This window comes from Rhipicephalus microplus, unplaced genomic scaffold (genome assembly GCF_043290135.1).
Source record: "Rhipicephalus microplus isolate Deutch F79 unplaced genomic scaffold, USDA_Rmic scaffold_40, whole genome shotgun sequence".
NCBI lineage: Eukaryota > Metazoa > Arthropoda > Arachnida > Ixodida > Ixodidae > Rhipicephalus > Rhipicephalus microplus.
Window position 1 is genome coordinate 1,641,890 of NW_027464613.1, and position 65,763 is coordinate 1,707,652.

Here is a 65,763-nt window from a genome sequence, read left to right on the forward strand (position 1 = left end):
GTGGAGTTTCAAGTTGTGGAGTCTCTAGATGTGGAGTTTCTAGTTGTCGAGTTTCCAGTTGTGGAGTATCTAGTAGTGGAGTTTCGAGTTGTGGAGTTTCTAGTTGTGGAGTTTCAAGTTGCGGAGTCTCTAGTTGTGGAGTTTCTAGTTGCGAAGTTTCAAGTTGTGGAGTTTCAAGTTGCGAAGTCTCAAGCTGCGGAGTTTCTAGTTGCGGAGTCTCTAGTTATGGAGTTTCTAGTTGTGGAGTTTCTAGTTGTGGAGTTTCCATTTGTGGAGTTATAGTTGTGGACTTTCTAGACATGAAATTTCTTGTAGTCGAGTCTCTATTTGTGGAGCTTGTAGTTGTGGAGTTTCTTGTTGTTGAGTTTCTAGTTGTGGAGTGTCTAGTTTTGCAGTTTCTAGTTGTGGAGTTTCTAGATATAGAATTTCTAGTTGCCGAGTCTGTATTTGTGAAGTTTGAAGTTCTGGAGTTTCTAGTTGTGGAGTTTCTAGTTGTGGAGTCTCTAGTTGCGGAGTTTCTAGTTGCGGAGTTTCTAATTGTGGAGTTTCTGGTTGTGGAGTTTCTATTTGAGGAGTTTCAAGTTGTGAAGTTTCTAGTTGTGGAGTCTCTAGTTGCGGAGTTTCTAGTTGTGAAGTTTCTAGTTGTGGAGTTTCTAGTTTTCGAGTTTCTAGTCGTGGAGTTTCTAGTTGTAGAGTCTCCTGTCGGAGTTTCTAGTTGAGGAGTTTCTAGTTGGGGAGTTTCTAGTTGTGGAGTTTCCAGTTGTGGAGTTTCTAGCTGTGGAGTTTCTAGTTGCAGAGTCTCTAGTTGTGGAGTTTCAAGTTGTGGAGTCTCTAGTTGTGGAGTTTCTAGTTGCCGAGTTTCCAGTTGTGGAGTATCCAGTAGTGCAGTTTCCAGTTGTGGAGTTTCTAGTTGTGGAGTTTTATAGTTGCGGAGTCCCTAGTTGTGGAGTTTCTAGTTGCGGAGTCTCAAGCTGCGGAGTTTCAAGTTGTGGAGTTTCTAGTTGTGGAGTCTCAAGTTGTGGAGTTTCAAGTTGTGAAGTTTCAAGTTGTGGAGTCTCTAGTTGTGGAGTTTCTAGTTGTGGAGTATCTAGTTGTGGAGTTTCTAGTGGTGAAGTATCTAGTTGTGGAGTTTCCAGTTGTGGAGTATCTAGTTGTGGAGTTTTGAGGTGTGGAGTTTCTAGTTGCGGAGTTTCTAGTTGCGGAGTTTTTAATAGCGGAGTTTCTAGTTGTGAAGTTTCAAGTTGCGGAGTCTCAAGTTGTGGAAATTCCAGTTGTGGAGTTTTTAGTTGTGGAGTTTCTAGTTGTTGAGTTTCTAGTTGTGAAGTCTCTAGTTTTGCAGTTACTAGTTGTGGAGTTTCTAGATATGGAATTTCTAGTTGCCGAGTCTGTATTTGTGGAGTTTGTAGTTGTGGAGTTTCTAGTCGTGGAGTTTCTAGTTGTGGAGTCTCTAGTTGCGGAGTTTCTAGTGGCGGAGTTTCTAGTTGTGGAGTTTCTGATTGTGGAGTTTCTAGTTGAGGAGTTTCAAGTTGTGGAGTTTCTAGTTGTGGAGTCTCAAGTTGTGGAGTTTAAACTTGTGGAGTTTCTAGTTGCGGAGTTTCTCGTTTTGGAGTTTCCAGTTGTGGAGTTTCTAGTTGCGGAGTCCCTAGTTGTGGAGTTTCTAGTTGCGGAGTCTCAAGATGTGGAGTTTCTAGTTGTTGAGTTTTTAGTTGTGGAGTTTCTAGTTGTTGAGTTTCTAGTTTGAAGTCTCTAGTTGTAGATTTTTTAGTTGTGGAGTCTCTAGTTTAGGAATTTCTAGTTGAAGAGTTTTTAGTTGTGGAGTGTGTAGTTGTGGAGTTTTCAGTTGTCGAGTATCTAGTAGTGGAGTTTCTATTTGTGGAGTTTCTAGCTGCGGAGTTTCTAGTTGCAGAGTCTCTGGTTGTGGAGTTTCGAGTTTTGGAGTTTCTAGTGTTGGAGGTTTGAGTTGTGGAGTTTCTAGTTGTGGAGTTTCTAGTTGCGGAATCTCTAGCTGTGGAATTTCTAGTTGCGGAACCTAAAGTTGTGAGGTTTCAAGTGGTGGAGTCTCTAGTTGTGGAGTTTCTAGTTGTGGAGTTTCTAGTTGTGGAGTCTCTAGTTGTGTAGTTTCTAGTTGCGGAGTTTCTAGTTGCAGAGTTTCTATTTGTGGAGTTTCTACTTGCGGAGTTTCTAGTTGCAGAGTCTCTGGTTGTGGAGTTTCTAGTTGCGAAGTCTCTAGTTGTGGAGTTTCTTGTTGTGGAGTTTCCAGTTGTGGAGTTTTTAGTTGTGGAGTTTCTGGTTGTGGAGTTTCTGGTTGTGGAGTTTCTAGTTGCGGAGTCTCTAGTTGTGGAGTTTCGATTTTTGGAGTTTCTAGTGTTGGAGTTTTGAGTTTAGGAGTTTCTAGTTGCGGAATCTCTAGCTGTGGATTTTCTAGTTGCGGAACTTAAAGTTGTGAGGTTTCAAGTTGTGGAGTTTCAAGATGTGGAGTTTCTAGTTGTGGAATTTCTAGTTGTGGAGTCTCTAGTTGTGTAGTTTCTAGCTGCAGAGTTTCTATTTGTGGAGTTTCTAGTTGCGGAGTTTCTAGTTGCAGAGTCTCTGGTTGTGGAGTTTCTAGTTGCGGAGTCTCTAGTTGTGGAGTTTCTAGTTGTGGAGTTTCTAGTTGTGGAGTTTCTAGTTGTGGAGTTCCAAGTTGTAAAGTTTCTAGTTGGGGAGTTTCTAATTGTGGAGTTTCTAGTTGTGGAGTCTCAAGTTGTGGAGTTTAAACTTGTGGAGTTTCAAGTTATGGAGTCTATAGTTGTGGAGTTTCTAGTTGTGGATTTTCTAGTTGTGGAGTAAATCGTTGTGGATTTTCCAGTTGTGGAGTTTCTAGTTGTGGAGTTGCGGAGTCTCTAGTTGTGGAGTTTCTAGTTGCAGAGTCTCTAGTTGTGGAGTTTCAAGTTGTGGAGTCTCTAGTTGTGGAGTTTCTAGTTGCCGAGTTTCCAGTTGTGGAGTATCTAGTAGTGGAGTTTCCAGTTGTGGAGTTTCTAGTTGTGGAGTTTCTATTTGCGGAGTTCCTTGTTGTGGAGTTTCTAGTTGTGGAGTCTCTAGTTGTAGAGTTTCTAGTTGAGGAGTTTCTAGTTGTGGATTTTCCAGTTGTCGAGTTTCAAGTTGTGGAGTATCTAGTAGTGAAGTTTCCAGTTGTGGAGTTTCAACTTGCGGAGTGTCAAGCTGTGGAGCTTCTAGTTGTTGAGTTTCAGTTGTGCAGTTTCAAGTTGTTGAGTTTCTAGTTTGAAGTCTCAGGTTGTGGAGTTTCTAGTTTAGGAGTTTCTAGTTGTAGAGTTTTTAGTTTTTGAGTCTCTAGTTTTGAAGTTTCAAGTTATGGAGTTTCGAGTTGTGAAGTTTCGAATTGTGGAGTTTTGAGTTGTGGAGTTTCGAGTTGTGGAGTTTCTAGTTGTGGAGTTTCTAGTTGCGGAATCTCTAGTTGTGGATATTCTAGTTGTAGAGTTTCTAGTTGTGGAATTTCTAGTTGTAGAGTTTTTAGTTGTGGAGCTTCTAGTTGTTGAGTTTCTAGTTTTGAAGTCTCTAGTTGTGGAGTCTCTAGTTATGGAGTCTCTAGTTTAGAACTTTCAAGTTGTAGAGTTTTTAGTTGTGGAGTGTCTAGTTGTGGAGTTTCCAGTTGTGGAGTTTCTAGTTGCGGCGTCTCAAGTTGTGGAGTTTGTAGTTGCGGAGTGTCTAGTTGTGGTGTTTCTAGCTGTGGAATTTCTTGTTGCGGAGTTTCTAAATGCGCAGTTTCTAGTAGCGGAGTTCCATAGTTGCAGAGTCTCTAGTTGTGGAGTTTCTGGTTGTGGAGTTTCTAGTTGCGGAGTCTCTAGTTGTGGAGTTTCGATTTTTGGAGTTTCTAGTGTTGGAGTTTTGATTTTAGGAGTTTCTAGTTGCGGAATCTCTAGCTGTGGATTTTCTAGTTGCGGAACACAAAGTTGTGAGGTTTCAAGTTGTGGAGTTTCTAGTGATGGAATTTCTAGTTGTGGAGTCTCTAGTTGTGTAGTTTCTAGCTGCAGAGTTTCTATTTGTGGAGTTTCTAGTTGCAGAGTTTCTAGTTGCAGAGTCTCTGGTTGTGGAGTTTCTAGTTGCGTAGTCTCTAGTTGTGGAGATTCTAGTTGTGGAGTTTCTAGTTGTGGAGTTTCTAGTTGTGGAGTTCCAAGTTGTAAAGTTTCTAGTTGGGGAGTTTCTAGTTGTGGAGTTTCTAGTTGTGGAGTCTCAAGTTGTGGAGTTTAAACTTGCGGAGTTTCAAGTTGTGGAGTCTATAGTTGTGGAGTTTCTAGTTGTGGATTTTCTAGTTGTGGAGTAAATCGTTGTGGATTTTCCAGTTGTGGAGTTTCTAGTTGTGGAGTTGCGGAGTCTCTAGTTGTGGAGTTTCTAGTTGCAGAGTCTCTAGTTGTGGAGTTTCAAGTTGTGGAGTCTCTAGTTGTGGAGTTTCTAGTTGCCGAGTTTCCAGTTGTGGAGTATCTAGTAGTGGAGTTTCCAGTTGTGGAGTTTCTAGTTGTGGAGATTCTAGTTGCGGAGTCCCTTGTTGTGGAGTTTCTAGTTGTGGAGTCTGTAGTTGTAGAGTTTCTAGTTGAGGAGTTTCTAGTTGTGGATTTTCCAGTTGTCGAGTTTCTAGTTGTGGAGTATCTAGTAGTGAAGTTTCCAGTTGTGGAGTTTCAAGTTGCGGAGTCTCAAGCTGTGGAGCTTCTAGTTGTTGAGTTTTAGTTGTGCAGTTTCTAGTTGTTGAGTTTCTAGTTTGAAGTCTCAGGTTGTGGAGTTTCTAGTTTAGGAGTTTCTAGTTGTAGAGTTTTTAGTTTTTGAGTCTCTAGTTGTGAAGTTTCAAGTTATGGAGTTTCGAGTTGTGGAGTTTCGAATTGTGGAGTTTTGAGTTGTGGAGTTTCGAGTTGTGGAGTTTCTAGTTGTGGAGTTTCTAGTTGCGGAATCTCTAGTTGTGGATTTTCTAGTTGCGAAACTTAAGGCTGTGAGGTTTCAAGTTGTGGAGTTTCTAGTTGTGGAGTTTCTAGTTGTGGAGTTTCTAGTTGTGGAGTCTCTAGTTGCAGAGTTTCTAGTTGTGGAGTTTCTAGTTGGGGAGTTTCAAGTTGTGGAGTCTGTAGTTGTGGAGTTACTAGTTTCGAAGTTCTAGTTTTGGAGTTTGCAGTTATGGAGTTTCTAGTTGTGGAATTGCAGAGTCTCTGGTTGTGGAGTTTAGAGTTGTGGAGTTTGTAGTTGTGGAGTCTCTAGTTGCGGAGTCTCTATTGTGAAGTTTCTAGTTGTGGAGTGTCTAGTTGTGGAGTTTCTGGGTGTGGAGTTTCTAGTTGTGGAGTTTCTAGTTGTGGAGTTACCAGTTGTGGAGTATCTAGTTGTGGGGTTTCCAGTTGTGAAGTATCTAGTTGTAAAGTTTCCAGTTGTGGAGTATCTAGTTGTGGAGTTTTAAGATGTGGAGTTTCTAGTTGCGGAGTTTCTAGTTGCGGAGTTTTTAATAGCGGAGCTTCTAGTTGTGAAGTTTCAAGTTGCGGAGTCTCAAGTTGTGGAGTTTTCAGTTGTGGAGTTTTTAGTTGTGGAGTTTCTAGTTGTTCAGTTTCTAGTTGAGAAGTCTCTAGTTTTGCAGTTTTTAGTTGTGGAGTTTCTAGTGGTGGAGTCTCTAGTTGCGGAGTTTCTAGTTGTGGAGATTCTAGTTGTAGTCTCCTGTTGCGGAGTTTCTAGTTGCGGAGTTTCTAGTTGTGGAGTTTCCAGTTGTGAAGTTTCTAGTTGTGGAGTCTTAAGTTGTGGAGTTTAAACTTGTGGAGTTTCAAGTTGTTGAGTCTATAGTTGTGGAGTTTCTAGTTGTGGATTTTCTAGTTGTGGAGTATCTAGTTGTGGATTTTTCAGTTGTGGAGTTTCTAGTTGTGGAGTTGCGGAGTCTCTAGTTGTGAAGTTTCTAGTTGCAGAGTCTGTAGTTGTGGAGTTTCCAGTTGTGGAGTCTCTAGATGTGGAGTTTCTAGTTGTCGAGTATCCAGTTGTGGAGTATCTAGTAGTGGAGTTTCGAGTTGTGGAGTTTCTAGTTGTGGAGTTTTTAGTTGCGGAGTTCCTAGTTGTAGAGTTTTTAGTTGCGGAGTTTCTAGTTGTGGAGTTTCTAGTTGTTGAGTTTCTAGTTTGAAGTCTCTAGTTGTAGATTCTCTAGTTGTGGAGTCTCTAGTTTAGGAGTTTCTAGTTGAAGAGTTTTTAGTTGTGGAGTGTCTAGTTGTGGAGTTTCCAGTTGTGGAGTTTCGAGTTGTGGAGTTTCGAGTTTTGGAGTTTCTACTTGTGGAGTTTTGAGTTGTGGAGTTTCTAGTTGTGTAGTTTCTAGTTGCGGAATCTCTAGCTGTGGATTTTCTAGTTGCGTAACTTAAGGTTGTGAGGTTTCAAGTTGTGGAGTTTTTAGTTGTGGAGTTTCTAGTTGTGGAGTTTCTAGTTGTGGAGTCTCTAGTTGTGTAGTTTCTAGCTGCGGAGCTTCTAGTTGTGGAGTTTCCAGTTGTGGAGTTTCTGGTTGTGGACTTCTAGACATGAAATTTCTTGTAGCCGAGTCTCTATTTTTAGAGTTTGTAGTTGTGGAGTTTCTAGTTGTGGAGTATCTAGTTGCAGAGTTTCTAGTTGTGGAGTTTCTAGTTGTGGAGTTTCAAGTTGTTGAGTTTCTAGTTGTTGAGTTTCTAGTTGCGGAGTATCTAGTTGTGGAGTTTCCAGTTGGGGAGTTTCTAGTTGTGGAATTGCAGAGTCTCTGGTTGTGGATTTTCTAGTTGTGGAGTTTCTAGTTGTGGAGTTTTGATTTTTGGAGTCTCTAGTTGTGGAGTTTCTGGTTGTGGAGCTTCCAGTTGTGGAGTATCTAGTTGTGGAGTTTCCAGTTGTGAAGTATCTAGTTGTGGAGTTTCCAGTTGTGGAATATCTAGTTGTGGAGTTTCAAGTTGCGGAGTTTCTATTTGTGGAGTTTCTAGCTGCGGAGTTTCTAGTTGGAGAATCTATGGTTGTTGAGTTTCTAGTTGCGGAATCTCTAGTTGTGGAGTTTCTAGTTGTGGGGTTTCTAGTTGTGGAGTTTCCAGTTGTGGAGTTTCTGGTTGTGGACTTTCTAGACCTGAAATTTCTTGTAGCCGAGTCTCTATTTGTAGAGTTTGTAGTTGTGGAGTTTCTAGTTGTGGAGTCTCTAGTTGCAGAGTTTCTAGTTGTGGAGTTTCTAGTTGTGGAGTTTCAAGTTGTGGAGTCTCTAGTTGTGGAGTTTCTAGTTGTGGAGTTTGTAGGTATGGAGTTTCGTGTTTTGGAGTCTCTAGTTGTGGAGTTTCTGGTTGTGGAGTTTCTAGTTGTGGAGTTTCCAGTTGTGGAGTATCTAGTTGTGGGGTTTTTAGTTGTGGAGTTTCTAGTTGTGGAGTTTCTGGTTGTGCAGTTTCTAATTGTGGAGTTTCCAGTTGTGGAGTTTTGAGTTGTGGAGTTTCTAGTTGTGGAGTCTCAAGTTGTGGAGTTTAAAGTTGTGGAGTTTCAAGTTGTTGAGTCTCTAGTTGTGGAGTTTCCAGTTGTGGAGTATCTAGTTGTGGAGTTTCCAGTTGTGGAGTTTCTAGTTGTGGAGTTGCGGAGTCTCTAGTTGTGGAGTTTCTAGTTGCGGAGTCTCTAGTTGTGGAGTTTCAAGTTGTGGCGTCTAGTTGTGGAGTTTCTAGTTGTGGAGTTTCCAGTTGTGGAGTATCTAGTTCTGGAGTTTCCAGTTGTGAAGTTTCAAGTTGCGGAGTCTCAAGTTGTGGAGTTTCCAGTTGTGGAGTTTTTAGTTGTGGAGTTTCTAGTTGTTGAGTTTCTAGTTGAGAAGTCTCTAGTTTTGCAGTTTTTAGTTGTGGAGTTTCTAGATATAGAATTTCTAGTTTCCGAGTCTGTATTTGTGGAGTTTGTAGTTGTGGAGTTTCTAGTTGTGGAGTTTCTAGTTGGTGAGTCTCTAGTTGCGGAGTTTTTAGTTGTGGAGTTTCTAGTCGTGGAGTTTCTGGTTGTGGATTTTTCAGTTGTGGAGTTTCTAATGGTGGAGTTGCGGAGTCTCTAGTTGTGAAGTTTCTAGTTGCAGAGTCTGTAGTTGTGGAGTTTCCAGTTGTGGAGTATCTAGATGTGGAGTTTCTAGTTGTCGAGTATCTATTTGTGGAGTATCTAGTAGTGGAGTTTCGAGTTGTGGAGTTTCTAGTTGTGGAGTTTTTAGTTGCGGAGTTCCTAGTTGTAGAGTTTCTAGTTGCGGGGTTTGTAGTTGTGGAGTTTCAAGTTGCGGAGTCTCATGCTGTGGAGTTTCTACTTGTTGAGTTTTTAGTTGTGGAGTTTGTAGTTGTTGAGTTTCTAGTTTCAAGTCTCTAGTTGTAGATTCTCTAGTTGTGGAGTCTTTAGTTTAGGAGTTTCTAGTTGAAGAGTTTTTAGTTGTGGAGTTGTTAGTTGTGGAGTTTCCAGTTGTGGAGTTTCGAGTTGTGGAGTTTCTAGTTGTGTAGTTTCTAGTTGCGGAATCTCTAGCTGTGGATTTTCTAGTTGCGTAACTTAAGGTTGTGAGGTTTCAAGTTGTGGAGTTTTTAGTTGTGGAGTTTCTACTTGTGGAGTTTCTAGTTGTGGAGTCTCTAGTTGTGGAGTTTCTAGTTGTGGAGTCTCTAGTAGTGTAGTTTCTAGCTGCGGAGTTTCTAGTTGTGGAGTTTCCAGTTGTGGAGTTTCTGGTTGTGGACTTTCTAGACATGAAATTTCTTGTAGCCGAGTCTCTATTTTTAGAGTTTGTAGTTGTGGAGTTTCTAGTTGTGGAGTATCTAGTTGCAGAGTTTCTAGTTGTGGAGTTTCTAGCTGTGGAGTTTCAAGTTGTTGAGTTTCTAGTTGTTGAGTTTGTAGTTGCGGAGTATCTAGTTGTGGAGTTTCCAGTTGTGGAATTGCAGAGTCTCTGGTTGTGGATTTTCTAGTTGTGGAGTTTCTAGTTGTGGAGTTTCGAGTTTTGGAGTCTCTAGTTGTGGAGTTTCTGGTTGTGGAGTTTCCAGTTGTGGAGTATCTAGTTGTGGAGTTTCCAGTTGTGAAGTATCTAGTTGTGGAGTTTCCAGTTGTGGAGTATCTAGTTGTGGAGTTTCAAGTTGCGGAGTTTCTATTTGTGGAGTTTCTAGCTGCGGAGTTTCTAGTTGCAGAGTCTATGGTTGTGGAGTTTCTAGTTGCGGAATCTCTAGTTGTGGAGTTTCTAGTTTTGGAGTTTCTAGTTGTGGAGTCTCTAGTTGCAGAGTTTCTAGTTGTGGAGTTTCAAGTTGTGGAGTCTCCAGTTGTGGAGTTTCTAGTTCGGAGTATCTAGTTGTGGAGTTTGCAGTTGTGGAGTCTCTAGTTGTGGAATTGCAGAGTCTCTGGTTGTGGAGTTTATAGTTGTGGAGTTTCTAGTTTTGGAGTCACTAGTTGCGGAGTCTCTAGTTGTGAAGTTTCTAGTTGTGGAGCTTCTAGTTGTGGAGTTTCTGGTTGTGGAGTTTCTAGTAGTGGAGTTTCTAGTTGTGGAGTTTCCAGTTGTGGAGTATCTAGTTGTGGGGTTTTTAGTTGTGGAGTTTCTAGTTGTGGAGTTTCTGGTTGTGCAGTTTCTAATTGTGGAGTTTCCAGTTGTGGAGTTTTGAGTTGTGGAGTTTCTAGTTGCGGAGTCTCTAGTTGTGGAGTTTCAAGTTGTGGCGTCTAGTTGTGGAGTTTCTAGTTGTGGAGTTTCCAGTTGTGGAGTATCTAGTTGTGGAGTTTCCAGTTGTGAAGTTTCAAGTTGCGGAGTCTCAAGTTGTGGAGTTTCCAGTTGTGGAGTTTTTGTTGTGGAGTTTCTAGTTGTTGAGTTTCTAGTTGAGAAGTCTCTAGTTTTGCAGTTTTTAGTTGTGGAGTTTCTAGATATGGAATGTCTAGTTTCCGAGTCTGTATTTGTGGAGTTTGTAGTTGTGGAGTTTCTAGTTGTGGAGTTTCTAGTTGTGGAGTTTCTAGTTGGTGAGTCTCTAGTTGCGGAGTTTTTAGTTGTGGAGTTTCTAGTCGTGGAGTTTCTGGTTGTGGATTTTTCAGTTGTGGAGTTTCTAGTTGTGGAGTTGCGGAGTCTCTAGTTGTGAAGTTTCTAGTTGCAGAGTCTGTAGTTGTGGAGTTTCCAGTTGTGGAGTATCTAGATGTGGAGTTTCTAGTTGTCGAGTATCCAGTTGTGGAGTATCTAGTAGTGCAGTTTCGAGTTGTGGAGTTTCTATATGTGGAGTTTCTAGTTGTGGAGTCTCAAGTTGTGGAGTTTAAACTTGTGGAGTTTCAAGTTGTGGAGTCTATAGTTGTGGAGTTTCTAGTTGTAGATTTTCTAGTTGTGGAGTATCTAGTTGTGGATTTTCCAGTTGTGGAGTTTCTAGTTATTCAGTTGCGGAGTATCTAGTTGTTGAGTTTCTAGTTGCAGAGTCTCTAGTTGTGGAGTTTCAAGTTGTGGAGTCTCTAGATGTGGAGTTTCTAGTTGTCGAGTTTCCAGTTGTGGAGTATCTAGTAGTGGAGTTTCGAGTTGTGGAGTTTCTAGTTGTGGAGTTTCTAGTTGTGGAGTTTCTAGTTGCGGAGTTTCTAGTTGCGAAGTTTCAAGTTGTGGAGTTTCAAGTTGCGGAGTCTCAAGCTGTGGAGTTTCTAGTTGTGGAGTTTCCAGTTGTGGAGTTTCGAGTTGTGGAGTTTCTAGTTGCAGAGTCTCTAGTTGTGGAGTTTCAAGTTGTGGAGTCTCTAGTTGTGGAGTTTCTAGTTGCCGAGTTTCCAGTTGTGGAGTATCTAGTAGTGGAGTTTCCAGTTGTGGAGTTTCTAGTTGTGGAGTTTCTAGTTGCGGAGTCCCTAGTTGTGGAGTTTCTAGTTGCGGAGTCTCAAGCTGCGGAGTTTCAAGTTGTGGAGTTTCTAGTTGTAGAGTCTCAAGTTGTGGAGTTTCAAGTTGTGAAGTTTCAAGTTGTGGAGTCTCTAGTTGTGGAGTTTCTAGTTGCAGAGTATCTAGTTATGGAGTTTCTAGTTGTGGAGCTTCCAGTTGTGGAGTATCTAGTTGTGGAGTTTCCAGTTGTGAAGTATCTAGTTGTGGAGTTTCCAGTTGTGGAGTATCTAGTTGTGGAGTTTTGAGTTGTGGAGTTTCTAGTTGCGGAGTTTCTAGTTGCGGAGTTTTTAATAGCGGAGTTTTCAGTTGTGAAGTTTCAAGTTGCGGAGTCTCAAGTTGTGGAGTTTCCAGTTGTGGAGTTTTTAGTTGTGGAGTTTCTAGTTGTTGAGTTTCTAGTTGTGAAGTCTCTAGTTTTGCAGTTACTAGTTGTGGAGTTTCTAGATATGGAATTTCTAGTTTCCGAGTCTGTATTTGTGGAGTTTGTAGTTGTGGAGTTTCAAGTTGCGGAGTTTCTATTTGTGGAGTTTCTAGCTGCGGAGTTTCTAGTTGCAGAGTCTATGGTTGTGGAGTTTCTAGTTGCGGAATCTCTAGTTGTGGAGTTTCTAGTTTTGGAGTTTCTAGTTGTGGAGTCTCTAGTTGCAGAGTTTCTAGTTGTGGAGTTTCAAGTTGTGGAGTCTCCAGTTGTGGAGTTTCTAGTTCGGAGTATCTAGTTGTGGAGTTTGCAGTTGTGGAGTCTCTAGTTGTGGAATTGCAGAGTCTCTGGTTGTGGAGTTTATAGTTGTGGAGTTTCTAGTTTTGGAGTCACTAGTTGCGGAGTCTCTAGTTGTGAAGTTTCTAGTTGTGGAGCTTCTAGTTGTGGAGTTTCTGGTTGTGGAGTTTCTAGTAGTGGAGTTTCTAGTTGTGGAGTTTCCAGTTGTGGAGTATCTAGTTGTGGGGTTTTTAGTTGTGGAGTTTCTAGTTGTGGAGTTTCTGGTTGTGCAGTTTCTAATTGTGGAGTTTCCAGTTGTGGAGTTTTGAGTTGTGGAGTTTCTAGTTGTGGAGTCTCAAGTGGTGGAGTTTAAAGTTGTGGAGTTTCAAGTTGTTGAGTCTCTAGTTGTGGAGTTTCCAGTTGTGGAGTATCTAGTTGTGGAGTTTCCAGTTGTGGAGTTTCTAGTTGTGGAATTGCGGAGTCTCTAGTTGTGGAGTTTCTAGTTGCGGAGTCTCTAGTTGTGGAGTTTCAAGTTGTGGCGTCTAGTTGTGGAGTTTCTAGTTGTGGAGTTTCCAGTTGTGGAGTATCTAGTTGTGGAGTTTCCAGTTGTGAAGTTTCAAGTTGCGGAGTCTCAAGTTGTGGAGTTTCCAGTTGTGGAGTTTTTGTTGTGGAGTTTCTAGTTGTTGAGTTTCTAGTTGAGAAGTCTCTAGTTTTGCAGTTTTTAGTTGTGGAGTTTCTAGATATGGAATTTCTAGTTTCCGAGTCTGTATTTGTGGAGTTTGTAGTTGTGGAGTTTCTAGTTGTGGAGTTTCTAGTTGTGGAGTTTCTAGTTGGTGAGTCTCTAGTTGCGGAGTTTTTAGTTGTGGAGTTTCTAGTCGTGGAGTTTCTGGTTGTGGATTTTTCAGTTGTGGAGTTTCTAGTTGTGGAGTTGCGGAGTCTCTAGTTGTGAAGTTTCTAGTTGCAGAGTCTGTAGTTGTGGAGTTTCCAGTTGTGGAGTATCTAGATGTGGAGTTTCTAGTTGTCGAGTATCCAGTTGTGGAGTATCTAGTAGTGCAGTTTCGAGTTGTGGAGTTTCTATATGTGGAGTTTCTAGTTGTGGAGTCTCAAGTTGTGGAGTTTAAACTTGTGGAGTTTCAAGTTGTGGAGTCTATAGTTGTGGAGTTTCTAGTTGTAGATTTTCTAGTTGTGGAGTATCTAGTTGTGGATTTTCCAGTTGTGGAGTTTCTAGTTATTCAGTTGCGGAGTATCTAGTTGTTGAGTTTCTAGTTGCAGAGTCTCTAGTTGTGGAGTTTCAAGTTGTGGAGTCTCTAGATGTGGAGTTTCTAGTTGTCGAGTTTCCAGTTGTGGAGTATCTAGTAGTGGAGTTTCGAGTTGTGGAGTTTCTAGTTGTGGAGTTTCTAGTTGTGGAGTTTCTAGTTGCGGAGTTTCTGGTTGCGAAGTTTCAAGTTGTGGAGTTTCAAGTTGCGGAGTCTCAAGCTGTGGAGTTTCTAGTTGTGGAGTTTCCAGTTGTGGAGTTTCGAGTTGTGGAGTTTCTAGTTGCAGAGTCTCTAGTTGTGGAGTTTCAAGTTGTGGAGTCTCTAGTTGTGGAGTTTCTAGTGGCCGAGTTTCCAGTTGTGGAGTATCTAGTAGTGGAGTTTCCAGTTGTGGAGTTTCTAGTTGTGGAGTTTCTAGTTGCGGAGTCCCTAGTTGTGGAGTTTCTAGTTGCGGAGTCTCAAGCTGCGGAGTTTCAAGTTGTGGAGTTTCTAGTTGTAGAGTCTCAAGTTGTGGAGTTTCAAGTTGTGAAGTTTCAAGTTGTGGAGTCTCTAGTTGTGGAGTTTCTAGTTGCAGAGTATCTAGTTATGGAGTTTCTAGTTGTGGAGCTTCCAGTTGTGGAGTATCTAGTTGTGGAGTTTCCAGTTGTGAAGTATCTAGTTGTGGAGTTTCCAGTTGTGGAGTATCTAGTTGTGGAGTTTTGAGTTGTGGAGTTTCTAGTTGCGGAGTTTCTAGTTGCGGAGTTTTTAATAGCGGAGTTTTCAGTTGTGAAGTTTCAAGTTGCGGAGTCTCAAGTTGTGGAGTTTCCAGTTGTGGAGTTTTTAGTTGTGGAGTTTCTAGTTGTTGAGTTTCTAGTTGTGAAGTCTCTAGTTTTGCAGTTACTAGTTGTGGAGTTTCTAGATATGGAATTTCTAGTTTCCGAGTCTGTATTTGTGGAGTTTGTAGTTGTGGAGTTTCTAGTTGCGGAGTTTCTAGTTGTGGAGTTTCTGGTTGTGGAGTTTCTAGTTGAGGAGTATCAAGTTGTGGAGTTTCTAGTTGTGGAGTCTCAAGTTGTGGAGTTTAAACTTGTGGAGTTTCTAATTGTGGAGTTTCTCGTTTTGGAGTTTCTAGTTGTGGAGTTTCTAGTTGTAGAGTCTCCTGTTGCGGAGTTTCGAGTTGTGGAGTCTCTAGTTGTGGAGTTTCTAGTTGTGGAGTTTCCAGTTGTGGAGTATCTAGTTGTGGAGTATCCAGTTGTGAAGTATCTAGTTGTGGAATTTCCAGTTGTGGAGTACCTAGTTGTGGAGTTTTAAGTTGTGGAGTTTCTAGTTGCGGAGTTTCTAGTTGCGGAGTTTTTAATAGCGGAGTTTCTAGTTGTGAAGTTTCAAGCTGCGGAGTCTCAAGTTGTGGAGTTTCCAGTTGTGGAGTTTTTAGTTGTGGAGTTTCTAGTTGTTGAGTTTCTAGTTGTGAAGTCTCTAGTTTTGCAGTTTCTAGTTGTGGAGTTTCTAGATATGGAATTTCTAGTTGCCGAGTCTGTTTTAATGGAGTTTGAAGTTGTGGAGTTTCTAGTTGTGGAGTCTCTAGTTGCAGAGTTTCTAGTTGTGGAGTTTCTAGTTGTGGAGTTTCTGGTTGTGGAGTTTCTATTTGAGGAGTTTCAAGTTGTGAAGTTTCTAGTTGTGGAGTCTCTAGTTGCGGAGTTTCTAGTTGTGAAGTTTCTAGTTGTGGAGTTTCTAGTTTTCGAGTTTCTAGTTGTGGAGTTTCTAGTTGTAGAGTCTCCTGTTGCGGAGTTTCTAGTTGCGGAGTTTCTAGTTGGGGAGTTTCCAGTTGTGGAGTTTCTAGTTGTGGAGTTTCTAGTTGTGGAGTCTCAAGTTGTGTAGTTTAAACTTGTGGAGTTTCAAGTTGTGGAGTCTATAGTTGTGGAGTTTCTAGTTGTAGATTTTCTAGTTTTGGAGTATCCAGTTGTGGAGTTTCTAGTTGTGAAGTTTCTAGTTAACGAGTTTCTAGTTGTGGAGTTTCTGGTTGTGGAGTTTTTAGTTGTGGAGTTTCAAGCTGTGGAGACTCTAGTTGTGGAGTTTCTAGTTGTGGAGTCTCTAGATGCGGAGTTTCTAGTTGTCGAGTTGCTAGTGTTGGAGTTTCTAGTTGTGGAGTTTCTAGTTGTGGAGTTTCAGGTTGTGGAGTCCTTTGTTGTGGAGTTTCTAGTTGTGGAGTCTCTAGTTGTAGAGTTTCTAGTTGAGGAGTTTCTAGTTGTGGATTTTCCAGTTGTCGAGTTTCTAGTTGTGGAGTATCTAGTAGTGAAGTTTCCAGTTGTGGAGTTTCAAGTTGCGGAGTCTCAAGCTGTGGAGCTTCTAGTTGTTGAGTTTTAGTTGTGCAGTTTCTAGTTGTTGAGTTTCTAGTTTGAAGTCTCAGGTTGTGGAGTTTCTAGTTTAGGAGTTTCTAGTTGTAGAGTTTTTAGTTTTTGAGTCTCTAGTTGTGAAGTTTCAAGTTATGGAGTTTCGAGTTGTGGAGTTTCGAATTGTGGAGTTTTGAGTTGTGGAGTTTCGAGTTGTGGAGTTTCTAGTTGTGGAGTTTCTAGTTGCGGAATCTCTAGTTGTGGATTTTCTAGTTGCGAAACTTAAGGCTGTGAGGTTTCAAGTTGTGGAGTTTCTAGTTGTGGAGTCTCTAGTTGCAGAGTTTCTAGTTGTGGAGTTTCTAGTTGGGGAGTTTCAAGTTGTGGAGTCTGTAGTTGTGGAGTTTCTAGTTTCGAAGTTCTAGTTATGGAGTTTGCAGTTGTGGAGTTTCTAGTTGTGGAATTGCAGAGTCTCTGGTTGTGGAGCTTAGAGTTGTGGAGTTTCTAGTTGTGGAGTCTCTAGTTGCGGAGTCTCTATTGTGAAGTTTCTAGTTGTGGAGTTTCTAGTTGTGGAGTTTCTGGGTGTGGAGTTTCTAGTTGTGGAGTTTCTAGTTGTGGAGTTACCAGTTGTGGAGTATCTAGTTGTGGGGTTTCCAGTTGTGAAGTATCTAGTTGTAAAGTTTCCAGTTGTGGAGTATCTAGTTGTGGAGTTTTAAGATGTGGAGTTTCTAGTTGTGGAGTTTCTAGTTGCGGAGTTTTTAATAGCGGAGCTTCTAGTTGTAAAGTTTCAAGTTGCGGAGTCTCAAGTTGTGGAGTTTTCAGTTGTGGAGTTTTTAGTTGTGGAGTTTCTAGTTGTTGAGTTTCTAGTTGAGAAGTCTCTAGTTTTGCAGTTTTTAGTTGTGGAGTTTCTAGTGGTGGAGTCTCTAGTTGCGGAGTTTCTAGTTGTGGAGATTCTAGTTGTAGTCTCCTGTTGCGGAGTTTCTAGTTGCGGAGTTTCTAGTTGTGGAGTTTCCAGTTGTGAAGTTTCTAGTTGTGGAGTCTTAAGTTGTGGAGTTTAAACTTGTGGCGTTTCAAGTTGTTGAGTCTATAGTTGTGGAGTTTCTAGTTGTGGAGTTTCTAGTTGCGGAGTCCCTAGTTGTGGAGTTTCTAGTTGCGGAGTCTCAAGCTGCGGAGTTTCAAGTTGTGGAGTTTCTAGTTGTAGAGTCTCAAGTTGTGGAGTTTCAAGTTGTGAAGTTTCAAGTTGTGGAGTCTCTAGTTGTGGAGTTTCTAGTTGCAGAGTATCTAGTTATGGAGTTTCTAGTTGTGGAGCTTCCAGTTGTGGAGTATCTAGTTGTGGAGTTTCCAGTTGTGAAGTATCTAGTTGTGGAGTTTCCAGTTGTGGAGTATCTAGTTGTGGAGTTTTGAGTTGTGGAGTTTCTAGTTGCGGAGTTTCTAGTTGCGGAGTTTTTAATAGCGGAGTTTTCAGTTGTGAAGTTTCAAGTTGCGGAGTCTCAAGTTGTGGAGTTTCCAGTTGTGGAGTTTTTAGTTGTGGAGTTTCTAGTTGTTGAGTTTCTAGTTGTGAAGTCTCTAGTTTTGCAGTTACTAGTTGTGGAGTTTCTAGATATGGAATTTCTAGTTTCCGAGTCTGTATTTGTGGAGTTTGTAGTTGTGGAGTTTCAAGTTGCGGAGTTTCTATTTGTGGAGTTTCTAGCTGCGGAGTTTCTAGTTGCAGAGTCTATGGTTGTGGAGTTTCTAGTTGCGGAATCTCTAGTTGTGGAGTTTCTAGTTTTGGAGTTTCTAGTTGTGGAGTCTCTAGTTGCAGAGTTTCTAGTTGTGGAGTTTCAAGTTGTGGAGTCTCCAGTTGTGGAGTTTCTAGTTCGGAGTATCTAGTTGTGGAGTTTGCAGTTGTGGAGTCTCTAGTTGTGGAATTGCAGAGTCTCTGGTTGTGGAGTTTATAGTTGTGGAGTTTCTAGTTTTGGAGTCACTAGTTGCGGAGTCACTAGTTGTGAAGTTTCTAGTTGTGGAGCTTCTAGTTGTGGAGTTTCTGGTTGTGGAGTTTCTAGTAGTGGAGTTTCTACTTGTGGAGTTTCCAGTTGTGGAGTATCTAGTTGTGGGGTTTTTAGTTGTGGAGTTTCTAGTTGTGGAGTTTCTGGTTGTGCAGTTTCTAATTGTGGAGTTTCCAGTTGTGGAGTTTTGAGTTGTGGAGTTTCTAGTTGTGGAGTCTCAAGTGGTGGAGTTTAAAGTTGTGGAGTTTCAAGTTGTTGAGTCTCTAGTTGTGGAGTTTCCAGTTGTGGAGTATCTAGTTGTGGAGTTTCCAGTTGTGGAGTTTCTAGTTGTGGAATTGCGGAGTCTCTAGTTGTGGAGTTTCTAGTTGCGGAGTCTCTAGTTGTGGAGTTTCAAGTTGTGGCGTCTAGTTGTGGAGTTTCTAGTTGTGGAGTTTCCAGTTGTGGAGTATCTAGTTGTGGAGTTTCCAGTTGTGAAGTTTCAAGTTGCGGAGTCTCAAGTTGTGGAGTTTCCAGTTGTGGAGTTTTTGTTGTGGAGTTTCTAGTTGTTGAGTTTCTAGTTGAGAAGTCTCTAGTTTTGCAGTTTTTAGTTGTGGAGTTTCTAGATATGGAATTTCTAGTTTCCGAGTCTGTATTTGTGGAGTTTGTAGTTTTGGAGTTTCTAGTTGTGGAGTTTCTAGTTGTGGAGTTTCTAGTTGGTGAGTCTCTAGTTGCGGAGTTTTTAGTTGTGGAGTTTCTAGTCGTGGAGTTTCTGGTTGTGGATTTTTCAGTTGTGGAGTTTCTAGTTGTGGAGTTGCGGAGTCTCTAGTTGTGAAGTTTCTAGTTGCAGAGTCTGTAGTTGTGGAGTTTCCAGTTGTGGAGTATCTAGATGTGGAGTTTCTAGTTGTCGAGTATCCAGTTGTGGAGTATCTAGTAGTGCAGTTTCGAGTTGTGGAGTTTCTATATGTGGAGTTTCTAGTTGTGGAGTCTCAAGTTGTGGAGTTTAAACTTGTGGAGTTTCAAGTTGTGGAGTCTATAGTTGTGGAGTTTCTAGTTGTAGATTTTCTAGTTGTGGAGTATCTAGTTGTGGATTTTCCAGTTGTGGAGTTTCTAGTTATTCAGTTGCGGAGTATCTAGTTGTTGAGTTCCTAGTTGCAGAGTCTCTAGTTGTGGAGTTTCAAGTTGTGGAGTCTCTAGATGTGGAGTTTCTAGTTGTCGAGTTTCCAGTTGTGGAGTATCTAGTAGTGGAGTTTCGAGTTGTGGAGTTTCTAGTTGTGGAGTTTCTAGTTGTGGAGTTTCTAGTTGCGGAGTTTCTAGTTGCGAAGTTTCAAGTTGTGGAGTTTCAAGTTGCGGAGTCTCAAGCTGTGGAGTTTCTAGTTGTGGAGTTTCCAGTTGTGGAGTTTCGAGTTGTGGAGTTTCTAGTTGCAGAGTCTCTAGTTGTGGAGTTTCAAGTTGTGGAGTCTCTAGTTGTGGAGTTTCTAGTTGCCGAGTTTCCAGTTGTGGAGTATCTAGTAGTGGAGTTTCCAGTTGTGGAGTTTCTAGTTGTGGAGTTTCTAGTTGCGGAGTCCCTAGTTGTGGAGTTTCTAGTTGCGGAGTCTCAAGCTGCGGAGTTTCAAGTTGTGGAGTTTCTAGTTGTAGAGTCTCAAGTTGTGGAGTTTCAAGTTGTGAAGTTTCAAGTTGTGGAGTCTCTAGTTGTGGAGTTTCTAGTTGCAGAGTATCTAGTTATGGAGTTTCTAGTTGTGGAGCTTCCAGTTGTGGAGTATCTAGTTGTGGAGTTTCCAGTTGTGAAGTATCTAGTTGTGGAGTTTCCAGTTGTGGAGTATCTAGTTGTGGAGTTTTGAGTTGTGGAGTTTCTAGTTGCGGAGTTTCTAGTTGCGGAGTTTTTAATAGCGGAGTTTTCAGTTGTGAAGTTTCAAGTTGCGGAGTCTCAAGTTGTGGAGTTTCCAGTTGTGGAGTTTTTAGTTGTGGAGTTTCTAGTTGTTGAGTTTCTAGTTGTGAAGTCTCTAGTTTTGCAGTTACTAGTTGTGGAGTTTCTAGATATGGAATTTCTAGTTTCCGAGTCTGTATTTGTGGAGTTTGTAGTTGTGGAGTTTCTAGTTGCGGAGTTTCTAGTTGTGGAGTTTCTGGTTGTGGAGTTTCTAGTTGAGGAGTATCAAGTTGTGGAGTTTCTAGTTGTGGAGTCTCAAGTTGTGGAGTTTAAACTTGTGGAGTTTCTAATTGTGGAGTTTCTCGTTTTGGAGTTTCTAGTTGTGGAGTTTCTAGTTGTAGAGTCTCCTGTTGCGGAGTTTCTAGTTGTGGAGTTTCTAGTTGTGGAGTTTCGAGTTGTGGGGTTTCTAGTTGCAGAGTCTCTAGTTGTGGAGTTTAAACTTGTGGAGTCTCTAGTCGTGGAGTTTCTAGTTGCCGAGTTTCCAGTTGTGGAGTATCTAGTAGTGGAGTTTCCAGTTGTGGAGTTTCTAGTTGTGGAGTTTCTAGTTGCGGAGTCCCTAGTTGTGGAGTTTCTAGTTGCGGAGTCTCAAGCTGCGGAGTTTCAAGTTGTGGAGTTTCTAGTTGTGGAGTCTCAAGTTGTGGAGCTTAAAGTTGTGGAGTTTCAAGTTGTGGAGTCTGTAGTTGTGGAGTTTCTAGTCAGAGTATCTAGTTGTGGAGTTTCCAGTTGTGGAGTTTCTAGTTGTGGAGTTGCGGAGTCTCTGGTTGTGGAGTTTCTAGTTGTGGAGTTTCTAGTTGTGGAGTTTCGAGTTGTGGAGTCTCTAGTTGTGGAGTTTCTAGTTGTGGAGTTTCCAGTTGTGGAGTATCTAGTTGTGGAGTATCCAGTTGTGAAGTATCTAGTTGTGGAATTTCCAGTTGTGGAGTACCTAGTTGTGGAGTTTTAAGTTGTGGAGTTTCTAGTTGCGGAGTTTCTAGTTGCGGAGTTTTTAATAGCGGAGTTTCTAGTTGTGAAGTTTCAAGCTGCGGAGTCTCAAGTTGTGGAGTTTCCAGTTGTGGAGTTTTTAGTTGTGGAGTTTCTAGTTGTTGAGTTTCTAGTTGTGAAGTCTCTAGTTTTGCAGTTTCTAGTTGTGGAGTTTCTAGATATGGAATTTCTAGTTGCCGAGTCTGTTTTAATGGAGTTTGAAGTTGTGGAGTTTCTAGTTGTGGAGTCTCTAGTTGCAGAGTTTCTAGTTGTGGAGTTTCTAGTTGTGGAGTTTCTGGTTGTGGAGTTTCTATTTGAGGAGTTTCAAGTTGTGAAGTTTCTAGTTGTGGAGTCTCTAGTTGCGGAGTTTCTAGTTGTGAAGTTTCTAGTTGTGGAGTTTCTAGTTTTCGAGTTTCTAGTTGTGGAGTTTCTAGTTGTAGAGTCTCCTGTTGCGGAGTTTCTAGTTGCGGAGTTTCTAGTTGGGGAGTTTCCAGTTGTGGAGTTTCTAGTTGTGGAGTTTCTAGTTGTGGAGTCTCAAGTTGTGTAGTTTAAACTTGTGGAGTTTCAAGTTGTGGAGTCTATAGTTGTGGAGTTTCTAGTTGTAGATTTTCTAGTTTTGGAGTATCCAGTTGTGGAGTTTCTAGTTGTGAAGTTTCTAGTTAACGAGTTTCTAGTTGTGGAGTTTCTGGTTGTGGAGTTTTTAGTTGTGGAGTTTCAAGCTGTGGAGACTCTAGTTGTGGAGTTTCTAGTTGTGGAGTCTCTAGATGCGGAGTTTCTAGTTGTCGAGTTGCTAGTGTTGGAGTTTCTAGTTGTGGAGTTTCTAGTTGTGGAGTTTCAGGTTGTGGAGTCCTTTGTTGTGGAGTTTCTAGTTGTGGAGTCTCTAGTTGTAGAGTTTCTAGTTGAGGAGTTTCTAGTTGTGGATTTTCCAGTTGTCGAGTTTCTAGTTGTGGAGTATCTAGTAGTGAAGTTTCCAGTTGTGGAGTTTCAAGTTGCGGAGTCTCAAGCTGTGGAGCTTCTAGTTGTTGAGTTTTAGTTGTGCAGTTTCTAGTTGTTGAGTTTCTAGTTTGAAGTCTCAGGTTGTGGAGTTTCTAGTTTAGGAGTTTCTAGTTGTAGAGTTTTTAGTTTTTGAGTCTCTAGTTGTGAAGTTTCAAGTTATGGAGTTTCGAGTTGTGGAGTTTCGAATTGTGGAGTTTTGAGTTGTGGAGTTTCGAGTTGTGGAGTTTCTAGTTGTGGAGTTTCTAGTTGCGGAATCTCTAGTTGTGGATTTTCTAGTTGCGAAACTTAAGGCTGTGAGGTTTCAAGTTGTGGAGTTTCTAGTTGTGGAGTTTCTAGTTGTGGAGTCTCTAGTTGCAGAGTTTCTAGTTGTGGAGTTTCTAGTTGGGGAGTTTCAAGTTGTGGAGTCTGTAGTTGTGGAGTTTCTAGTTTCGAAGTTCTAGTTATGGAGTTTGCAGTTGTGGAGTTTCTAGTTGTGAAATTGCAGAGTCTCTGGTTGTGGAGTTTAGAGTTGTGGAGTTTCTAGTTGTGGAGTCTCTAGTTGCGGAGTCTCTATTGTGAAGTTTCTAGTTGTGGAGTTTCTAGTTGTGGAGTTTCTGGGTGTGGAGTTTCTAGTTGTGGAGTTTCTAGTTGTGGAGTTACCAGTTGTGGAGTATCTAGTTGTGGGGTTTCCAGTTGTGAAGTATCTAGTTGTAAAGTTTCCAGTTGTGGAGTATCTAGTTGTGGAGTTTTAAGATGTGGAGTTTCTAGTTGTGGAGTTTCTAGTTGCGGAGTTTTTAATAGCGGAGCTTCTAGTTGTAAAGTTTCAAGTTGCGGAGTCTCAAGTTGTGGAGTTTTCAGTTGTGGAGTTTTTAGTTGTGGAGTTTCTAGTTGTTGAGTTTCTAGTTGAGAAGTCTCTAGTTTTGCAGTTTTTAGTTGTGGAGTTTCTAGTGGTGGAGTCTCTAGTTGCGGAGTTTCTAGTTGTGGAGATTCTAGTTGTAGTCTCCTGTTGCGGAGTTTCTAGTTGCGGAGTTTCTAGTTGTGGAGTTTCCAGTTGTGAAGTTTCTAGTTGTGGAGTCTTAAGTTGTGGAGTTTAAACTTGTGGCGTTTCAAGTTGTTGAGTCTATAGTTGTGGAGTTTCTAGTTGTGGATTTTCTAATTGTGGAGTATCTAGTTATGGATTTTTCAGTTGTGGAGTTTCTAGTTGTGGAGTTGCGGAGTCTCTAGTTGTGAAGTTTCTAGTTGCAGAGTCTGTAGTTGTGGAGTTTCCAGTTGTGGAGTCTCTAGATGTGGAGTTTCTAGTTGTCGAGTATCCAGTTGTGGAGTATCTAGTAGTGGAGTTTCGAGTTGTGGAGTTTCTAGTTGTGGAGTTTTTAGTTGCGGAGTTCCTAGTTGTAGAGTTTCTAGTTGCGGAGTTTCTAGTTGTGGAGTTTCTAGTTGTTGAGTTTCTAGTTTGAAGTCTCTAGTTGTAGATTCTCTAGTTGTGGAGTCTCTAGTTTAGGAGTTTCTAGTTGAAGAGTTTTTAGTTGTGGAGTGTCTAGTTGTGGAGTTTCCAGTTGTGGAGTTTCGAGTTGTGGAGTTTCGAGTTTTGGAGTTTCTACTTGTGGAGTTTTGAGTTGTGGAGTTTCTAGTTGTGGAGTTTCTGGTTGTGGACTTCTAGACATGAAATTTCTTGTAGCCGAGTCTCTATTTTTAGAGTTTGTAGTTGTGGAGTTTCTAGTTTTGGAGTATCTAGTTGCAGAGTTTCTAGTTGTGGAGTTTCTAGCTGTGGAGTTTCAAGTTGTTGAGTTTCTAGTTGTTGAGTTTCTAGTTTCGGAGTATCTAGTTGTGGAGTTTCCAGTTGTGGAGTTTCTAGTTGTGGAATTGCAGAGTCTCTGGTTGTGGATTTTCTAGTTGTGGAGTTTCTAGTTGTGGAGTTTCGAGTTTTGGAGTCTCTAGTTGTGGAGTTTCTGGTTGTGGAGTTTCCAGTTGTGGAGTATCTAGTTGTGGAGTTTCCAGTTGTGAAGTATCTAGTTGTGGAGTTTCCAGTTGTGTAGTATCTAGTTGTGGAGTTTCAAGTTGCGGAGTTTCTATTTGTGGAGTTTCTAGCTGCGGAGTTTCTAGTTGCAGAATCTATGGTTGTGGAGTTTCTAGTTGCGGAATCTCTAGTTGTGGAGTTTCTAGTTGTGGAGTTTCTAGTTGTGGAGTTTCCAGTTGTGGAGTTTCTGGTTGTGGACTTTCTAGACCTGAAATTTCTAGTAGCCGAGTCTCTATTTGTAGAGTTTGTAGTTGTGGAGTTTCTAGTTGTGGAGTCTCTAGTTGCAGAGTTTCTAGTTGTGGAGTTTCAAGTTGTGCAGTCTCGAGTTGTGGAGTTTCTAGTTGCGGAGTATCTAGTTGTGGAGTTTCAAGTTGTGGAGTTTCTAGTTCTGGAATTGCAGAATCTCTGGTTGTGGATTTTGTTGTTGTGGAGTTTGTAGTTGTGGAGTTTCAAGTTTTGGAGTCTCTAGTTGTGGAGTTTCTGGTTGTAGAGTTTCCAGTTGTGGAGTATCTAGTTGTGGAGTTTCCAGTTGTGAAGTATCTAGTTGTGGAGTTTCCAGTTGTGGAGTATCTAGTTGTGGAGTTTCAAGTTGCGGAGTTTCTAGTTGCGGAGTTTCTAGTTGCGGAGTTTTTAATAGCGGAGTTTCTTGTTGTGGAGTTTTAGGTTGCGGAGTCTCAAGTTGTGGAGTTTCCAGTTGTGGAGTTTCTAGTTGTGGAGTTTCTAGTTTTGAAGTCTCTAGCTGTGGAGTTTCTAGTTGTGGAGTTTCGAGTTTTGGAGTCTCTAGTTGTGGAGTTTCTGGTTGTGGAGTTTTCAGTTGTGGAGTATCTAGTTGTGGAGTTTCCAGTTGTGAAGTATCTAGTTGTGGAGTTTCCAGTTGTGTAGTATCTAGTTGTGGAGTTTCAAGTTGCGGAGTTTCTATTTGTGGAGTTTCTAGCTGCGGAGTTTCTAGTTGCAGAATCTATGGTTGTGGAGTTTCTAGTTGCGGAATCTCTAGTTGTGGAGTTTCTAGTTGTGGAGTTTCTAGTTCTGGAGTTTCCAGTTGTGGAGTTTCTGGTTGTGGACTTTCTAGACCTGAAATTTCTTGTAGCCGAGTCTCTATTTGTAGAGTTTGTAGTTGTGGAGTTTCTAGTTGTGGAGTCTCTAGTTGCAGAGTTTCTAGTTGTGGAGTTTCTAGTTGTGGAGTTTCAAGTTGTGCAGTCTCTAGTGTTGGAGTTTCTAGTTGCGGAGTATCTAGTTGTGGAGTTTCAAGTTGTGGAGTTTCTAGTTCTGAAATTGCAGAATCTCTGGTTGTGGATTTTCTTGTTGTGGAGTTTGTAGTTGTGGAGTTTCGAGTTTTGGAGTCTCTAGTTGTGGAGTTTCTGGTTGTAGAGTTTCCAGTTGTGGAGTATCTAGTTGTGGAGTTTCCAGTTGTGAAGTATCTAGTTGTGGAGTTTCCAGTTGTGGAGTATCTAGTTGTGGAGTTTCAAGTTGCGGAGTTTCTAGTTGCGGAGTTTCTAGTTGCGGAGTTTTTAATAGCGGAGTTTCTTGTTGTGGAGTTTTAGGTTGCGGAGTCTCAAGTTGTGGAGTTTCCAGTTGTGGAGTTTCTAGTTGTGGAGTTTCTAGTTTTGAAGTCTCTAGTTGTGGAGTTTCAAGTTGTGGAGTTTTGAGTTGTGGAGTTTCGAGTTGTGGAGTTTCTAGTTGTGGAGTTTCTAGTTGTGGAGTTTCTAGTTGTGGAGTTTCTAGCTGCAGAGTTTCTAGAGGCAGAGTCTCTAGTTTTGGAGTTTCTAGTTGCGAATTCTCTAGTTGAGCAGTCTCTACTTGTAGAGTTTCTAGTTGTGGAGTTTCTAGTTGTGAAGATTCAAGTTGTGAAGTTTCTAGTTGCGGCGTCTGAAGTTGTGGAGTTTCTAGTTGCGGAGTGTCTAGTTGTGGTGTTTCTAGCTGTGGAATTTCTTGTTGCGGAGTATCTAGTTGTGGAGTTTGTAGTTGTGGAGTTTCTAGTTGTGGAGTCTCTAGTTGGGGAGTCTCTAATTGTGAAGTTTCTAGTTGTGGAGTTTCTAGTTGTGGAGTTTCTGGTTGTGGAGTTTCTAGTTGTGGAGTGTCTAGTTGTGGAGTTTCCAGTTGTGGAGTTTCGAGTTGTGGAGTTTTTAGTTGTGGAGTTTCTAGTTGTGGAGTTTCAAGTTGTGGAGTTTTAGTTGTGGACTTTCTAGACATGAAATTTCTTGTAGCCGTGTCTTTATTTGTAGAGTTTGTAGTTGTGGAGTTTCTAGTTTTGGAGTTTCTAGTTGTGGAGTCTCTAGTTGCAGAGTTTCTAGCTGTGGAGTTTCGAGTTTTGGAGTCTCTAGTTGTGGAGTTTCTGGTTGTGGAGTTTCCAGTTGTGGAGTATCTAGTTGTGGAGTTTCCAGTTGTGAAGTATCTAGTTGTGTAGTTTCCAGTTGTGGAGTATCTAGTTGTGGAGTTTCAAGTTGCGGAGTTTCTAGTTGCGGAGTTTCTAGTTGCGGAGTTTTTAATAGCGGAGTTTCTAGTTGTGGAGTTTCAAGTTGCGGAGTCTCAAGTTGTGGAGTTTCCAGTTGTGGAGTTTCTAGTTGTGGAGTTTCTAGTTTTGAAGTCTCTAGTTGTGGAGTTTCAAGTTGTGGAGTTTTAAGTTGTGGAGTTTCGAGTTGTGGAGTTTCTAGTTGTGGAGTTTCTAGTTGTGGAGTTTCTAGTTGTGGAGTTTCTAGCTGCAGAGTTTCTAGAGGCAGAGTCTCTAGTTTTGGAGTTTCTAGTTGCGAATTCTCTAGTTGAGGAGTCTCTAGTTGTAGATTTTCTAGTTGTGGAGTTTCTAGTTGTGAAGTTTCAAGTTGTGGAGTTTCTAGTTGCGGCGTCTGAAGTTGTGGAGTTTCTAGTTGCGGAGTGTCTAGTTGTGGTGTTTCTAGCTGTGGAATTTCTTGTTGCGGAGTATCTAGTTGTGGAGTTTGTAGTTGTGGAGTTTCTAGTTGTGGAGTCTCTAGTTGCGGAGTCTCTAATTGTGAAGATTCTAGTTGTGGAGTTTCTAGTTGTGGAGTTTCTGGTTGTGGAGTTTCTAGTTGTGGAGTGTCTAGTTGTGGAGTTTCCAGTTGTGGAGTTTCGAGTTGTGGAGTTTCTAGTTGTGGAGTTTCTAGTTGTGGAGTTTCAAGTTGTGGAGTTTTTAGTTGTGGACTTTCTAGACATGAAATTTCTTGTAGCCGTGTCTTTATTTGTAGAGTTTGTAGTTGTGGTGTTTCAAGTTGTGGAGTCTCCAGTTGTGGAGTTTCTAGTTGCGGAGTATCTAGTTGTGGAGTTTGCAGTTGTGGAGTTTATAGTTGTGGAATTGCAGAGTCTCTGGTTGTGGAGTTTATAGTTGTGGAGTTTCTAGTTTTGGAGTATCTAGTTGCAGAGTTTCTAGTTGTGGAGTTTCTAGCTGTGGAGTTTCAAGTTGTTGAGTTTCTAGTTGTTGAGTTTCTAGTTGCGGAGTATCTAGTTGTGGAGTTTCCAGTTGTGGAGTTTCTAGTTGTGGAATTGCAGAGTATCTGGTTGTGGATTTTCTAGTTGTGGAGTTTCTAGTTGTGGAGTTTCGAGTTTTGGAGTCTCTAGTTGTGGAGTTTCTGGTTGTGGAGTTTCCAGTTGTGGAGTATCTAGTTGTGGAGTTTCCAGTTGCGAAGTATCTAGTTGTGGAGTTTCCAGTTGTGTAGTATCTAGTTGTGGAGTTTCAAGTTGCGGAGTTTCTATTTGTGGAGTTTCTAGCTGCGGAGTTTCTAGTTGCAGAATCTATGGTTGTGGAGTTTCTTGTTGCGGAATCTCTAGTTGTGGAGTTTCTAGTTGTGGAGTTTCTAGTTGTGGAGTTTCCAGTTGTGGAGTTTCTGGTTGTGGACTTTCTAGACCTGAAATTTCTAGTAGCCGAGTCTCTATTTGTAGAGTTTGTAGTTGTGGAGTTTCTAGTTGTGGAGTCTCTAGTTGCAGAGTTTCTAGTTGTGGAGTTTCTAGTTGTGGAGTTTCAAGTTGTTCAGTCTCTAGTTGTGGAGTTTCTAGTTGCGGAGTATCTAGTTGTGGAGTTTCAAGTTGTGGAGTTTCTAGTTCTGGAATTGCAGAATCTCTGGTTGTGGATTTTCTTGTTGTGGAGTTTGTAGTTGTGGAGTTTCGAGTTTTGGAGTCTCTAGTTGTGGAGTTTCTGGTTGTAGAGTTTCCAGTTGTGGAGTATCTAGTTGTGGAGTTTCCAGTTGTGAAGTATCTAGTTGTGGAGTTTCCAGTTGTGGAGTATCTAGTTGTGGAGTTTCAAGTTGCGGAGTTTCTAGTTGCGGAGTTTCTAGTTGCGGAGTTTTTAATAGCGGAGTTTCTTGTTGTGGAGTTTTAGGTTGCGGAGTCTCAAGTTGTGGAGTTTCCAGTTGTGGAGTTTCTAGTTGTGGAGTTTTTAGTTTTGAAGTCTCTAGTTGTGGAGTTTCAAGTTGTGGAGTTTTGAGTTGTGGAGTTTCGAGTTGTGGAGTTTCTAGTTGTGGAGTTTCTAGTTATGGAGTTTCTAGCTGCAGAGTTTCTAGAGGCAGAGTCTCTAGTTTTGGAGTTTCTAGTTGCGAATTCTCTAGTTGAGGAGTCTCTACTTGTAGAGTTTCTAGTTGTGGAGGTTCTAGTTGTGAAGTTTCAAGTTGTGAAGTTTCTAGTTGCGGCGTCTGAAGTTGTGGAGTTTCTAGTTGCGGAGTGTCTAGTTGTGGTGTTTCTAGCTGTGGAATTTCTTGTTGCGGAGTATCTAGTTGTGGAGTTTGTAGTTGTGGAGTTTCTAGTTGTGGAGTCTCTAGTTGGGGAGTCTCTAATTGTGAAGTTTCTAGTTGTGGAGTTTCTAGTTGTGGAGTTTCTGGTTGTGGAGTTTCTAGTTGTGGAGTGTCTAGTTGTGGAGTTTCCAGTTGTGGAGTTGCGAGTTGTGGAGTTTCTAGTTGTGGAGTTTCTAGTTGTGGAGTTTCTAGTTGTGGAGTTTCAAGTTGTGGAGTTTTTAGTTGTGGACTTTCTAGACATGAAATTTCTTGTAGCCGTGTCTTTATTTGTAGAGTTTGTAGTTGTGGAGTTTCTAGTTTTGGAGTTTCTAGTTGTGGAGTCTCTAGTTGCAGAGTTTCTAGTTGTGGAGTTTCGAGTTTTGGAGTCTCTAGTTGTGGAGTTTCTGGTTGTGGAGTTTCCAGTTGTGGAGTATCTAGTTGTGGAGTTTCCAGTTGTGAAGTATCTAGTTGTGGAGTTTCCAGTTGTGGAGTATCTAGTTGTGGAGTTTCAAGTTGCGGAGTTTCTAGTTGCGGAGTTTCTAGTTGCGGAGTTTTTAATAGCGGAGTTTCTAGTTGTGGAGTTTCAAGTTGCGGAGTCTCAAGTTGTGGAGTTTCCAGTTGTGGAGTTTCTAGTTGTGGAGTTTCTAGTTTTGAAGTCTCTAGTTGTGGAGTTTCAAGTTGTGGAGTTTTGAGTTGTGGAGTTTCGAGTTGTGGAGTTTCTAGTTGTGGAGTTTCTAGTTGTGGAGTTTCTAGTTGTGGAGTTTCTAGCTGCAGAGTTTCTAGAGGCAGAGTCTCTAGTTTTGGAGTTTCTAGTTGCGAATTCTCTAGTTGAGGAGTCTCTAGTTGTAGAGTTTCTAGTTGTGGAGTTTCTAGTTGTGAAGTTTCAAGTTGTGGAGTTTCTAGTTGCGGCGTCTGAAGTTGTGGAGTTTCTAGTTGCGGAGTGTCTAGTTGTGGTGTTTCTAGCTGTGGAATTTCTTGTTGCGGAGTATCTAGTTGTGGAGTTTGTAGTTGTGGAGTTTCTAGTTGTGGAGTCTCTAGTTGCGGAGTCTCTAATTGTGAAGATTCTAGTTGTGGAGTTTCTAGTTGTGGAGTTTCTGGTTGTGGAGTTTCTAGTTGTGGAGTGTCTAGTTGTGGAGTTTCCAGTTGTGGAGTTTCGAGTTGTGGAGTTTCTAGTTGTGGAGTTTCTAGTTGTGGAGTTTCAAGTTGTGGAGTTTTTAGTTGTGGACTTTCTAGACATGAAATTTCTTGTAGCCGTGTCTTTATTTGTAGAGTTTGTAGTTGTGGAGTTTCAAGTTGTGGAGTCTCCAGTTGTGGAGTTTCTAGTTGTGGAGTATCTAGTTGTGGAGTTTGCAGTTGTGGAGTTTCTAGTTGTGGAATTGCAGAGTCTCTGGTTGTGGAGTTTATAGTTGTGGAGTTTCTAGTTTTGGAGTCTCTAGTTGCGGAGTCTCTAGTTCAATCAATCAATCAATCAATCAATGAAGCTTTATTTTCATAAATAGATATATGCAATTACAGGGATTATTTGGACCGATAGCCTAAAGTGGCTAGTGGACGGTCCAATACAATGTGCAACATAAAAAAGTGTACAGGTCAGTTCTGAGGTAACAACATAAAAAAAACAATCATGTGATACAGATAACACAGTAATACATTTTTTCTTGCAGATATGCATACTTATTAGCTTGCAGCTAGTTTCTATACATAGGCACTTATTAAAAAATTACAATGAAAATCGAATCACACACACATGCTTACATGTCTTGACTCCACAGAAGTTTCTAGTTGTGGAGCTTCTAGTTGTGGAGTTTCTGGTTGTGGAGTTTCTAGTTGTGGAGTTTCTAGTTGTGGAGTTTCCAGTTGTGGAGTATCTAGTTGTGGGGTTTTTAGTTTTGGAGTTTCTAGTTGTGGAGTTTCTGGTTGTGCAGTTTCTAATTGTGGAGTTTCCAGTTGTGGAGTTTTGAGTTGTGGAGTTTTTAGTTGTGGAGTCTCAAGTTGTGGAGTTTAAAGTTGTGGAGTTTCAAGTTGTTGAGACTCCAGTTGTGGAGTTTCCAGTTGCGGAGTATCCAGTTGTGGAGTTTCCAGTTGTGGAGTTTCTAGTTGTGGAGTTGCGGAGTCTCTAGTTGTGGAGTTTCTAGTTGCGGAGTCTCTAGTTGTGGAGTTTCAAGTTGTGGCATCTAGTTGTGGAGTTTCTAGTTGTGGAGTTTCCAGTTGTGGAGTATCTAGTTGTGGAGTTTCCAGTTGTGAAGTTTCAAGTTGCGGAGTCTCAAGTTGTGGAGTTTCCAGTTGTGGAGTTTTTAGTTGTGGAGTTTCTAGTTGTTGAGTTTCTAGTTGAGAAGTCTCTAGTTTTGCAGTTTTTAGTTGTGGAGTTTCTAGATATGGAATTTCTAGTTTCCGAGTCTGTATTTGTGGAGTTTGTAGTTGTGGAGTTTCTAGTTGTGGAGTTTCTATTTGGTGAGTCTCTAGTTGCGGAGTTTTTAGTTGAGGAGTTTCTAGTTGTGGAGTTTCTGGTTGTGGAGTTTCTAGTTGTGGAGTTTCTAGTGGTGGAGTCTCTAGTTGCGGAGTTTCTAGTTGTGAAGTTTCTAGTTGTGGAGTTTCTAGTTGTGGAGTTTCTAGTTGTGGAGCTGCGGAGTCTCTAGTTGTGAAGTTTCCAGTTGCAGAGTCTCTAGTTGTGGAGTTTCCAGTTGTGGAGTCTCTAGATGTGGCGTTTCTAGTCGTCGAGTATCCAGTTGTGGAGTATCTAGTAGTGGAGTTTCTAGTTGTGGAGTTTCTAGTTGTGGAGTTTCTAGTTGCGGAGTTCCTAGTTGTAGAGTTTCTAGTTGCGGAGTTTCTAGTTGTGGAGTTTCAAGTTGCGGAGTCTCATGCTGTGGAGTTTCTACTTGTTGAGTTTTTAGTTCTGGAGTTTCTAGTTGCAGAATCTATGGTTGTGGAGTTTCTAGTTTCGGAATCTCTAGTTGTGGAGTTTCTAGTTGTGGAGTTTCTAGTTGTGGAGTTTCCAGTTGTGGAGTTTCTGGTTGTGGACTTTCTAGACCTGAAATTTCTTGTAGCCGAGTCTCTATTTGTAGAGTTTGTAGTTGTGGAGTTTCTAGTTGTGGAGTCTCTAGTTGCAGAGTTTCTAGTTGTGGAGTTTCTAGTTGTGGAGTTTCAAGTTGTGCAGTCTCTAGTGTTGGAGTTTCTAGTTGCGGAGTATCTAGTTGTGGAGTTTCAAGTTGTGGAGTTTCTAGTTCTGGAATTGCAGAATCTCTGGTTGTGGATTTTCTTGTTGTGGAGTTTGTAGTTGTGGAGTTTCGAGTTTTGGAGTCTCTAGTTGTGGAGTTTCTGGTTGTAGAGTTTCCAGTTGTGGAGTATCTAGTTGTGGAGTTTCCAGTTGTGAAGTATCTAGTTGTGGAGTTTCCAGTTGTGGAGTATCTAGTTGTGGAGTTTCAAGTTGCGGAGTTTCTAGTTGCGGAGTTTCTAGTTGCGGAGTTTTTAATAGCGGAGTTTCTTGTTGTGGAGTTTTAGGTTGCGGAGTCTCAAGTTGTGGAGTTTCCAGTTGTGGAGTTTCTAGTTGTGGAGTTTCTAGTTTTGAAGTCTCTAGTTGTGGAGTTTCAAGTTGTGGAGTTTTGAGTTGTGCAGTTTCGAGTTGTGGAGTTTCTAGTTGTGGAGTTTCTAGTTGTGGAGTTTCTAGTTGTGGAGTTTCTAGCTGCAGAGTTTCTAGAGGCAGAGTCTCTAGTTTTGGAGTTTCTAGTTGCGAATTCTCTAGTTGAGGAGTCTCTACTTGTAGAGTTTCTAGTTGTGGAGTTTCTAGTTGTGAAGATTCAAGTTGTGAAGTTTCTAGTTGCAGCGTCTGAAGTTGTGGAGTTTCTAGTTGCGGAGTGTCTAGTTGTGGTGTTTCTAGCTGTGGAATTTCTTGTTGCGGAGTATCTAGTTGTGGAGTTTGTAGTTGTGGAGTTTCTAGTTGTGGAGTCTCTAGTTGGGGAGTCTCTAATTGTGAAGTTTCTAGTTGTGGAGTTTCTAGTTGTGGAGTTTCTGGTTGTGGAGTTTCTAGTTGTGGAGTGTCTAGTTGTGGAGTTTCCAGTTGTGGAGTTTCGAGTTGTGGAGTTTTTAGTTGTGGAGTTTCTAGTTGTGGAGTTTCAAGTTGTGGAGTTTTAGTTGTGGACTTTCTAGACATGAAATTTCTTGTAGCCGTGTCTTTATTTGTAGAGTTTGTAGTTGTGGAGTTTCTAGTTTTGGACTTTCTAGTTGTGGAGTCTCTAGTTGCAGAGTTTCTAGCTGTGGAGTTTCGAGTTTTGGAGTCTCTAGTTGTGGAGTTTCTGGTTGTGGAGTTTCCAGTTGTGGAGTATCTAGTTGTGGAAGTTTCCAGTTGTGAAGTATCTAGTTGTGTAGTTTCCAGTTGTGGAGTATCTAGTTGTGGAGTTTCAAGTTGCGGAGTGCTAGTTGCGGAGTTTCTAGTTGCGGAGTTTTTAATAGCGGAGTTTCTAGTTGTGGAGTTTCAAGTTGCGGAGTCTCAAGTTGTGGAGTTTCCAGTTGTGGAGTTTCTAGTTGTGGAGTTTCTAGTTTTGAAGTCTCTAGTTGTGGAGTTTCAAGTTGTGGAGTTTTGAGTTGTGGAGTTTCGAGTTGTGGAGTTTGTAGTTGTGGAGTTTCTAGTTGTGGAGTTTCTAGCTGCAGAGTTTCTAGAGGCAGAGTCTCTAGTTTTGGAGTTTCTAGTTGCGAATTCTCTAGTTGAGGAGTCTCTAGTTGTAGAGTTTCTAGTTGTGGAGTTTCTAGTTGTGAAGTTTCAAGTTGTGGAGTTTCTAGTTGCGGCGTCTGAAGTTGTGGAGTTTCTAGTTGCGGAGTGTCTAGTTGTGGTGTTTCTAGCTGTGGAATTTCTTGTTGCGGAGTATGTAGTTGTGGAGTTTGTAGTTGTGGAGTTTCTAGTTGTGGAGTCTCTAGTTGCGGAGTCTCTAATTGTGAAGATTCTAGTTGTGGAGTTTCTAGTTGTGGAGTTTCTGGTTGTGGAGTTTCTAGTTGTGGAGTTTCCAGTTGTGGAGTTTCGAGTTGTGGAGTTTCTAGTTGTGGAGTTTCTAGTTGTGGAGTTTCAAGTTGTGGAGTTTTTAGTTGTGGACTTTCTAGACATGAAATTTCTTGTAGCCGTGTCTTTATTTGTAGAGTTTGTAGTTGTGGAGTTTCAAGTTGTGGAGTCTCCAGTTGTGGAGTTTCTAGTTGCGGAGTATCTAGTTGCGGAGTTTGCAGTTGTGGAGTTTCTAGTTGTGGAATTGCAGAGTCTCTGGTTGTGGAGTTTATAGTTGTGGAGTTTCTAGTTTTGGAGTATCTAGTTGCAGAGTTTCTAGTTGTGGAGTTTCTAGCTGTGGAGTTTCAAGTTGTTGAGTTTCTAGTTGTTGAGTTTCTAGTTGCGGAGTATCTAGTTGTGGAGTTTCCAGTTGTGGAGTTTCTAGTTGTGGAATTGCAGAGTATCTGGTTGTGGATTTTCTAGTTGTGGAGTTTCTAGTTGTGGAGTTTCGAGTTTTGGAGTCTCTAGTTGTGGAGTTTCTGGTTGTGGAGTTTCCAGTTGTGGAGTATCTAGTTGTGGAGTTTCCAGTTGTGAAGTATCTAGTTGTGGAGTTTCCAGTTTTGTAGTATCTAGTTGTGGAGTTTCAAGTTGCGGAGTTTCTATTTGTGGAGTTTCTAGCTGCGGAGTTTCTAGTTGCAGAATCTATGGTTGTGGAGTTTCTAGTTGCGGAATCTCTAGTTGTGGAGTTTCTAGTTGTGGAGTTTCTAGTTGTGGAGTTTCCAGTTGTGGAGTTTCTGGTTGTGGACTTTCTAGACCTGAAATTTCTAGTAGCCGAGTCTCTATTTGTAGAGTTTGTAGTTGTGGAGTTTCTAGTTGTGGAGTCTCTAGTTGCAGAGTTTCTAGTTGTGGAGTTTCTAGTTGTGGAGTTTCAAGTTGTTCAGTCTCTAGTTGTGGAGTTTCTAGTTGCGGAGTATCTAGTTGTGGAGTTTCAAGTTGTGGAGTTTCTAGTTCTGGAATTGCAGAATCTCTGGTTGTGGATTTTCTTGTTGTGGAGTTTGTAGTTGTGGAGTTTCGAGTTTTGGATGCTCTAGTTGTGGAGTTTCAAGTTGCGGAGTTTCTAGTTGCGGAGTTTCTAGTTGCGGAGTTTTTAATAGCGGAGTTTCTTGTTGTGGAGTTTTAGGTTGCGGAGTCTCAAGTTGTGGAGTTTCCAGTTGTGGAGTTTCTAGTTGTGGAGTTTCTAGTTTTGAAGTCTCTAGTTGTGGAGTTTCAAGTTGTGGAGTTTTGAGTTGCGGAGTTTCGAGTTGTGGAGTTTCTAGTTGTGGAGTTTCTAGTTGTGGAGTTTCTAGTTATGGAGTTTCTAGCTGCAGAGTTTCTAGAGGCAGAGTCTCTAGTTTTGGAGTTTCTAGTTGCGAATTCTCTAGTTGAGGAGTCTCTACTTGTAGAGTTTCTAGTTGTGGAGTTTCTAGTTGCGGCGTCTGAAGTTGTGGAGTTTCTAGTTGCGGAGTGTCTAGTTGTGGTGTTTCTAGCCGTGGAATTTCTTGTTGCGGAGTATCTAGTTGTGGAGTTTGTAGTTGTGGAGTTTCTAGTTGTGGAGTCTCTAGTTGGGGAGTCTCTAATTGTGAAGTTTCTAGTTGTGGAGTTTCTAGTTGTGGAGTTTCTGGTTGTGGAGTTTCTAGTTGTGGAGTGTCTAGTTGTGGAGTTTCCAGTTGTGGAGTTGCGAGTTGTGGAGTTTCTAGTTGTGGAGTTTCTAGTTGTGGAGTTTCTAGTTGTGGAGTTTCAAGTTGTGGAGTTTTTAGTTGTGGACTTTCTAGACATGAAATTTCTTGTAGCCGTGTCTTTATTTGTAGAGTTTGTAGTTGTGGAGTTTCTAGCTTTGGAGTTTCTAGTTGTGGAGTCTCTAGTTGCAGAGTTTCTAGTTGTGGAGTTTCGAGTTTTTGAGTCTCTAGTTGTGGAGTTTCTGGTTGTGGAGTTTCCAGTTGTGGAGTATCTAGTTGTGGAGTTTCCAGTTGTGAAGTATCTAGTTGTGGAGTTTCCAGTTGTGGAGTATCTAGTTGTGGAGTTTCAAGTTGCGGAGTTTCTAGTTGCGGAGTTTCTAGTTGCGGAGTTTCTAGTTGCGGAGTTTTTAATAGCGGAGTTTCTAGCTGTGGAGTTTCAAGTTGCGGAGTCTCAAGTTGTGGAGTTTCCAGTTGTGGAGTTTCTAGTTGTGGAGTTTCTAGTTTTGAAGTCTCTAGTTGTGGAGTTTCAAGTTGTGGAGTTTTGAGTTGTGGAGTTTCGAGTTGTGGAGTTTCTAGTTGAGGAGTCTCTACTTGTAGAGTTTCTAGTTGTGGAGTTTCTAGTTGTGAAGTTTCAAGTTGTGAAGTTTCTAGTTGCGGCGTCTGAAGTTGTGGAGTTTCTAGTTGCGGAGTGTCTAGTTGTGGTGTTTCTAGCTGTGGAATTTCTTGTTGCGGAGTATCTAGTTGTGGAGTTTGTAGTTGTGGAGTTTCTAGTTGAGGAGTCTCTAGTTGTAGAGTTTCTAGTTGTGGAGTTTCTAGTTGTGAAGTTTCAAGTTGTGGAGTTTCTAGTTGCGGCGTCTGAAGTTGTGGAGTTTCTAGTTGCGGAGTGTCTAGTTGTGGTGTTTCTAGCTGTGGAATTTCTTGTTGCGGAGTATCTAGTTGTGGAGTTTGTAGTTGTGGAGTTTCTAGTTGTGGAGTCTCTAGTTGCGGAGTCTCTAATTGTGAAGATTCTAGTTGTGGAGTTTCTAGTTGTGGAGTTTCTGGTTGTGGAGTTTCTAGTTGTGGAGTGTCTAGTTGTGGAGTTTCCAGTTGTGGAGTTTCGAGTTGTGGAGTTTCTAGTTGTGGAGTTTCTAGTTGTGGAGTTTCAAGTTGTGGAGTTTTTAGTTGTGGACTTTCTAGACATGAAATTTCTTGTAGCCGTGTCTTTATTTGTAGAGTTTGTAGTTGTGGAGTTTCAAGTTGTGGAGTCTCCAGTTGTGGAGTTTCTAGTTGTGGAGTATCTAGTTGTGGAGTTTGCAGTTGTGGAGTTTCTAGTTGTGGAATTGCAGAGTCTCTGGTTGTGGAGTTTATAGTTGTGGAGTTTCTAGTTTTGGAGTCTCTAGTTGCGGAGTCTCTAGTTCAATCAATCAATCAATCAATCAATGAAGCTTTATTTTCATAAATAGATATATGCAATTACAGGGATTATTTGGACCGATAGCCTAAAGTGGCTAGTGGACGGTCCAATACAATGTGCAACATAAAAAAGTGTACAGGTCAGCTCTGAGGTAACAACATAAAAAAAACAATCATGTGATACAGATAACACAGTAATACTTTTTTCTTGCAGATATGCATACTTATTAGCTTGCAGCTAGTTTCTATACATAGGCACTTATTAAAAAAATACAATGAAAATCGAATCACACACACATGCTTACATGTCTTGACTCCACAGAAGTTTCTAGTTGTGGAGCTTCTAGTTGTGGAGTTTCTGGTTGTGGAGTTTCTAGTTGTGGAGTTTCTAGTTGTGGAGTTTCCAGTTGTGGAGTATCTAGTTGTGGGGTTTTTAGTTTTGGAGTTTCTAGTTGTGGAGTTTCTGGTTGTGCAGTTTCTAATTGTGGAGTTTCCAGTTGTGGAGTTTTGAGTTGTGGAGTTTTTAGTTGTGGAGTCTCAAGTTGTGGCGTTTAAAGTTGTGGAGTTTCAAGTTGTTGAGTCTCCAGTTGTGGAGTTTCCAGTTGCGGAGTATCCAGTTGTGGAGTTTCCAGTTGTGGAGTTTCTAGTTGTGGAGTTGCGGAGTCTCTAGTTGTGGAGTTTCTAGTTGCGGAGTCTCTAGTTGTGGAGTTTCAAGTTGTGGCATCTAGTTGTGGAGTTTCTAGTTGTGGAGTTTCCAGTTGTGGAGTATCTAGTTGTGGAGTTTCCAGTTGTGAAGTTTCAAGTTGCGGAGTCTCAAGTTGTGGAGTTTCCAGTTGTGGAGTTTTTAGTTGTGGAGTTTCTAGTTGTTGAGATTCTAGTTGAAAAGTCTCTAGTTTTGCAGTTTTTAGTTGTGGAGTTTCTAGATATGGAATTTCTAGTTGCCTCGTCTGTATTTGTGGAGTTTGTAGTTGTGGAGTTTGTAGTTGTGGAGTTTCCAGTTGTGGAGTCTCTAGTTTCGGAGTTTCTAGTTGTGAAGTTTTTAGTTGTGGAGTTTCTAGTTTTGGAGTTTCTAGTTGTGGAGTTTCTAGTTATAGAGTCTCCTGTTGCGGCGTTTCTAGTTGCGGAGTTTCTAGTTGGGGAGTTTCTAGTTGTGGAGTCTTAAGTTGTGGAGTTTAAACGTGTGGAGTTTCAAGCTGTGGAGTCTATAGTTGTGGAGTTTCTAGTTGTGAATTTTCTAGTTGTGGAGTATCTAGTAGTGGAGTTTCTAGTTGTGGAGTTTCTAGCTGTGGAGTTTCTAGTTGCGGAGTTCCTAGTTGTGGAGTTTCTAGTTGCGGAGTTTCTAGTTCTGGAGTTTCTAGTTGTGGAGTTTCCAGTTGTGGAGTATCTAGTTGTGGGGTTTTTAGTTGTGGAGTTTCTAGTTGTGGAGTTTCTGGTTGTGGAGTTTCTAATTGTGGAGTTTCCAGTTGTGGAGTTTTGAGTTGTGGAGTTTCTAGTTGTGGAGTCTCAAGTTGTGGAGTTTACAGTTGTGGAGTTTCTATTTGTGGAGTTTCTAGCTGCAGAGTTTTTAGTTGCAGAGTCTCTGGTTGTGGAGTTTCTAGTTGCGGAATCTCTAGTTCTGGAGTTTCTAGTTGTGGAGTTTCTAGTTGTGGAGTTTCCGGTTGTGGATTTTCTGGTTGTGAACTTTCTAGAAATGAAATTTCTTGTAGCTGAGTCTCTATTTGTAGAGTTTGTAGTTGTGGAGTTTCTAGTTATGGAGTTTCTAGTTGTGGAGTCCCTAGTTGCAGAGTTTCTAGTTGTGGAGTTTCAAGTTGTGGAGTCTAGTTGTGGAGTTTCTAGTCGTGGAGTTTCCAGTTGTGGTGTATCTAGTTGTGGAGTTTCCAGTTGTGAAGTTTCAAGTTGCGGAGTCTCAAGTTGTGGAGTTTCCAGTTGTGAAGTTTTTAGTTGTGGAGTTTCTAGTTGTTCAGTTTCTAGTTGTGAAGTCTCTAGTTTTGCAGTTTTTAGTTGTGGAGTTTCTAGATATGGAATTTCTAGTTGCCTCGTCTGTATTTGTGGAGTTTGTAGTTGTGGAGTTTGTAGTTGTGGAGTTTCCAGTTGTGGAGTCTCTAGTTTCGGAGTTTCTAGTTGTGAAGTTTTTAGTTGTGGAGTTTCTAGTTTTGGAGTTTCTAGTTGTGGAGTTTCTAGTTATAGAGTCTCCTGTTGCGGCGTTTCTAGTTGCGGAGTTTCTAGTTGGGGAGTTTCTAGTTGTGGAGTCTTAAGTTGTGGAGTTTAAACGTGTGGAGTTTCAAGCTGTGGAGTCTATAGTTGTGGAGTTTCTAGTTGTGAATTTTCTAGTTGTGGAGTATCTAGTAGTGGAGTTTCTAGTTGTGGAGTTTCTAGTTGTGGAGTTTCTAGTTGCGGAGTTCCTAGTTGTGGAGTTTCTAGTTGCGGAGTTTCTAGTTCTGGAGTTTCTAGTTGTGGAGTTTCCAGTTGTGGAGTATCTAGTTGTGGGGTTTTTAGTTGTGGAGTTTCTAGTTGTGGAGTTTCTGGTTGTGGAGTTTCTAATTGTGGAGTTTCCAGTTGTGGAGTTTTGAGTTGTGGAGTTTCTAGTTGTGGAGTCTCAAGTTGTGGAGTTTACAGTTGTGGAGTTTCAAGTTGTTGAGTCTCTAGTTGTGGAGTTTCCAGTTGCGGAGTATCTGTTGTGGAGTTTCCAGTTGTGGAGTTTCTAGTTGTGGAGTTGCGGAGTCTCTAGTTGTGGAGTTTCTAGTTGCGGAGTCTCCAGTTGTGGAGTTTCAAGTTGTGGCGTCTAGTTGTGGAGTTTCTAGTTGTGAAGTTTCCAGTTGTGGAGTATCTAGTTGTGGAGTTTCCAGTTGTGAAGTTTCAAGTTGCAGAGTCTCAAGTTGTGGAGTTTCCAGTTGTGGAGTTTTTAGTTGTGGAGTTTCTAGTTGTTGAGTTTCTAGTTGAGAAGTCTCTAGTTTTGCAGTTTTAGTTGTGGAGTTTCTAGATATGGAATTTCTAGTTTCCGAGTCTGTATTTGTGGAGTTTGTAGTTGTGGAGTTTCTAGTTGTGGAGTTTCTAGTTGGTGAGTCTCTAGTTGTGGAGTCTCTAGATGTGGAGTTTCTAGTTGTCGAGTATCCAGTTGTGGAGTATCTAGTAGTGGAGTTTCTAGTTGTGGAGTTTCTAGTTGTGGAGTTTCTAGTTGCGGAGTTCCTAGTTGTAGAGTTTCTAGTTGCGGAGTTTCTAGTTGTGGAGTTTCAAGTTGCGGAGTCTCATGCTGTGGAGTTTCTACTTGTTAAGTTTTTAGTTGTGGAGTTTCTAGTTGTTGAGTTTCTAGTTTGAAGTCTCTAGTTGTAGATTCTCTAGTTGTGGAGTCTCTAGTTTAGGAGTTTCTAGTTGAAGAGTTTTTAGTTGTGTAGTGTCTAGTTGTGGAGTTTCCAGTTGTGGAGTTTCGAGTTGTGGAGTTTCTAGTTGCGGAATCTCTAGCTGTAGATTTTCTAGTTGCGTAACTTAAGGTTGTGAGGTTTGAAGTTGTGGAGTTTCTAGTTGTGGAGTTTCTAGTTGTGGAGTTTCTAGTTGTGGAGCTGCGGAGTTTCTAGTTGTGAAGTTTCCAGTTGCAGAGTCTCTAGTTGTGGAGTTTCTAGTTGTGGAGTCTCTAGATGTGGAGTTTCTAGTTGTCGAGTATCCAGTTGTGGAATATCTAGTAGTGGAGTATCTAGTTGTGGGGTTTTTAGTTGTGGAGTTTCTAGTTGTGGAGTTTCTGGTTGTAGAGTTTCTAATTGTGGAGTTTCCAGTTGTGGAGTTTTGAGTTGTGGAGTTTCTAGTTGTGGAGTCTCAAGTTGTGGAGTTTACAGTTGTGGAGTTTCAAGTGGTTGAGTCTCTAGTTGTGGAGTTTCCAGTTGCGGAGTATCTAGTTGTGGAGTTTCCAGTTGTGGAGTTTCTAGTTGTGGAGTTGCGGAGTCTCTAGTTGTGGAGTTTCTAGTTGCGGAGTCTCTAGTTGTGGAGTTTCAAGTTGTGGCGTCTAGTTGTGGAGTTTCTAGTTGTGGAGTTTCCAGTTGTGGAGTATCTAGTTGTGGAGTTTCCAGTTGTGAAGTTTCAAGCTGCAGAGTCTCAAGTTGTGGAGTTTCCAGTTGTGGAGTTTTTAGTTGTGGAGTTTCTAGTTGTTGAGTTTCTAGTTGAGAAGTCTCTAGTTTTGCAGTTTTAGTTGTGGAGTTTCTAGATATGGAATTTCTGGTTTCCGAGTCTGTATTTGTGGAGTTTGTAGTTGTGGAGTTTCTAGTTGTGGAGTTTCTAGTTGGTGAGTCTCTAGTTGCGGAGTTTTTAGTTGTGGAGTTTCTAGCTGTGGAGTTTCTGGTTGTGGAGTTTCTAGTTGTGGAGTTTCTAGTGGTGGAGTCTCTAGTTGCGGAGTTTCTAGTTGTGAAGTTTCTAGTTGTGGAGTTTCTAGTTTTGGAGTTTCTAGTTGTGGAGTTTCTAGCTGTGGAGCTGCGGAGTCTCTAGTTGTGAAGTTTCCAGTTGCAGAGTCTCTAGTTGTGGAGTTTCCCGTTGTGGAGTCTCTAGATGTGGAGTTTCTAGTTGTCGAGTATCAAGTTGTGGAGTATCTAGTAGTGGAGTTTCTAGTTGTGGAGTTTCTAGTTGTGGAGTTTCTAGTTGCGGAGTTCCTAGTTGTAGAGTCTCTAGATGTGGAGTTTCTAGTTGTCGAGTATCAAGTTGTGGAGTATCTAGTAGTGGAGTTTCTAGTTGTGAAGTTTCTAGTTGTTGAGTTTCTAGTTTGAAGTCTCTAGTTGTAGATTCTCTAGTTGTGGAGTCTCTAGTTTAGGAGTTTCTACTTGAAGAGTTTTTAGTTGTGGAGTGTCTAGTTGTGGAGTTTCCAGTTGTGGAGTTTCGAGTTGTGGAGTTTCTAGTTGCGGAATCTCTAGCTGTGGATTTTCTAGTTGCGTAACTTAAGGTTGTGAGGTTTCAAGTTGTGGAGTTTCTAGTTGTGGAGTTTCTAGTTGTGGAGTTTCTAGTTGTGGAGCTGCGGAGTTTCTAGTTGTGAAGTTTCCAGTTGCAGAGTCTCTAGTTGTGGAGTTTCCAGTTGTGGAGTCTCTAGATGTAGAGTTTCTAGTTGTCGAGTATCCAGTTGTGGAGTATCTAGTAGTGGAGTTTCTAGTTGTGGAGTTTCTAGTTGTGGAGTTTCTAGTTGCGGAGTTCCTAGTTGTAGAGTTTCTAGTTGCGGAGTTTCTAGTTGTGGAGTTTCAAGTTGCGGAGTCTCATGCTGTGGAGTTTCTACTTGTTGAGTTTTTAGTTGTGGAGTTTCTAGTTGTTGAGTTTCTAGTTTGAAGTCTCTAGTTGTAGATTCTCTAGTTGTGGAGACTCTAGTTTAGGAGTTTCTAGTTGAAGAGTTTTTAGTTGTGGAGTGTCTAGTTGTGGAGTTTCCAGTTGTGGAGTTTCGAGTTGTGGAGTTTCTAGTTGCGGAATCTCTAGCTATGGATTTTCTAGTTGCGTAACTTAAGGTTGTGAGGTTTCAAGTTGTGGAGTTTCTAGTTGTGGAGTTTCTAGTTGTGGAGTTTCCAGTTGTGGAGTATCTAGTTGTGGGGTTTTTAGTTGTGGAGTTTCTAGTTGTGGAGTTTCTGGTTGTAGAGTTTCTAATTGTGGAGTTTCCAGTTGTGGAGTTTTGAGTTGTGGAGTTTCTAGTTGTGGAGTCTCAAGTTGTGGAGTTTACAGTTGTGGAGTTTCAAGTGGTTGAGTCTCTAGTTGTGGAGTTTCCAGTTGCGGAGTATCTAGTTGTGGAGTTTCCAGTTGTGGAGTTTCTAGTTGTGGAGTTGCGGAGTCTCTAGTTGTGGAGTTTCTAGTTGCGGAGTCTCTAGTTGTGGAGTTTCAAGTTGTGGCGTCTAGTTGTGGAGTTTCTAGTTGTGGAGTTTCCAGTTGTGGAGTATCTAGTTGTGGAGTTTCCAGTTGTGAAGTTTCAAGCTGCAGAGTCTCAAGTTGTGGAGTTTCCAGTTGTGGAGTTTTTAGTTGTGGAGTTTCTAGTTGTTGAGTTTCTAGTTGAGAAGTCTCTAGTTTTGCAGTTTTAGTTGTGGAGTTTCTAGATATGGAATTTCTGGTTTCCGAGTCTGTATTTGTGGAGTTTGTAGTTGTGGAGTTTCTAGTTGTGGAGTTTCTAGTTGGTGAGTCTCTAGTTGCGGAGTTTTTAGTTGTGGAGTTTCTAGCTGTGGAGTTTCTGGTTGTGGAGTTTCTAGTTGTGGAGTTTCTAGTGGTGGAGTCTCTAGTTGCGGAGTTTCTAGTTGTGAAGTTTCTAGTTGTGGAGTTTCTAGTTTTGGAGTTTCTAGTTGTGGAGTTTCTAGCTGTGGAGCTGCGGAGTCTCTAGTTGTGAAGTTTCCAGTTGCAGAGTCTCTAGTTGTGGAGTTTCCCGTTGTGGAGTCTCTAGATGTGGAGTTTCTAGTTGTCGAGTATCAAGTTGTGGAGTATCTAGTAGTGGAGTTTCTAGTTGTGGAGTTTCTAGTTGTGGAGTTTCTAGTTGCGGAGTTCCTAGTTGTAGAGTCTCTAGATGTGGAGTTTCTAGTTGTCGAGTATCAAGTTGTGGAGTATCTAGTAGTGGAGTTTCTAGTTGTGAAGTTTCTAGTTGTTGAGTTTCTAGTTTGAAGTCTCTAGTTGTAGATTCTCTAGTTGTGGAGTCTCTAGTTTAGGAGTTTCTACTTGAAGAGTTTTTAGTTGTGGAGTGTCTAGTTGTGGAGTTTCCAGTTGTGGAGTTTCGAGTTGTGGAGTTTCTAGTTGCGGAATCTCTAGCTGTGGATTTTCTAGTTGCGTAACTTAAGGTTGTGAGGTTTCAAGTTGTGGAGTTTCTAGTTGTGGAGTTTCTAGTTGTGGAGCTGCGGAGTTTCTAGTTGTGAAGTTTCCAGTTGCAGAGTCTCTAGTTGTGGAGTTTCCAGTTGTGGAGTCTCTAGATGTAGAGTTTCTAGTTGTCGAGTATCCAGTTGTGGAGTATCTAGTAGTGGAGTTTCTAGTTGTGGAGTTTCTAGTTGTGGAGTTTCTAGTTGCGGAGTTCCTAGTTGTAGAGTTTCTAGTTGCGGAGTTTCTAGTTGTGGAGTTTCAAGTTGCGGAGTCTCATGCTGTGGACTTTCTACTTGTTGAGTTTTTAGTTGTGGAGTTTCTAGTTGTTGAGTTTCTAGTTTGAAGTCTCTAGTTGTAGATTCTCTAGTTGTGGAGACTCTAGTTTAGGAGTTTCTAGTTGAAGAGTTTTTAGTTGTGGAGTGTCTAGTTGTGGAGTTTCCAGTTGTGGAGTTTCGAGTTGTGGAGTTTCTAGTTGCGGAATCTCTAGCTATGGATTTTCTAGTTGCGTAACTTAAGGTTGTGAGGTTTCAAGTTGTGGAGTTTCTAGTTGTGGAGTTTCTAGTTGTGTAGTTTCTAGCTGCGGAGTTTCTAGTTGCGGAGTCTCTGGTTGTGGAGTTTATAGTTTCGGAATCTCTAGTTGTGGAGTTTCTAGTGGTGGAGTTTCCAGTTGTGAATTTTCTGGTTGTGGAGTTTCTAGACATGAAATTTCTTGTAGCCGAGTCTCTATTTGTAGAGTTTGTAGTTGTGGAGTTTCTAGTTATGGAGTTTCTAGTTGTGGAGTCCCTAGTTGCAGAGTTTCTAGTAGTGGAGTTTCTAGTTGTGGAGTTTCTAGTTGTGGTGTATCTAGTTGTGGAGTTTCCAGTTGTGAAGTTTCAAGTTGCGGAGTCTCAAGTTGTGGAGTTTCCAGTTGTGGAGTTTTTAGTTGTGGAGTTTCTAGTTGTTGAGTTTCTAGTTGTGAAGTCTCTAGTTTTGCAGTTTCTAGTTGTGGAGTTTCTAGATATGGAATTTCTAGTTGCCGAGTCTGTATTTGTGGAGTTTGTAGTTGTGGAGTTTGTAGTTGTGGAGTTTGCAGTTGCGGAGTCTCTAGTTTCGGAGTTTCTAGTTGTGAAGTTTCTAGTTGTGGAGTTTTTAGTTTTGGAGTTTCTAGTTGTGGAGTTTCTAGTTATAGAGTCTCCTGTTGCGGAGTTTCTAGTTGCGGAGTTTTAGTTGGGGAGTTTCTAGTTGTGGAGTTTCTAGTTGTGGAGTCTTAAGTTATGGAGTTTAAACGTGTGGAGTTTCAAGCTGTGGAGTCTATAGTTGTGGAGTTTCTAGTTGTGGATTTTCTAGTTGTGGAGTATCTAGTAGTGGAGTTTCGAGTTGTGGAGTTTCTAGTTGTGGAGTTTCTAGTTGCGGAGTTCCTAGTTGTGGAGTTTCTAGTTTTGGAGTTTCTAGTTGTGGAGTCTCTAGTTGCAGAGTTTCTAGTTGTGGAGTTTCTAGTTGTGGAGTTTCAAGTTGTGGAGTCTCTAGTTGTGGAGTTTCTAGATATTGAATTTCTAGTTGCCCAATATGTATTTGTGGAGTTTGTAGTTGTGGAGTTTGTAGTTGTGGAGTTTCTAGTTGGTGAGTCTCTAGTTGCGGAATTTTTAGTTGTGGAGTTTCTAGTGGTGGAGTCTCTAGTTGCGGAGTTTCTAGTTGTGAAGTTTCTAGTTGTGGAGTTTCTAGTTTTGGAGTTTCTAGTTGTGGAGATTCTAGTTGTAGAGTCTCCTGTTGCAGAGTTGCTAGTTGCGGAGCTTCTAGTTGTGGAGTTTAAACTTGTGGAGTTTCAAGTTGTTGAGTCTGGAGTTGTGGAGTTTCGAGTTGTGGATTTTCTAGTTGTGGAGTATCTAGTTGTGGATTTTTCAGTTGTGGAGTTTCTAGTTGTGGAGTTGCGGAGTCTCTAGTTGTGAAGTTTCTAGTTGCGGAGTCTCTAGTTGTGGAGTTTCCAGTTGTGGAGTCTCTAGATGTGGAGTTTCTAGTTGTCGAGTATCCAGTTGTGGAGTATCTAGTAGTGGAGTTTCGAGTTGTGGAGTTTCTAGTTGTGGAGTATCTAGTTGCGGAGTTCCTACTTGTAGAGTTTCTAGTTGCGGAGTTTCTAGTTGTGGAGTTTCAAGTTGCGGAGTCTCATGCTGTGGAGTTTCTACTTGTTGAGTTTTTAGTTGTGGAGTTTCTAGTTGTTGAGTTTCTAGTTTGAAGTCTCTAGTTGTAGATTCTCTAGTTGTGGAGTCTCTAGTTTAGGAGTTTCTAGTTGAAGAGTTTTTAGTTGTGGAGTGTCTAGTTGTGGAGTTTCCAGTTGTGGAGTTTCGAGTTGTGGAGTTTCGAGTTGTGGAGTTTCGAGTTTTGGAGTTTCTAGTTGTGGAATCTCTAGCTGTGAATTTTCTAGTTGCGTAACTTAAGGTTGTGAGGTTTCAAGTTGTGGAGTTTTTAGTTGTGGAGTTTCTAGTTGTGGAGTTTCTTGTTGTTGAGTTTCTAGTTTGAAGTCTCTAGTTGCAGAGTTTCTAGTTGTGGAGTTTCTAGTTGTGGAGTTTCAAGTTGTGGAGTTTCTAGTTGTTGAGTTTCTAGTTGCGGAGTATCTAGTTGTGGAGTTTCCAGTTGTGGAGTTTCTAGTTGTGAAATTGCAGAGTCTCTGGTTGTGGATTGTCTAGTTGTGGAGTTTCTAACTGTGGAGTTTCGAGTTTTGGAGTCTCTAGTTGTGGAGTTTCTGGTTGTGGAGTTTCCAGTTGTGGAGTATCTAGTTGTGGAGTTTCCAGTTGTGAAGTATCTAGTTGTGGAGTTTCCAGTTGTGGAGTATCTAGTTGTGGAGTTTCAAGTTGCGGAGTTTCTATTTTTGGAGTTTCTAGCTGCGGAGTTTCTAGTTGCAGAGTCTATGGTTGTGGAGTTTCTAGTTGCGGAATCTCTTGTTGTGGAGTTTCTAGTTGTGGAGTTTCTAGTTGTGGAGTTTCCAGTTGTGGAGTTTCTGGTTGTGGACTTTCTAGACATGAAATTTCTTGTAGCCGAGTCTCTATTTGTAGAGTTTGTAGTTGTGGAGTTTTTAGTTGTGGAGTCTCTAGTTGCAGAGTTTCTAGTTGTGGAGTTTCTAGTTGTGGAGTTTCAAGTTGTGGAGTCTCTAGTTGTGGAGTTTCTAGTTGCGAAGTATCTAGTTGTGGAGTTTCCAGTTGTGTAGTTTCTAGTTCTGGAATTGCAGAGTCTCTGGTTGTGGATATTCTAGTTGTGGAGTTTCTAGTTGTGGAGTTTCGAGTTTTGGAATCTCTAGTTGTGGAGTTTCTGGTTGTGGTGTTTCCAGTTGTGGAGTATCTAGTTGTGGAGTTTCCAGTTGTGAAGTATCTAGTTGTGAAGTTTCCAGTTGTGGAGTATCTAGTTGCGGCATCTCAAGTTGTGGAGTTTCTAGTGGCGGAGTGTCTAGTTGTGGTGTTTCTAGCTGTGGAATTTCTTGTTGCGGAGTTTCTAGTTGCGGAGTTTCATATTTGAAGAGTCTCTAGTTGTGGAGTGTCTAGTTGTGGAGTTTCCAGTTGTGTAGTTTCTAGTAGAGTTTCGAGTTTTGAAGTTTCTAGTTGTTGAGTTTCTAGTTTGAAGTCTCTAGTTGTAGATTCTCTAGTTGTGGAGTCTCTAGTTTAGGAGTTTCGAGTTTTGGAGTCTCCAGTTGTGGAGTTTCTGGTTGTGGTGTTTCCAGTTGTGGAGTATCTAGTTGTGGAGTTTCCAGTTGTGAAGTATCTAGTTGTGAAGTTTCTAGTGGCGGAGTGTCTAGTTGTGGTGTTTCTAGCTGTGGAATTTCTTGTTGCGGAGTTTCTAGTTGCGGAGTTCCATATTTGAAGAGTCTCTAGTTGTGGAGTGTCTAGTTGTGGAGTTTCCAGTTGTGTAGTTTCTAGTAGAGTTTCGAGTTTTGAAGTTTCTAGTTGTTGAGTTTCTAGTTTGAAGTCTCTAGTTGTAGATTCTCTAGTCGTGGAGTCTCTAGTTTAGGAGTTTCTAGTTGAAGATTTTTTAGTTGTGGAGTGTCTAGTTGTGGAGTTTCCAGTTGTGGAGTTTCTAGTTGTGGAGTTTCGAGTTTTGGAGTTTCTAGTTGTGAAGTTTTCAGTTGTGGAGTTTCTAGTTGTAGAGATTGTAGTTGCGGAATCTCTAGCTGTGGATTTTCTAGTAGTGTAACTTAAGGTTGTGAGGTTTCAAGTTGTGTAGTTTCTAGTTGGGGAGCTTCTAGTTGTAGAGTTTCTAGTTGTGGAGTCTCTAGTTGTGTAGTTTCTAGCTGCGGAGTTTCTAGTGGCGGAGTTTCTAGTTGCAGATTCTCTGGTTGTGGAGTTTCTAGTTGCGGAGTCTCTAGTTGTGGAGTTTCTAGTTGTGGAGATTCTAGTTGTGGAGTTTCCAGTTGTGGAGTTTTTAGTTGTGGAGTTTCTAGTTGTGGAGTTTCTGTTTGTGGAGTTTCTAATTGTGGAGTTTCCAGTTGTGGAGTTTTGAGTTGTGGAGTTTCTAGTTGTGGAGTCTCAAGTTGTGGAGTTTAAAGTTGTGGAGTTTCAAGTTTTGGAGTCTTTAGTTGTGGAGTTTCTAGTTGCGGAGTATGTAGTTGTGGAGTTTCCAGTTGTGGAGTTTCTAGTTGTGGAGTTTTTAATAGCGGAGATTCTAGTTGTGAAGTTTCACGTTGCGGAGTCTCAAGTTGTGGAGTTTTCAGTTGTGGAGTTTTTAGTTGTGGAGTTTCTAGTTGTTGAGTTTCTAGTTGACAAGTCTCTAGTTTTGCAGTTTTTAGTTGTGGAGTTTCTAGATATTGAATTTCTAGTTGCCCAATATGTATTTGTGGAGTTTGTAGTTGTGGAGTTTGTAGTTGGTGAGTTTCTAGTTGGTGAGTCTCTAGTTGCGGAATTTTTAGTTGTGGAGTTTCTAGTGGTGGAGTCTCTAGTTGCGGAGTTTCTAGTTGTGAAGTTTCTAGTTGTGGAGTTTCTAGTTTTGGAGTTTCTAGTTGTGGAGATTCTAGTTGTAGAGTCTCCTGTTGCAGAGTTGCTAGTTGCGGAGCTTCTAGTTGTGGAGTTTAAACTTGTGGAGTTTCAAGTTGTTGAGTCTAGAGTTGTGGAGTTTCCAGTTGTGGATTTTCTAGTTGTGGTGTATCTAGTTGTGGATTTTTCAGTTGTGGAGTTTCTAGTTGTGGAGTTGCGGAGTCTCTAGTTGTGAAGTTTCTAGTTGCAGAGTCTCTAGTTGTGGAGTTTCCAGTTGTGGAGTCTCTAGATGTGGAGTATCTAGTTGTAAAGTTTCCAGTTGTGGAGTATCTAGTTGTGGAGTTTTAAGTTGTGGAGTTTCTAGTTGCGGAGTTTCTAGTTGCGGAGTTTTTGATAGCGGAGCTTCTAGTTGTGAAGTTTCAAGTTGCGGAGTCTCAAGTTGTGAAGTTTTCAGTTGTGGAGTTTTTAGTTGTGGAGTTTCTAGTTGTTGAATTTCTAGTTGAGAAGTCTCTAGTTTTGCAGTTTTTAGTTGTGGAGTTTCTAGATATGGAATTTCTAGTTGCCGAGTCTGTATTTGTGGAGTTTGTAGTTGTGGAGTTTGTAGTTGTAGAGTTTCTAGTTGGTGAGTCTCTAATTGCGGAGTTTTTAGTTGTGGAGTTTCTAGTGGTGGAGTCTCTAGTTGCAGAGTTTCTAGTTGTGAAGTTTCTAGTTGTGGAGTTTCTAGTTTTTGAGTTTCTATTTGTGGAGATTCTAGTTGTAGAGTCTCCTGTTGCGGAGTTTCTAGTTGCAGAGTGTCTAGTTGTGGTGTTTCTAGCTGTGGAATTTCTAGTTGTGGAGTTTCAAGTTGTGGAGTTTTTAGTTGTGGAGTTTCTAGTTGTGGAGTTTCTGGTTGTGGAGTTTCTAATAGTGGAGTTTCCAGTTGTGGAGTTTTGAGTTGTGGAGTTTCTAGTTGTGGAGTCTCAAGTTGTTGAGTTTCTAGTTGTGGAGTTTCTAGTTGCGGAGTTCCTAGTTGTGGAGTTTCTAGTTGCGGAGTTTCTAGTTGTGGAGTTTTAAGTTGCGGAGTCTCATGCTGTGGAGTTTCTAGTTGTTGAGTTTTAGTTGTGGAGTTTCTAGTTGTTGAATTTCTAGTTTGAAGTCTCTAGTTGTAGATTCTCTAGTTGTTGAGTCTCTAGTTTAGGAGTTTCTAGTTGAAGAGTTTTTAGTTGTGGAGTGTCTAGTTGTGGAGTTTCTAGTCGTGGAGTTTCTAGTTGTGGAGTCTCTATTTGTGTTGTTTCTAGCTGCGGAGTTCCTAGCTGCGGAGTTTCTAGTTGCAGAGTCTCTGGTGTTGGAGTTTCTAGTTGCGGAGTATCTAGTTGTGGAGTTTAGAGTTGTGGAGTTTCTAGTTGTGGAATTGCAGAGTCTCTGGTTGTGGAGTTTGTAGTTGTGGAGTTTCTAGTTGTGGAGTCTCTAGTTGCGGAGTCTCTAATTGTGGAGTTTCTAGTTGTGGAGTTTCTAGTTGTGGAGTCTCCAGTTGCAGAGTTTCTAGTTGTGGAGTTTCTAGTTGTGGAGTTTCAAGTTGTGGAGTCTCTAGTTGTGGAGTTTCCAGTTGCGGAGTATCTAGTTGTGGAGTTTGCAGTTGTGGAGTTTCTAGTTGTGGAATTGCAGAGTCTCTGGTTGTGGAGTTTATAGTTGTGGAGTTTCTAGTTGTGGAGTCTCTAGTTGCGGAGTCTCTAGTTGTGAAGTTTCTAGTTGTGGAGTTTCTAGTTGTGGAGTTTTTGGTTGTGGAGTTTCTAGTTGTGGAGTTTCTAGTTGTGGGGTTTCCAGTTGTGAAGCATCTAGTTGTAAATTTTCCAGTTGTGGAGTATCTAGTTGTGGAGTTTTAAGTTGTGGAGTTTCTAGTTGCGGAGTTTCTAGTTGCGGAGTTTTTCATAGCGGAGCTTCTAGTTGTGAAGTTTCAAGTTGCGGAGTCTCAAGTTGTGGAGTTTTCAGTTGTGGAGTTTTTAGTTGTGGAGTTTCTAGTTGTTGAGTTTCTAGTTGAGAAGTCTCCAGTTTTGCAGTTTTTAGTTGTGGAGTTTCTAGATATGGAATTTCTAGTTGCCGAGTCTGTATTTGTGGAGTTTGTAGTTGTGGAGTTTGTAGTTGTGGAGTTTCTAGCTGGTGAGTCTCTAGTTGCGGAGTTTTTAGTTGTGGAGTTTCTAGTGGTGGAGTCTCTAGTTGCGGAGTTCCTAGTTTGAAGTTTCTAGTTGTGGAGTTTCTAGTTTTGGAGTTTCTAGTTGTGGAGATTCTTGTTGTAGAGTCTCCTGTTGCGGAGTTTCTAGTGGCGGAGTTTCTAGTTGTGGAGTTTCCAGTTGTGAAGTTTCTAGTTGTGGAGTCTTAAGTTGTGGAGTTTAAACTTGTGGAGTTTCAAGTTGTTGAGTCTATAGTTGTGGAGTCTCTAGTTGTGGATTTTCTAGTTGTGGAGCATCTAGTTGTGGATTTTCAGTTGTGGAGTTTCTAGTTGTGGAGTTGCAGAGTCTCTAGTTGTGAAGTTTCTAGTTGCAGAGTCTCCAGTTGTGGAGTTTCCAGTTGTGGAGTCTCTAGATGTGGAGTTTCTAGTTGTGGAGTATCCAGTTGTGGAGTATCTAGTAGTGGAGTTTCGAGTTGTGGAGTTTCTAGTTGTGGAGTTTATAGTTGTGGAGTTTCTAGTTGTGGAGTCTCTAGTTGCGGAATCTCTAGTTGTGAAGTTTCTAGTTGTGGAGTTCCTAGTTGTGGAATTTCTGGTTGTGGAGTTTCTAGTTGTGGAGTTTCTAGTTGTGGAGTTTCCAGTTGTGGAGTATCTAGTTGTGGGGTGTCCAGTTGTGAAGTATCTAGTTGTAAAGTTTCCAGTTGTGGAGTATCTAGTTGTGGAGTTTTAAGTTGTGGAGTTTCTAGTTGCGGAGTTTCTAGTTGCGGAGTTTTTGATAGCGGAGCTTCTAGTTGTGAAGTTTCAAGTTGCGGAGTCTCAAGTTGTGGAGTTTTCAGTTGTGGAGTTTTTAGTTGTGGAGTTTCTAGTTGTTGAGTTTCTAGTTGAGAAGTCTCTAGTTTTGCAGTTTTTAGTTGTGGAGTTTCTAGATATGGAATTTCTAGTTGCCGAGTCTGTATTTGTGGAGTTTGTAGTTGTGGAGTTTGTAGTTGTAGAGTTTCTAGTTGGTGAGTCTCTAGTTGCGGAGTTTTTAGTTGTGGAGTTTCTAGTGGTGGAGTCTCTAGTTGCAGAGTTTCTAGTTGTGAAGTTTCTAGTTGTGGAGTTTCTAGTTTTTGAGTTTCTAGTTGTGGAGATTCTAGTTGTAGAGTCTCCTGTTGCGGAGTTTCTAGTTGCAGAGTGTCTAGTTGTGGTGTTTCTAGCTGTGGAATTTCTAGTTGTGGAGTTTCAAGTTGTGGAGTTTTTAGTTGTGGAGTTTCTAGTTGTGGAGTTTCTGGTTGTGGAGTTTCTAATAGTGGAGTTTCCAGTTGTGGAGTTTTGAGTTGTGGAGTTTCTAGTTGTGGAGTCTCAAGTTGTGGAGTTTCTAGTTGTGGAGTTTGTAGTTGTGGAGTTTCTAGTTGCGGAGTTCCTAGTTGTGGAGTTTCTAGTTGCGGAGTTTCTAGTTGTGGAGTTTCAAGTTGCGGAGTCTCATGCTGTGGAGTTTCTAGTTGTTGAGTTTTTAGTTGTGGAGTTTCTAGTTGTTGAATTTCTAGTTTGAAGTCTCTAGTTGTAGATTCTCTAGTTGTTGAGTCTCTAGTTTAGGAGTTTCTAGTTGAAGAGTTTTTAGTTGTGGAGTGTCTAGTTGTGGAGTTTCTAGTCGTGGAGTTTCTAGTTGTGGAGTCTCTATTTGTGTTGTTTCTAGCTGCGGAGTTCCTAGCTGCGGAGTTTCTAGTTGCAGAGTCTCTGGTGTTGGAGTTTCTAGTTGCGGAGTATCTAGTTGTGGAGTTTAGAGTTGTGGAGTTTCTAGTTGTGGAATTGCAGAGTCTCTGGTTGTGGAGTTTGTAGTTGTGGAGTTTCTAGTTGTGGAGTCTCTAGTTGCGGAGTCTCTAATTGTGGAGTTTCTAGTTGTGGAGTTTCTAGTTGTGGAGTCTCCAGTTGCAGAGTTTCTAGTTGTGGAGTTTCTAGTTGTGGAGTTTCAAGTTGTGGAGTCTCTAGTTGTGGAGTTTCTAGTTGCGGAGTATCTAGTTGTGGAGTTTGCAGTTGTGGAGTTTCTAGTTGTGGAATTGCAGAGTCTCTGGTTGTGGAGTTTATAGTTGTGGAGTTTCTAGTTGTGGAGTCTCTAGTTGCGGAGTCTCTAGTTGTGAAGTTTCTAGTTGTGGAGTTTCTAGTTGTGGAGTTTTTGGTTGTGGAGTTTCTAGTTGTGGAGTTTCTAGTTGTGGGGTTTCCAGTTGTGAAGCATCTAGTTGTAAATTTTCCAGTTGTGGAGTATCTAGTTGTGGAGTTTCAAGTTGTGGAGTTTCTAGTTGCGGAGTTTCTAGTTGCAAAGTTTTTCATAGCGGAGCTTCTAGTTGTGAAGTTTCAAGTTGCGGAGTCTCAAGTTGTGGAGTTTTCAGTTGTGGAGTTTTTAGTTGTGGAGTTTCTAGTTGTTGAGTTTCTACTTGAGAAGTCTCCAGTTTTGCAGTTTTTAGTTGTGGAGTTTCTAGATATGGAATTTATAGTTGCCGAGTCTGTATTTGTGGAGTTTGTAGTTGTGGAGTTTGTAGTTGTGGAGTTTCTTGTTGGTGAGTCTCTAGTTGCGGAGTTTCTAGTTGTGGAGTTTCTAGTTGTGGAGTTTCTGGTTGTGGAGTTTCTAGTTGTGGAGTTTCTAGTTGTGGCGTCTCTATCTGCGGAGTTTCTAGTTGCAGAGTCTCTAGTTTTGGAGTTTCTAGTTGCGAATTCTCTAGTTGAGGAGTCTTTAGTTGTTGCGTTTCTAGTTGTGGAGTTTCTTGTTGTGGAGTTTCAAATTGTGGAGTTTCTAGTTGCGGCGTCTCAAGTTGTGGAGTTTCTAGTTGCGGAGTGTCTAGTTGTGGTGTTTCTAGCTGTGGAATTTCTAGTTGTGGAGTTTCTAGTTGCGGAGTTCCTAGTTGTAGAGTTTATAGTTGCGGAGTTTCTAGTTGTGGAGTTTCAAGTTGCGGAGTCTCATGCTGTGTAGTTTCTACTTGTTGAGTTTTTAGTTGTGGAGTTTCTAGTTGTTGAGTTTCTAGTTTGAAGTCTCCAGTTGTAGATTCTCTAGTTGTGGAGTCTCTAGTTTAGGAGTTTCTAGTTGAAGAGTTTTTAGTTGTGGAGTGTCTAGTTGTGGAGTTTCCAGTTGTGGAGTTTCGAGTCGTGGAGTTTCTAGTTGCGGAATCTCTAGCTGTGGATTTTGTAGTTGCGTAACTTAAGGTTGTAAGGTTTCAAGTTGTGGAGTTTCTAGTTGTGGAGTTTCTATTTGTGGAGTTTCTAGTTGTGGAGTTTCTAGTTGTGGAGTTTCTAGTTGTGGAGTCTCTAGTTGTGGAGTTTCAAGTTGTGGAGTCTAGTTGTGGAGTTTCTAGTTGTGGAGTTTCCAGTTGTGGAGTTTTTAGTTGTGGAGTTTCTAGTTGCTGAGTTTGTAGTTGTGAAGTCTCTAGTTTTGCAGTTTCTAGTTGTGGAGTTTCTAGATATGGAAATTCTAGTTCCGAGTCTGTATTTGTGGAGTTTGTAGTTGTGGAGTTTGTAGTAGTGGAGTTTCGAGTTGTGGAGTTTCTAGTTGTGGAGTTTATAGTTGTGGAGTTTCTAGTTGTGGAGTCTCTAGTTGCGGAATCTCTAGTTGTGAAGTTTCTAGTTGTGGAGTTTCTAGTTGTGGAATTTCTGGTTGTGGAGTTTCTAGTTGTGGAGTTTCTAGTTGTGGAGTTTCCAGTTGTGGAGTATCTAGTTGTGGGGTGTCCAGTTGTGAAGTATCTAGTTGTAAAGTTTCCAGTTGTGGAGTATCTAGTTGTGGAGTTTTAAGTTGTGGAGTTTCTAGTTGCGGAGTTTCTAGTTCCGGAGTTTTTCATAGCGGAGCTTCTAGTTGTGAAGTTTCAAGTTGCGGAGTCTCAAGTTGTGGAGTTTTCAGTTGTGGAGTTTTTAGTTGTGGAGTTTCTAGATATGGAATTTCTAGTTGCCGAGTCTGTATTTGTGGAGTTTGTAGTTGTGGAGTTTGTAGTTGTAGAGTTTCTAGTTGGTGAGTCTCTAGTTGCGGAGTTTTTAGTTGTGGAGTTTCTAGTGGTGGAGTCTCTAGTTGCGGAGTTTCTAGTTGTGAAGTTTCTAGTTGTGGAGTTTCTAGTTTTGGAGTTTCTAGTTGTGGAGATTCTAGTTGTAGAGTCTCCTGTTGCAGAGTTGCTAGTTGCGGAGCTTCTAGTTGTGGAGTTTAAACTTGTGGAGTTTCAAGTTGTTGAGTCTAGAGTTGTGGAGTTTCCAGTTGTGGATTTTCTAGTTGTGGTGTATCTAGTTGTGGATTTTTCAGTTGTGGAGTTTCTAGTTGTGGAGTTGCGGAGTCTCTAGTTGTGAAGTTTCTAGTTGCAGAGTCTCTAGTTGTGGAGTTTCCAGTTGTGGAGTCTCTAGATGTGGAGTATCTAGTTGTAAAGTTTCCAGTTGTGGAGTATCTAGTTGTGGAGTTTTAAGTTGTGGAGTTTCTAGTTGCGGAGTTTCTAGTTGCGGAGTTTTTGATAGCGGAGCTTCTAGTTGTGAAGTTTCAAGTTGCGGAGTCTCAAGTTGTGAAGTTTTCAGTTGTGGAGTTTTTAGTTGTGGAGTTTCTAGTTGTTGAATTTCTAGTTGAGAAGTCTCTAGTTTTGCAGTTTTTAGTTGTGGAGTTTCTAGATATGGAATTTCTAGTTGCCGAGTCTGTATTTGTGGAGTTTGTAGTTGTGGAGTTTGTAGTTGTAGAGTTTCTAGTTGGTGAGTCTCTAATTGCGGAGTTTTTAGTTGTGGAGTTTCTAGTGGTGGAGTCTCTAGTTGCAGAGTTTCTAGTTGTGAAGTTTCTAGTTGTGGAGTTTCTAGTTTTTGAGTTTCTATTTGTGGAGATTCTAGTTGTAGAGTCTCCTGTTGCGGAGTTTCTAGTTGCAGAGTGTCTAGTTGTGGTGTTTCTAGCTGTGGAATTTCTAGTTGTGGAGTTTCAAGTTGTGGAGTTTTTAGTTGTGGAGTTTCTAGTTGTGGAGTTTCTGGTTGTGGAGTTTCTAATAGTGGAGTTTCCAGTTGTGGAGTTTTGAGTTGTGGAGTTTCTAGTTGTGGAGTCTCAAGTTGTTGAGTTTCTAGTTGTGGAGTTTCTAGTTGCGGAGTTCCTAGTTGTGGAGTTTCTAGTTGCGGAGTTTCTAGTTGTGGAGTTTTAAGTTGCGGAGTCTCATGCTGTGGAGTTTCTAGTTGTTGAGTTTTAGTTGTGGAGTTTCTAGTTGTTGAATTTCTAGTTTGAAGTCTCTAGTTGTAGATTCTCTAGTTGTTGAGTCTCTAGTTTAGGAGTTTCTAGTTGAAGAGTTTTTAGTTGTGGAGTGTCTAGTTGTGGAGTTTCTAGTCGTGGAGTTTCTAGTTGTGGAGTCTCTATTTGTGTTGTTTCTAGCTGCGGAGTTCCTAGCTGCGGAGTTTCTAGTTGCAGAGTCTCTGGTGTTGGAGTTTCTAGTTGCGGAGTATCTAGTTGTGGAGTTTAGAGTTGTGGAGTTTCTAGTTGTGGAATTGCAGAGTCTCTGGTTGTGGAGTTTGTAGTTGTGGAGTTTCTAGTTGTGGAGTCTCTAGTTGCGGAGTCTCTAATTGTGGAGTTTCTAGTTGTGGAGTTTCTAGTTGTGGAGTCTCCAGTTGCAGAGTTTCTAGTTGTGGAGTTTCTAGTTGTGGAGTTTCAAGTTGTGGAGTCTCTAGTTGTGGAGTTTCCAGTTGCGGAGTATCTAGTTGTGGAGTTTGCAGTTGTGGAGTTTCTAGTTGTGGAATTGCAGAGTCTCTGGTTGTGGAGTTTATAGTTGTGGAGTTTCTAGTTGTGGAGTCTCTAGTTGCGGAGTCTCTAGTTGTGAAGTTTCTAGTTGTGGAGTTTCTAGTTGTGGAGTTTTTGGTTGTGGAGTTTCTAGTTGTGGAGTTTCTAGTTGTGGGGTTTCCAGTTGTGAAGCATCTAGTTGTAAATTTTCCAGTTGTGGAGTATCTAGTTGTGGAGTTTTAAGTTGTGGAGTTTCTAGTTGCGGAGTTTCTAGTTGCGGAGTTTTTCATAGCGGAGCTTCTAGTTGTGAAGTTTCAAGTTGCGGAGTCTCAAGTTGTGGAGTTTTCAGTTGTGGAGTTTTTAGTTGTGGAGTTTCTAGTTGTTGAGTTTCTAGTTGAGAAGTCTCCAGTTTTGCAGTTTTTAGTTGTGGAGTTTCTAGATATGGAATTTCTAGTTGCCGAGTCTGTATTTGTGGAGTTTGTAGTTGTGGAGTTTGTAGTTGTGGAGTTTCTAGCTGGTGAGTCTCTAGTTGTGGAGTTTTTAGTTGTGGAGTTTCTAGTGGTGGAGTCTCTAGTTGCGGAGTTCCTAGTTTGAAGTTTCTAGTTGTGGAGTTTCTAGTTTTGGAGTTTCTAGTTGTGGAGATTCTTGTTGTAGAGTCTCCTGTTGCGGAGTTTCTAGTGGCGGAGTTTCTAGTTGTGGAGTTTCCAGTTGTGAAGTTTCTAGTTGTGGAGTCTTAAGTTGTGGAGTTTAAACTTGTGGAGTTTCAAGTTGTTGAGTCTATAGTTGTGGAGTCTCTAGTTGTGGATTTTCTAGTTGTGGAGCATCTAGTTGTGGATTTTCAGTTGTGGAGTTTCTAGTTGTGGAGTTGCAGAGTCTCTAGTTGTGAAGTTTCTAGTTGCAGAGTCTCCAGTTGTGGAGTTTCCAGTTGTGGAGTCTCTAGATGTGGAGTTTCTAGTTGTGGAGTATCCAGTTGTGGAGTATCTAGTAGTGGAGTTTCGAGTTGTGGAGTTTCTAGTTGTGGAGTTTATAGTTGTGGAGTTTCTAGTTGTGGAGTCTCTAGTTGCGGAATCTCTAGTTGTGAAGTTTCTAGTTGTGGAGTTCCTAGTTGTGGAATTTCTGGTTGTGGAGTTTCTAGTTGTGGAGTTTCTAGTTGTGGAGTTTCCAGTTGTGGAGTATCTAGTTGTGGGGTGTCCAGTTGTGAAGTATCTAGTTGTAAAGTTTCCAGTTGTGGAGTATCTAGTTGTGGAGTTTTAAGTTGTGGAGTTTCTAGTTGCGGAGTTTCTAGTTGCGGAGTTTTTGATAGCGGAGCTTCTAGTTGTGAAGTTTCAAGTTGCGGAGTCTCAAGTTGTGGAGTTTTCAGTTGTGGAGTTTTTAGTTGTGGAGTTTCTAGTTGTTGAGTTTCTAGTTGAGAAGTCTCTAGTTTTGCAGTTTTTAGTTGTGGAGTTTCTAGATATGGAATTTCTAGTTGCCGAGTCTGTATTTGTGGAGTTTGTAGTTGTGGAGTTTGTAGTTGTAGAGTTTCTAGTTGGTGAGTCTCTAGTTGCGGAGTTTTTAGTTGTGGAGTTTCTAGTGGTGGAGTCTCTAGTTGCAGAGTTTCTAGTTGTGAAGTTTCTAGTTGTGGAGTTTCTAGTTTTTGAGTTTCTAGTTGTGGAGATTCTAGTTGTAGAGTCTCCTGTTGCGGAGTTTCTAGTTGCAGAGTGTCTAGTTGTGGTGTTTCTAGCTGTGGAATTTCTAGTTGTGGAGTTTCAAGTTGTGGAGTTTTTAGTTGTGGAGTTTCTAGTTGTGGAGTTTCTGGTTGTGGAGTTTCTAATAGTGGAGTTTCCAGTTGTGGAGTTTTGAGTTGTGGAGTTTCTAGTTGTGGAGTCTCAAGTTGTGGAGTTTCTAGTTGTGGAGTTTCTAGTTGTGGAGTTTCTAGTTGCGGAGTTCCTAGTTGTGGAGTTTCTAGTTGCGGAGTTTCTAGTTGTGGAGTTTCAAGTTGCGGAGTCTCATGCTGTGGAGTTTCTAGTTGTTGAGTTTTTAGTTGTGGAGTTTCTAGTTGTTGAATTTCTAGTTTGAAGTCTCTAGTTGTAGATTCTCTAGTTGTTGAGTCTCTAGTTTAGGAGTTTCTAGTTGAAGAGTTTTTAGTTGTGGAGTGTCTAGTTGTGGAGTTTCTAGTCGTGGAGTTTCTAGTTGTGGAGTCTCTATTTGTGTTGTTTCTAGCTGCGGAGTTCCTAGCTGCGGAGTTTCTAGTTGCAGAGTCTCTGGTGTTGGAGTTTCTAGTTGCGGAGTATCTAGTTGTGGAGTTTAGAGTTGTGGAGTTTCTAGTTGTGGAATTGCAGAGTCTCTGGTTGTGGAGTTTGTAGTTGTGGAGTTTCTAGTTGTGGAGTCTCTAGTTGCGGAGTCTCTAATTGTGGAGTTTCTAGTTGTGGAGTTTCTAGTTGTGGAGTCTCCAGTTGCAGAGTTTCTAGTTGTGGAGTTTCTAGTTGTGGAGTTTCAAGTTGTGGAGTCTCTAGTTGTGGAGTTTCTAGTTGCGGAGTATCTAGTTGTGGAGTTTGCAGTTGTGGAGTTTCTAGTTGTGGAATTGCAGAGTCTCTGGTTGTGGAGTTTATAGTTGTGGAGTTTCTAGTTGTGGAGTCTCTAGTTGCGGAGTCTCTAGTTGTGAAGTTTCTAGTTGTGGAGTTTCTAGTTGTGGAGTTTTTGGTTGTGGAGTTTCTAGTTGTGGAGTTTCTAGTTGTGGGGTTTCCAGTTGTGAAGCATCTAGTTGTAAATTTTCCAGTTGTGGAGTATCTAGTTGTGGAGTTTCAAGTTGTGGAGTTTCTAGTTGCGGAGTTTCTAGTTGCAAAGTTTTTCATAGCGGAGCTTCTAGTTGTGAAGTTTCAAGTTGCGGAGTCTCAAGTTGTGGAGTTTTCAGTTGTGGAGTTTTTAGTTGTGGAGTTTCTAGTTGTTGAGTTTCTACTTGAGAAGTCTCCAGTTTTGCAGTTTTTAGTTGTGGAGTTTCTAGATATGGAATTTATAGTTGCCGAGTCTGTATTTGTGGAGTTTGTAGTTGTGGAGTTTGTAGTTGTGGAGTTTCTTGTTGGTGAGTCTCTAGTTGCGGAGTTTCTAGTTGTGGAGTTTCTAGTTGTGGAGTTTCTGGTTGTGGAGTTTCTAGTTGTGGAGTTTCTAGTTGTGGCGTCTCTATCTGCGGAGTTTCTAGTTGCAGAGTCTCTAGTTTTGGAGTTTCTAGTTGCGAATTCTCTAGTTGAGGAGTCTTTAGTTGTTGCGTTTCTAGTTGTGGAGTTTCTAGTTGTGGAGTTTCAAATTGTGGAGTTTCTAGTTGCGGCGTCTCAAGTTGTGGAGTTTCTAGTTGCGGAGTGTCTAGTTGTGGTGTTTCTAGCTGTGGAATTTCTAGTTGTGGAGTTTCTAGTTGCGGAGTTCCTAGTTGTAGAGTTTATAGTTGCGGAGTTTCTAGTTGTGGAGTTTCAAGTTGCGGAGTCTCATGCTGTGTAGTTTCTACTTGTTGAGTTTTTAGTTGTGGAGTTTCTAGTTGTTGAGTTTCTAGTTTGAAGTCTCCAGTTGTAGATTCTCTAGTTGTGGAGTCTCTAGTTTAGGAGTTTCTAGTTGAAGAGTTTTTAGTTGTGGAGTGTCTAGTTGTGGAGTTTCCAGTTGTGGAGTTTCGAGTCGTGGAGTTTCTAGTTGCGGAATCTCTAGCTGTGGATTTTGTAGTTGCGTAACTTAAGGTTGTAAGGTTTCAAGTTGTGGAGTTTCTAGTTGTGGAGTTTCTATTTGTGGAGTTTCTAGTTGTGGAGTTTCTAGTTGTGGAGTTTCTAGTTGTGGAGTCTCTAGTTGTGGAGTTTCAAGTTGTGGAGTCTAGTTGTGGAGTTTCTAGTTGTGGAGTTTCCAGTTGTGGAGTTTTTAGTTGTGGAGTTTCTAGTTGCTGAGTTTGTAGTTGTGAAGTCTCTAGTTTTGCAGTTTCTAGTTGTGGAGTTTCTAGATATGGAAATTCTAGTTCCGAGTCTGTATTTGTGGAGTTTGTAGTTGTGGAGTTTGTAGTAGTGGAGTTTCGAGTTGTGGAGTTTCTAGTTGTGGAGTTTATAGTTGTGGAGTTTCTAGTTGTGGAGTCTCTAGTTGCGGAATCTCTAGTTGTGAAGTTTCTAGTTGTGGAGTTTCTAGTTGTGGAATTTCTGGTTGTGGAGTTTCTAGTTGTGGAGTTTCTAGTTGTGGAGTTTCCAGTTGTGGAGTATCTAGTTGTGGGGTGTCCAGTTGTGAAGTATCTAGTTGTAAAGTTTCCAGTTGTGGAGTATCTAGTTGTGGAGTTTTAAGTTGTGGAGTTTCTAGTTGCGGAGTTTCTAGTTCCGGAGTTTTTCATAGCGGAGCTTCTAGTTGTGAAGTTTCAAGTTGCGGAGTCTCAAGTTGTGGAGTTTTCAGTTGTGGAGTTTTTAGTTGTGGAGTTTCTAGATATGGAATTTCTAGTTGCCGAGTCTGTATTTGTGGAGTTTGTAGTTGTGGAGTTTGTAGTTGTAGAGTTTCTAGTTGGTGAGTCTCTAGTTGCGGAGTTTTTAGTTGTGGAGTTTCTAGTGGTGGAGTCTCTAGTTGCAGAGTTTCTAGTTGTGAAGTTTCTAGTTGTGGAGTTTCTAGTTTTTGAGTTTCTAGTTGTGGAGATTCTAGTTGTAGAGTCTCCTGTTGCGGAGTTTCTAGTTGCAGAGTGTCTAGTTGTGGTGTTTCTAGCTGTGGAATTTCTAGTTGTGGAGTTTCAAGTTGTGGAGTTTTTAGTTGTGGAGTTTCTAGTTGTGGAGTTTCTGGTTGTGGAGTTCCTAATAGTGGAGTTTCCAGTTGTGGAGTTTTGAGTTGTGGAGTTTCTAGTTGTGGAGTCTCAAGTTGTGGAGTTTCTAGTTGTGGAGTTTCTAGTGGCGGAGTTCCTAGTTGTGGAGTTTCTAGTTGCGGAGTTTCTAGTTGTGGAGTTTCAAGTTGCGGAGTCTCATGCTGTGGAGTTTCTAGTTGTTGAGTTTTTAGTTGTGGAGTTTCTAGAAGTTGAATTTCTAGTTTGAAGTCTCTAGTTGTAGATTCTCTAGTTGTTGAGTCTCTAGTTTAGGAGTTTCTAGTTGAAGAGTTTTTAGTTGTGGAGTGTCTAGTTGTGGGGTTTCTAGTCGTGGAGTTTCTAGTTGTGGAGTCTCTATTTGTGTTGTTTCTAGCTGCGGAGTTCCTAGCTGCGGAGTTTCTAGTTGCAGAGTCTCTGGTGTTGGAGTTTCTAGTTGCGGAGTATCTAGTTGTGGAGTTTAGAGTTGTGGAGTTTCTAGTTGTGGAATTGCAGAGTCTCTGGTTGTGGAGTTTGTAGTTGTGGAGTTTCTAGTTGTGGAGTCTCTTGTTGCGGAGTCTCTAATTGTGGAGTTTCTAGTTGTGGAGTTTCTAGTTGTGGAGTCTCCAGTTGCAGAGTTTCTAGTTGTGGAGTTTCTAGTTGTGGAGTTTCAAGTTGTGGAGTCTCTAGTTGTGGAGTTTCTAGTTGCGGAGTATCTAGTTGTGGAGTTTGCAGTTGTGGAGTTTCTAGTTGTGGAATTGCAGAGTCTCTGGTTGTGGAGTTTATAGTTGTGGAGTTTCTAGTTGTGGAGTCTCTAGTTGCGGAGTCTCTAGTTGTGAAGTTTCTAGTTGTGGAGTTTCTAGTTGTGGAGTTTTTGGTTGTGGAGTTTCTAGTTGTGGAGTTTCTAGTTGTGGGGTTTCCAGTTGTGAAGCATCTAGTTGTAAATTTTCCAGTTGTGGAGTATCTAGTTGTGGAGTTTTAAGTTGTGGAGTTTCTAGTTGCGGAGTTTCTAGTTGCGGAGTTTTTCATAGCGGAGCTTCTAGTTGTGAAGTTTCAAGTTGCGGAGTCTCAAGTGTTGGAGTTTTCAGTTGTGGAGTTTTTAGTTGTGGAGTTTCTAGTTGTTGAGTTTCTAGTTGAGAAGTCTCCAGTTTTGCAGTTTTTAGTTGTGGAGTTTCTAGATATGGAATTTCTAGTTGCCGAGTCTGTATTTGTGGAGTTTGTAGTTGTGGAGTTTGTAGTTGTGGAGTTTCTAGCTGGTGAGTCTCTAGTTGCGGAGTTTTTAGTTGTGGAGTTTCTAGTGGTGGAGTCTCTAGTTGCGGAGTTTCTAGTTTGAAGTTTCTAGTTGTGGAGTTTCTAGTTTTGGAGTTTCTAGTTGTGGAGATTCTAGTTGTAGAGTCTCCTGTTGCGGAGTTTCTAGTTGCGGAGTTTCTAGTTGTGGAGTTTCCAGTTGTGAAGTTTCTAGTTGTGGAGTCTTAAGTTGTGGAGTTTAAACTTGTGGAGTTTCAAGTTGTTGAGTCTATAGTTGTGGAGTCTCTAGTTGTGGATTTTCTAGTTGTGGAGTATCTAGTTGTGGATTTTTCAGTTGTGGAGTTTCTAGTTGTGGAGTTGCAGAGTCTCTAGTTGTGAAGTTTCTAGTTGCAGAGTCTCCAGTTGTGGAGTTTCCAGTTGTGGAGTCTCTAGATGTGGAGTTTCTAGTTGTGGAGTATCCAGTTGTGGAGTATCTAGTAGTGGAGTTTCGAGTTGTGGAGTTTCTAGTTGTGGAGTTTATAGTTGTGGAGTTTCTAGTTGTGGAGTCTCTAGTTGCGGAATCTCTAGTTGTGAAGTTTCTAGTTGTGGAGTTTCTAGTTGTGGAATTTCTGGTTGTGGAGTTTCTAGTTGTGGAGTTTCTAGTTGTGGAGTTTCCAGTTGTAGAGTATCTAGTTGTGGGGTGTCCAGTTGTGAAGTATCTAGTTGTAATTTCCAGTTGTGGAGTATCTAGTTGTGGAGTTTTAAGTTGTGGAGTTTCTAGTTGCGGAGTTTCTAGTTCCGGAGTTTTTCATAGCGGAGCTTCTAGTTGTGAAGTTTCAAGTTGCGGAGTCTCAAGTGTTGGAGTTTTCAGTTGTGGAGTTTTTAGTTGTGGAGTTTCTAGTTGTTGAGTTTCTAGTTGAGAAGTCTCCAGTTTTGCAGTTTTTAGTTGTGGAGTTTCTAGATATGGAATTTCTAGTTGCCGAGTCTGTATTTGTGGAGTTTGTAGTTGTGGAGTTTGTAGTTGTAGAGTTTCTAGCTGGTGAGTCTCTAGTTGCGGAGTTTTTAGTTGTGGAGTTTCTAGTGGTGGAGTCTCTAGTTGCGGAGTTTCTAGTTTGAAGTTTCTAGTTGTGGAGTTTCTAGTTTTGGAGTTTCTAGTTGTGGAGATTCTAGTTGTAGAGTCTCCTGTTGCTGAGTTTCTAGTTGCGGAGTTTCTAGTTGTGGAGTTTCCAGTTGTGAAGTTTCTAGTTGTGGAGTCTTAAGTTGTGGAGTTTAAACTTGTGGCGTTTCAAGTTGTTGATTCTATAGTTGTGGAGTCTCTAGTTGTGGATTTTCTAGTTGTGGAGTATCTAGTTGTAGATTTTTCAGTTGTGGAGTTTCTAGTTGTGGAGTTGCAGAGTCTCTAGTTGTGAAGTTTCTAGTTGCAGAGTCTCCAGTTGTGGAGTTTCCAGTTGTGGAGTCTCTAGATGTGGAGTTTCTAGTTGTGGAGTATCCAGTTGTGGAGTATCTAGTAGTGGAGTTTCGAGTTGTGGAGTTTCTAGTTGTGGAGTTTATAGTTGTGGAGTTTCTAGTTGTGGAGTCTCTAGTTGCGGAATCTCTAGTTGTGAAGTTTCTAGTTGTGGAGTTTCTAGTTGTGGAATTTCTGGTTGTGGAGTTTCTAGTTGTGGAGTTTCTAGTTGTGGAGTTTCCAGTTGTGGAGTATCTAGTTGTGGGGTGTCCAGTTGTGAAGTATCTAGTTGTAAAGTTTCCAGTTGTGGAGTATCTAGTTGTGGAGTTTTAAGTTGTGGAGTTTCTAGTTGCGGAGTTTCTAGTTGCGGAGTTTTTGATAGCGGAGCTTCTAGTTGTGAAGTTTCAAGTTGCGGAGTCTCAAGTTGTGGAGTTTTCAGTTGTGGAGTTTTTAGTTGTGGAGTTTCTAGTTGTTGAGTTTCTAGTTGAGAAGTCTCTAGTTTTGCAGTTTTTAGTTGTGGAGTTTCTAGATATGGAATTTCTAGTTGCCGAGTCTGTATTTGTGGAGTTTGTAGTTGAAGAGTTTGTAGTTGTAGAGTTTCTAGTTGGTGAGTCTCTAGTTGCGGAGTTTTTAGTTGTGGAGTTTCTAGTGGTGGAGTCTCTAGTTGCAGAGTTTCTAGTTGTGAAGTTTCTAGTTGTGGAGTTTCTAGTTTTTGAGTTTCTAGTTGTGGAGATTCTAGTTGTAGAGTCTCCTGTTGCGGAGTTTCTAGTTGCAGAGTGTCTAGTTGTGGTGTTTCTAGCTGTGGAATTTCTAGTTGTGGAGTTTCAAGTTGTGGAGTTTTTAGTTGTGGAGTTTCTAGTTGTGGAGTTTCTGGTTGTGGAGTTTCTAATAGTGGAGTTTCCAGTTGTGGAGTTTTGAGTTGTGGAGTTTCTAGTTGTGGAGTCTCAAGTTGTGGAGTTTCTAGTTGTGGAGTTTCTAGTTGCGGAGTTCCTAGTTGTGGAGTTTCTAGTTGCGGAGTTTCTAGTTGTGGAGTTTCAAGTTGCGGAGTCTCATGCTGTGGAGTTTCTAGTTGTTGAGTTTTTAGTTGTGGAGTTTCTAGTTGTTGAATTTCTAGTTTGAAGTCTCTAGTTGTAGATTCTCTAGTTGTTGAGTCTCTAGTTTAGGAGTTTCTAGTTGAAGAGTTTTTATTTGTGGAGTGTCTAGTTGTGGAGTTTCTAGTCGTGGAGTTTCTAGTTGTGGAGTCTCTATTTGTGTTGTTTCTAGCTGCGGAGTTCCTAGCTGCGGAGTTTCTAGTTGCAGAGTCTCTGGTGTTGGAGTTTCTAGTTGCGGAGTATCTAGTTGTGGAGTTTGCAGTTGTGGAGTTTCTAGTTGTGGAATTGCAGAGTCTCTGGTTGTGGAGTTTATAGTTGTGGAGTTTCTAGTTGTGGAGTCTCTAGTGGCGGAGTCTCTAGTTGTGAAGTTTCTAGTTGTGGAGTTTCTAGTTGTGGAGTTTTTGGTTGTGGAGTTTCTAGTTGTGGAGTTTCTAGTTGTGGGGTTTCCAGTTGTGAAGCATCTAGTTGTAAATTTTCCAGTTGTGGAGTATCTAGTTGTGGAGTTTTAAGTTGTGGAGTTTTAAGTTGTGAAGTTTCTAGTTGCGGAGTTTCTAGTTGCGGAGTTTTTCATAGCGGAGCTTCTAGTTGTGAAGTTTCAAGTTGCGGAGTCTCAAGTTGTGGAGTTTTCAGTTGTGGAGTTTTTAGTTGTGGAGTTTCTAGTTGTTGAGTTTCTAGTTGAGAAGTCTCCAGTTTTGCAGTTTTTAGTTGTGGAGTTTCTAGATATGGAATTTCTAGTTGCCGAGTCTGTATTTGTGGAGTTTGTAGTTGTGGAGTTTGTAGTTGTGGAGTTTCTAGCTGGTGAGTCTCTAGTTGCGGAGTTTTTAGTTGTGGAGTTTCTAGTGGTGGAGTCTCTAGTTGCGGAGTTTCTAGTTTGAAGTTTCTAGTTGTGGAGTTTCTAGTTTTGGAGTTTCTAGTTGTGGAGATTCTAGTTGTAGAGTCTCCTGTTGCGGAGTTTCTAGTTGCGGAGTTTCTAGTTGTGGAGTTTCCAGTTGTGAAGTTTCTAGTTGTGGAGTCTTAAGTTGTGGAGTTTAAACTTGTGGAGTTTCAAGTTGTTGAGTCTATAGTTGTGGAGTCTCTAGTTGTGGATTTTCTAGTTGTGGAGTATCTAGTTGTGGATTTTTCAGTTGTGGAGTTTCTAGTTGTGGAGTTGCAGAGTCTCTAGTTGTGAAGTTTCTAGTTGCAGAGTCTCCAGTTGTGGAGTTTCCAGTTGTGGAGTCTCTAGATGTGGAGTTTCTAGTTGTGGAGTATCCAGTTGTGGAGTATCTAGTAGTGGAGTTTCGAGTTGTGGAGTTTCTAGTTGTGGAGTTTCTAGTTGCGGAGTTCCTAGTTGTAGAGTTTCTAGTTGCGGAGTTTCTAGTTGTGGAGTTTCAAGTTGCGGAGTCTCATGCTGTGGAGTTTCTACTTGTTGAGTTTTTTGTTGTGGAGTTTCTAGTTGTTGAGTTTCTAGTTTGAAGTCTCTAGTTGTAGATTCTCTAGTTTTGGAGTCTCTAGTTTAGGAGTTTCTAGTTGAAGAGTTTTCAGTTGTGGAGTGTCTAGTTGTGGAGTTTCCAGTTGTGGAGTTTCGTGTTGTGGAGTTTCGAGTTTTGGAGTTTCGAGTTGAGGAGTTTTGAGTTGCGGAGTTTCTAGTTGTGGAGTTTCTAGTTGCGGAATCTCTAGCTGTGGATTTTATAGTTGCGTAACTTAAGGTTGTGAGGTTTCAAGTTGTGGAGTTTCTAGTTGTGGAGTTTCTAGTTGTGGAGTTTCTAGTTGTGGAGTTTCTAGTTGTGTAGTTTCTAGCTGCGGACTTTCTTGTTGCGGAGTGTCTATTTGTGGAGTTTCTAGTCGGAGTTTCTAGTTACAGGTTCTCTGGTTGTGGAGTTTCTAGTTGCGGAGTGTCTAGTTGTGGAGTTTCTAGCTGTGGAGTTTCTAGTTGTGGAGTTTCCAGTTGTGGAGTTTTTAGTTGTGGAGTTTCTAGTGGTGGAGTTTCTGGTTGTGGAGTTTCTATTCGTTGAGTTTCAAGTTGTGGAGTTTCTAGTTGTGGAGTCTCAAGTTGTGGAGTTTAAAGTTGTGG